The 72,089-nt window shown below is 44.0% G+C and overlaps 1 protein-coding gene across 1 annotated transcript; it reads right to left on the minus strand.

Moving 5' to 3' along the window:
- Nucleotides 1-800: 800 nt before the first annotated feature.
- LOC142588549 (uncharacterized) lies at nucleotides 801-25,741 on the minus strand. The gene is made up of 3 exons (XM_075700394.1): nucleotides 24,492-25,741; nucleotides 14,689-14,809; nucleotides 801-3,196 (listed from the first exon to the last, which is right to left on the minus strand). Exons 1-3 carry the CDS (start codon nucleotides 25,596-25,598, stop codon nucleotides 3,009-3,011), a joined length of 1,416 nt encoding a protein of 471 aa, XP_075556509.1. The 5' UTR covers nucleotides 25,599-25,741; the 3' UTR covers nucleotides 801-3,008.
- Nucleotides 25,742-72,089: the final 46,348 nt, after the last annotated feature.

Consider the following 72,089-nt stretch of genomic DNA (forward strand, 5'->3'; position numbering starts at 1 on the left):
AGCACAGGCCAAGTTTCACATTAAGCTATTGATCAGCATGCTTTGATAACTCATTTAAAGACTGCTGTATTCTTTCAGTGCTTGAAGAACCAGGTAAAAATTAAGTTCTCTTTAAGAATGCAATGAAACGATAGCAGTGAATTTCAGTGTGGTCAGCCAAAATAAAGTATCAGCCAACCACAGCATGCTTGTTATGGATTTGTGTGCACTGTAGTTCACAGTGATCTTTTTCTGCATTTCTTAAGTCCAAGCTCTGGACACTAGAAAATGATGCATGAGTGACTTATGTGGGGTCTCAATCGTACGAAGTGACAGATAATGAAACCTTAATGAATATTTGGTGTTTGACCTGAAGCTGCATGAGGGAAATACTTGCACAGAAAAACAATACACAACTCCCCCCCCCCTTCCCCCCCCCCACAGTGAGGAATCTACAGCCAATTCTAAGTATATCTTACTGAAGAGCCTAGATCAGCAAAATTATCAGGCCACACAAAGCTGTTTCCATACACATACTGTGTTTAAAGGCATGTGGCATGCAACCATGTCTGAAATTATTAAATTCTTCACACCAATTCACTTTGGTTGCGAATGTGTTAAATGCATCTTCTACATGCTAGACTACCAGCTACAATGCAAATTTGAACCTACTGACTGTAAGAATCAGTGGAGAGCTACACAATGAAGTGCTATAATGTCAACCACAATTCTCTCGTGCAGGTTGGATAAACTACTACTGCAATGAGCTTCTAATACTTAGCAGCTTGACAAGAAGCAAACAAGTGACTATGAAATCAAGGTAACACTGCAGTGACATCAAAATGCCATTTATTCATCCTGAAAACATTTGTGCCAAAGGTTTGCCATAAAAAGGTAGCAGTTGTATTGCAGAACAATGTCTCCACAGCAACAAACATTCACAATTGCCCCTCTGCAGAAAGAGTTAGTACGAAGTGGGTATTTAAAATACTTAAAGCAATCTTTGGCAGTCGATGTAGCATGGAACCATGGATAACTGAAGGCCACACACCACAACATGGCTGTGCACATTCCTTATACTCAATATTACTGCACTCTGAATATTAGCCTGGTTCACCCAGTCAAAAATATCTAGTATGTATACCAAACCTGTCGGGGCTAGAAACAAGTGCTGATATCTTAGCAGTCAAACTGTCTCCTGTGATGTATAAACTGCTGAACAAAATGCAAGCAAATGATTTATAGGTAATGCCAAAAAGCACTAAATGCACTTTCTTACCTGCTACTTTCAAGGAATGTGCCTGAAGGATTGTCACCAGCAAACTAGATTAAAAAAAAAGTGAACCAGCACGCTGCAGCCACTAGGTTACTGAAATGTATTTGCATAACAAAATGCTGTCATTTCATATGTAAACTCGGCGACAGCAATCAAAACACTTTTTTCTGGTCTGTCCTGGTGTAACATAAGCAAAAGACCTGCACAGTGAGAACATCAGATGGCAATGTATCACAAAATACTGCATGCCTTAAGCACAAGAAAGAGACAGACCTAGTTTGAGATTAGTAGTTGCAGCAGATGCTGCTTTCGATAACATCTGGTAAAATGCCTGCCATCATAATTTTTTTAAATGCACAGAGCTCTTATCCACAAACAATTAGCAAAAGACGAGATTCATCAGTTAAAATTCAATACCCATAACATTTTCTACATTACCTCAAACCCATACACAATGTTACCAATCATTCTGTTTTGACCACAACCTAAAGTTTTCATAGCAATCTTCAATGCAAGCAGCTCACCATTTCTGATCACTTGCTATGCTTCACCAATGCGGGCATGTCCATCAATTGAAGATCTAAGGATTGCTTATAGCTGTAAAAATTTATTATGAAGTGCAGCACATGCTACTCAGTGACATTATACCCTATTAAGTTACAGAAACTCTGTAGTTAACTTGTTTCATGCATTATTGCATACTAGTATCCCCTTCGCATCCTCATAGCAGTGTGAAGTGGGCACAAAGCAACCTTAGGAATCAGTGACATGGAATGAAATGAAGTTAAACTTTAAGCATTAGCTTTACAGCTTTTGCTGACAAAACTGTTTCTAAATAAATAGCCAGTACTGTCAACATGGGAAATAGCAGACAAGACCCGAGCACAAGCGTACATGGTACTCATGCCCTTTACACCACAGCAGACAAACACCTAAGAGTTGACGGCACATGCTGTACACATTATCCGCCAGACACATTCTCACAATTAGTGTTTTTCAGATCTATTGCAGTATTATCAAAGACCCGGTTGTGTAAAAACCAACACCCACCAAGTTTTCCTCTTCTGCACAGAATCAAACATCTCACTTGAACACAGGAACTTTACTGTGCTAAGTTTTGGCAGCATTGGAACATTGCACATTATAACAGTAACATTGAGCTACTTACCATTAAAAAAAAAACGATGCTAGCTCAACCCTATAATCAGTTAAATCAAACTGACCATAAAATTAAACTGGCTTTACAGGACAGGAAACATGCACATGGACTTTGCAGTGTGTCACTCCCACAAAAAATTAACATTTGCACTGTAATACCACCATATTACAAGCAACAATTTGCAACAGCCATTGATCACTGGAGTTCGACAAGTTCATAAACAACACTGTGTAAACTTTCCTTGACTACAAAAATGTCTACAAAAGTAAAAATGGTGAAACGCAAGAAGTTTACTAAAGAAAAGAAAGTATATGGAAGGCAGAAGATAGCAAACCACAGCTGGTGGTCTATTAAGATTCTTGAGTATAGCCAATGGGAAGATGCCCTGCAAACGGTAAGCAGTCAAGTAAATAAAAAAAAGAGCGATAAAGTAAACACTGATCATTGCAGCAAGGTGGCTGCACAGATACTGCGTCACACACCGAGATTCTCAACAGATCGAGAGGCCCCTGCTGTTAGTGAGTCAGCAGAGGCAACCCGCAAGTCACGAAGGACGCGCAAACAGAAGCCGCACTGACTAGGGGGGCCAAAGCCTCAAAAGAGCAAGTCCGAACTGGTGGTAGACAAAGACCAGGCTGTGGCAGGGGCAGCTGGAGTCTCCTCAGGCTCTGGGGCTGCAGGGGGCTCAGGAGCAGGCAGGGGCCGGCTCGGCCGGCACAGGCCCAGCTGGAAGCCCTCACCACTGCTCAATGCACTTGGCGTGTAGCTTCCCAGGGAGCCTCCTGCAAGGGCACACATAGCCACTGAGCAAAGTATCATCAGCACTGCCTTTAGCACTTCAATGTTAACCAGATGCAGCTGGACTGCTTTGTAACAATGCAGACAAACATTGTTCATGAATGAGGTGACATACAGGAGAAAGTGTAAAGTTCGTTATTTCAGCATTCTGTACCTGGTCTTCACATGGTGAACTGTTTTGCTGTTTTCTTAGACACACATATACAATATTTATTTGCTTAAGAATGAGCAGCAGCACTCAGTGTCCTATTTCAGCGGGGCAGCTCGCACACTTGCACATCTGTTAAAGCACTTCAAATGAATATATAGTATAATTCCATTTGACCCTATGAGTAGCTAATAGCCACTTGCCACTAATGACAAATTAGCATATGCATGTCTGGCTGTCACAATAATCCTTGCAGTAGTCTAGTAAGCACTTCACTAACTTGCTACTCTGTTTCTGGTGTACCGCGGTTGCACTTGGGATATGAGCAGAGTTCAGAGTTTCTGGTCTCCAATTTCTGAAAATATCCATTTTTATCTGGACACTTAAATTTAATCTTTTCTTGGTGGATAATTACACAACAGCTAACCTGTTTTCTATATTTATTAGTCAATCACTGTATTAACAATGCATAGGGAAAGCACAACTGGAGTGGTGTCGTCGCACTTATACCATGGCACTTGCTTATTACAAAACTACTAACTATGCCAAAAACCTTGCCAACTAGCAACGAGTTAACTACAGTGAGAAGTATATATGCTCAACAGTGACATAAGACACACAAAAACAATAATTGGCAAGTACTATTCAATCTTGCGCTACTCTTGACTGAGATGAAGAAATCTGAACTTCCTTGCATTTTCATCTTGATCACCACAAACCACAAGTGTACATATCTTCAAAGCTAAACCTACAATGCTTCTGCACAATGTTTGTACTTTATCTATGGAATTCCCATGCACATTTGTCTTTACATTCGTTTCCCCACATGCCATGCTCCCCCTCAGGTATACCTTTTTCAATTAAACCAAATTTCAGTAAACAACTTTCCCACACTTTTTTACAGCAACAGTTGTTAAGGGCGCTTCATCCTGGTATTAAGTAGCTTATATGGCCAGTATCGCACAAATCCTGAACGAAAATTTGGAAGACATTTAAGCTGCGCCTTTCAGAGTAGAATGTGACAGCATTAAAGAGCCCCCCCCCCCCCCTCCTTCCCGACTGCTTCTCGTGCTTCCTGGCAACTGCAGCTTATGCAGCTGTAATATTTACCGGGAAACACTTGCGGCGAATGTTATGCACGAAAGTGAGCTTTCCGTTTTTTTTTATTTCCTCCTGGCGGTTTCCTCCTGGTGCCACCGCACCACAATTGGTATACACGTTTCGCTCAACGCCACAAATGGCACGCTCACTGCACAACGGGGCCCTTAAAGCTACCGCTTTAATACGCTAGAGTGCTCTACCTCAGAACCATGCCTGGTAACTCCAAGGCACGAAAGAAAGCCCTTGCATTACCTTGCGACCTCCACAAAGCATGGCTATGTGACCCCACAGTGCTACATCCCACAAATGAGGGGGCACTGCTACAGTTAAGTGGGGGGTGTAATTGGATGTGCTATCTAAGCAGTTACCTATGAGGACAACATCAAAGATATGGACTGCAGAGGAAGAAGCACAGCAAGACAGTGCATTCTGGTCAGCTATTACTGTTTTGTAGGGCACTAAGCAGGGGGTGGGTGGGTGGGGGGGGGGGTGCTTATGGGGCATCAGAACAGTTGTGCATCAGAACATACGAGACAAGCCAAATCAACCCACTATCAGACAAGTTGACAAAGCATGCAACGAGGTCCGATGGGATGAAGCGTTGTGGCGGTTCATTTGTGCCGTCATGTCACAGAAAAGAATATTAACTTGTTTTTCACGTGCGCCAAAGTATCCATGTGAAGACACTGAAGTCAGCAAAGGTAACTACATTCTTATTATTATACTTTGACTTTTATTCGCGAGGGCACATTGAGCCTCTTCAGTTTTCTTGTTCTCACTACTCGTGCGCTGCCAGAGCCAGCAAGAGTGCATGGGTTTTCCTTGTGTTGCCCCGACCACCATGCGGCGCACTTCGGTGCGCGTTTGTTTTTCTCTGGCAGTGGATTTTCGCCTGGCAGAGATTTGGATGCCTTCTGACTAGCAGATGAGAAAAAGAAACAATGGTTGCTCGCCGCAATCACTGTGTTCGCTTGAGCGCAACCTCTCCGAAAAGTCTCGTCTCGCTGGTGTATGATACCAAGAAGTATGCGTGTGCTTCACTGTGGACCAAGCTTCTCGAGTTTTCTACTATATTCCTTCGGTAGCCACATTAGATGCCCAAAGCAGGCATTCGATTGTGGCCAACATGCTTTCCTTTGAGTTTCTTCATTTCGGTGACCTCAGCTTACAAAGAAAAAAAAAGAAAAAGACATTGTTGCAGCACAGTGAATTGTTGCATGGTGAAAGTATGATTTTCTTACTTCTTTTGCAGAAAGTAATGGGCCATGGGACGCTTCAGTTGCCGGATATTCTTATATTATTGTGATAGCAATTATATGGACACTTCAGGCGCATTCCTGCCGTTGCCGTTATGTGCCATATAGAGTCCAAGGGCAATAACACCGTAACCGCGTGCCGCATGCTGTATGTGCAAGTGAAGGGGGGAGGAGGAGGGTGGCATGGATGAGTCAATGATGGTGCCTCAGTCTTGTGTGCACAAGGGAGAAAAGCGGGCTGGAAGCGCTGCCTTACGTCACGCATGATACATCAGGGTAACACCATTGTATCTTCGCATTTCTAATGTACAAGGGTGAGTCAAATAAAAGCAAGCCAACCGATGCTGCACAATAATTGTTCTGTTCATTATCTACGAAGCATATGAGCGTAGCACACAGGCATCTCTCATTTACAAAAGTTACACGCAGGTGCGAGGACAAATGTTCTTGAATGCTCTCATACACTGGGTTGAACATGGTTGCGTGACATAATGGACACTCCTAAAGTTTAACAGCGTGGTGTCGTGAGGTTTTTCACCAGCTGAAGGTGTCTCCTAAAAATAAATTAGTCACCGGCTGCCCCGTACGTTAAACATTGAATTTTATTGGCCACTGTGAAGCATTGGAGCAAACGGTTCAAAGAAGGACGTGAAAGTTGCAAAGACGATCCAAGACTGGGTAAAAGACACCGTGCAATCACTCCCAACACAATTGCAAAGGTTGATGAGCTGATTAGACAAGAACGGAGAATAAGCATAGATTAATTGGCAGGGTGTATGAACATCAGTTACAATTAGGATCACATCATAATTCACAAACATCTCGGTTATCAGCTCTTGTGAGTGCAATGGCTGCCCAAGACTGAACGACTGCCAGAAGACAGAGGTTCGGCGCTGCCTTGACTCATCTGATCTGATATCATAATGAGGGTGACAACTGCTTGTCTGCAATTGTGACTGGGAACAAATCATGGCGCCACTACTACGAGCCTGAAACACGACGGCAAAGCTTACAGTGGAAACATTCAAGTTCACCAATCCCAAAGAAAGCAAAGGCCGTCATTCCTGCTAGAAAGGTGTTTAATTTTTTTTTTTTTTCGATCGTCAGGGCCAATTCCTGATAGAATTTGTTAAACCTGGAGAGACCATTAATCATTTCCGATAATGTGAAACGCCGGATTGGCTGGGTGTTGCAATCAAGAATAAACGACATAGAAAATTGACAAATGGGGTCATCTGCTCCGTGACAATGCCCGTGCCCACGTTGCTGATGTGGTCAATATAAAACTGGCAAAGTTCAAGCGGGAAACGCTGCAACATCCGCCATACAGCCCAGACCTGTCATCTTGCGACTTCCTCATTTTGGGGCAATTGAAAGAACGGCTCAAGGGAACCAGATTCGTGTCAGACAATGATGTGAAAGAGTTACACACTTTTGGAAGCAATAACCCAAGGAATTTGATGAGACGGAATCACGCGGCTCTTTAGTCAGTGGGACAAATGTCTAAACGCTCACGGAGACTACTTTATTTAAAAGTACCCCGTTTGTCACATATTCGCATTGGCTCACTTTCATTTGACTCGCCCTCGTATATTTTGCTGAACTCCTGCTTTTTATATGTTCTCTCTATTGAGACTATAATTTCGGTGCAATTGCTCACAATACACGACTGGTGACAGCTGCTCCTGAGCAATACATTGGAACAAAGGACAGCGTCATTCAGATTTTTCGCTGGCCGTTGTGTATGAACAAAAATGTAAACAAGGTTCTTGACTGACAAAGTTTCATTAAAATATTTGTTACCAACGTGTTCATATCACGGCCTTTACATTTTTCATATCAGCGGCATGCACTGCTTTGCTAGTTTCCAACAGATATAGTCCTAAAGTTCGTGGAATATTTTCTTTACTTATTAAATAGACATATCCTACAAATAGCATATCCTACATTAGGTGCAAGTCTTTTAGGTGCAGTACTAAGATGAAATGTGAAGTTTTTTTTTTTGGCGGGATGAACAGCTATTGATCCAGCAATCATGATATGAACCTCAATGCTTCGGTCTGCAATAATCGCACTTTTCTTTACGATGATTAGTCTAGGCTTCAATTCCGAAGAGCACGAAAAGCTCAGAGACGTTACTGAAAAAAAATTGCAGCCACCCTGTTAGTTATGGGGTTTAACATCAAAGCAAAGCTTGCATGCTATAGACACCCTGGGGGGCTCCAGATTAATTTCCACCGCCTAGAGTTCTTTAATGTACACCCACAGCACGACACAAGAATTTTCGCATTCAGCACCCATCGGAATGTGGCTGCAGTGGCATGGAATCATGCTCAATGGCACGCCAGTCACTGGACCACTGTGGCAGGTGGGTCCCACGATATTGATGGCCCATTGGTAAACATAGCTGGTGATCACATGGTATTGTCAGTACATTGTTTTATTCCACTTTAATTTGTCTTATGCATACATTTTCCTCTATTCATTCGTTAGCTTCATTGTCTGTTGACATTTATGGTTACTAAATATTGAGCCTCACAGTTCCTCTTGTGCTATTTTTCCACAGACCATATTCTTTGTTAGTGTACATGGCTTTTTCTTTATCACATTGGAGAAAGCATTCATTTAGCCTGCAATGATGCAGGCAGAAAGATGGAACAACATGTTGAATGGATTACTTAGCTGCAAGAGCAGTATGCACAAGTTTCCAATAGATAGCTTACATTTCTCAAGTGACCACTGGTTGCTGTAAGCACTGACTTTCAGTGGCTTAAGCACAAAAGGCAACTATGCAGATACACAAACTCAGGTGGTGAGCTAGATCCAGTTTGAGTGCAGCCATCCTGGTGGATCCATAACCAAAATACACATAATACAGTTGTGAGGGCACAAGATAATTAGTTCCTAGAATTCAGCTTTGACCTTAAGATTTGCATCTTTTGCATAGACTGACAATTTGCCTTTCAAATTCTAGGCAAGTAGGCTTCCCAGAATTTTTTTTTCCAAGCTCAACAGGTCACTTACTTTGTGCGAAAACACATTTTTGTCCACCCAGTCAGCCATTCTATTGGTCGCTACCTATTGTCGCTCACAAGAGTTGATGTTGCATGAGTACCTGAGCTGAATATCGATTACATGAGAGCAAGTGAGGCATTGTACAATGCAACCACTTTCATTTTGCAGTTAATACAGTGGCACTCGTAACCCTGCCCTGTTGTGCAGTTTTTCTGTAAGTGTAAAGGTAATAATATTTGGGGTTTTACGTGCCAAAACCACTTTCTGATTATGAGGCACGCCGTAGTGGAGGACCCCGGAAATTTTGACCACCTGGGGTTCTTTAACGTGCACCTAAATATAAGCACACGGGTGTTTTCGCATTTCGCCCCCATCGAAATGCGGCCGCCATGGCCGGGATTCGATCCCGCGACCTCGTGCTCAGCAGCCCAACACCATAGCCACTGAGCAACCACGGCGGGTCAAGTGTAAAGGTAGTCCTGAATTTCACTCTAATGTAATGATTCCCAAGAAAAGATCTTATCGTTAAAGAGTCCCTGAAATGGTTCGAACAAATTTTGCAGATGCGTAGGGTACAGCTACAGTAAAACATTCGCACCCCAATTTAAGTGAAGCGTCTCATATTAAGAGAGCTACTACAAGTTACACCCCTCCCTGGCCATGCATTTTCTCCTCAACTCGTTCGCCGAGTGATCGGGGCTTAACTTAACGCAGAGCTTAACTCTTTCCCTACCATGGGAAAAACAGATGTTTTCTGTACAGTATGCCAGATTTTCTTTTCTGAAGGAACTACTGCACTCAATATTTTATGGAATACTTAAACAAAAGGCAGAGTGAACACACTTCACCCATAAAATTTTTATTAGTGTGATGTAGGTCATAAAAGATATAAATTGCCAAAATCAAGATTGCGGGATATAATTGAACAAAGTTTGTAAAGACACGCTTGTATCTACTAAGAAAAAAATGTAACAAAAATTATGAGATAGAATCTACTGCTGTCTAATTGGCACTATCTCCAAAAACAACAGGATTTTTCATTGAACAGGCATTCCAGGTTGCGGCCGTCAATGTTTCGGGTTGGCTTCCATCATCGTCAGTCTCAGAGTCAAAGTCCAACGAAAAGGTAGCATCTTCAGACCGCTGCTGCTGGATCCATGGATACAGTCAGCCCCAAATGCAGCGGAATTGCGGGATCTGTGATCTTTTGAAGCATGTGCACCGCTCCTGGAGGCGGCGGTTTCTGCTTTCTGCTTTTACGATCACCAAACTTCGGAGTGCGTTCAAAAATTAACGCCTGGTGGGAAAAAAGCGAACTGCTTAGAAAACAAAAGTATAGTTCTCTTCCTTCACGTCCTGCGGCACAGTGTGTCCATGAGCAGTGTGGAAAGTCTTCAAGTGGCGTTTAAAATCATTGATAGCATGCGGCCATTTTTGCTTTCTACTTTGACAAGCACGAAAATTTCAGAGCACATTCAAAAATCACTACCTGGGGGAAAAAGGCGAACTGCTTAGGAAACGAAAGAATAGCTCTCCTTCACGTCCCATAGCACAGTGTGTCCATGAGTGGCACGAAAAGTCTTGAAACCGGCGTTTCAAACCATAGTTCGTGGGCTAACGATGCTGAATAGGCGCGGTACGGAAAGAGTTACCCAGCCAAACACAGAGCTAATACTGCTGTAACCAAGTCTAAAACATTTTGAACATTTAAAAAGACAATGTTCACAATTATGCTCCTGCTGAAAATTTACACCAGCAGCAAATTATAATACACTTGCTTACTGCTATATTAGTTCTGCATTTGTCTGGTTGGGCTCTGTGCCACCAGGTGGCTGCACCGTGACGGCCATTCACCTTTGCACCTCCAATCGTCTGGTAGAATGCACAGTTTGCCTGCGCTTGAGTTTACCCGAATACTGGACACGCCAAAACTCTCTATTGTGGTGGTAATCCTCCGGCGTGAAGCGACGGCCACAAACGCATAGGTGGGGGCACCAATCAGATACAGAAACCTGATGTGCTGCAGCTACTCCGCTCACACGTTGCCTTGCAGAGGGACATGATGTCGCAGCTTGACATGTCGCTAATCACTAGATTTGCAGCCCACGATGTAACAAGGGCGGTCCATGGCGCTCTCAAAATGAAAGCTCGAGAACAACACTGACCGCACAGCTCACGTCAACACAGATAACTTTGCAACACAAGCAGACGACACTTGCTGTGTGCCAGAAGTGCTTAAGTGTAGTGATGAATTGCTGTTGTGTATTCTCAGTTACTTTCTTTATAGAAACAAATTAACCAAATTCCAACTATTACAAACATTTGTTCACCATAAAGTTAGAAAAAGTATCGATGACGCAGCAACCTGGGTAGGATAGCTCACCCAATTGACATCAATTCGGCTAACTATGTCAATTGTAAGGGAGCAGCTGTAAACTCAGGGAAGCAGTGCTGCTGCAATCAGTAGCGATGCACACTTTTAAAACCTTATAATAAATTTCGTGCTTTATGCAGAGTGCTTAAATACATCACTTAATGATCTGAAGCACCTACCCTAACGAATCCGTGTGTTTGCACAAAATCGTCAAAATCTCTTCAGGATCCCTTAATTCCACAATTTGCTGCCTGTCAAAGTGCAGTGCTTTCAAGTAGTATTATGTGCCTTTGTTCAGTAAAAGAAACATAGTGTGGCTTCTGAATAAATTATTCATGGATTTTGGATTCGCGATGAACAATATGGTTGACGGTAAAATGGCCAGGCACGAGCGATTTTATGAAACATTGTTTACCTTCTAAAAAGTTCACAATAACGTCAAATCACCACACATTCAAACATTCTTTGCATACAACTTTAAGGCACCTGGCTGGTACCGTAATGGCTCAGAGGCACCTTTCCTTGCTTTAAACTTGGCAACACATTTTATTCCGCTCATCTGGACAAAAACTGCCAAACCTCTTACTAGCAGTTGCCATAGGTATCCATATAGGGGTGCACAATGTTCAGCATTTCATAACTAACAATCTTGTCACGAAGGCTTGCATTCTCCAGTGGCCTACCTACAGAGTCTGCATTTAATAGCACTTCCAGCACAAATTTGTCTTCTGTCTGATCAGTCTTCCAACTGGGCTATACATGTGTGAATGATTTTCAAACAATTCCCAAAGGCAGATGAGAAGATGCACTGATTTGAAACTTTAAAAGAACACTGTACACCTTGTGTGGGTACTGAATAACCCTGTGAATGACAATATCCTGAAGCCTTTAGCGGCAAAACTAAGAAATTTTGCAAGCACAGGCAGGAACACTTGGTTGAACCAACCTTCACTGTCACCTGAAGCTGTTTGTAAATATACCTACAAAGAATCTTCACAGACAGGAGACTACAGGCACCAAAGTGTAACTTGCCAGATATTGAATGGGCCCAGTGTAGATAGTCTGGTAAAATCCTAAGGCCCATAATTAAGTAAAGTTATAGGAAGCTATGCATTATATTTCAAAATTCCAGTGAGCCTTAGGGTTTGCTTTCCGCTGACACTATTCTTGATGTATGTCTACTAAAACCCACATAGATCTGAAGTTTATAATTCCAGAGGCTTAAAGCCATACTGTTTCTCACAAATAGCAATACTGTTTTCTCAGCAGTGTGGTTATTCTTGATATCATAGCTCTGTCTATAGGGCATTTCCTCAACTTTCCAGGGCTGTGACTATGGTAGTTCCAAAAAGTCAGCTGGGGAGTCTTGCAAGTAGTGCAAGCAGTGCAACTAGAGACCTCTGGGCCTCTAAAAATAGAAAACTGGTGCACATCTCCTGTCACCTTGGGTGAAGGCACCTAGTGTGCTGAAACTGGATCCTGCAGTTAGACCTGCAAGCCACGTCTGCACCAACTGGTCTATTGTGCCTTCCCGAGCGAAGGCCAGTCATTTTCTCACCTCCAAATATGAAATGCTTTCATTTGTCTTTAGTGTGGCCCCTTTTTCTATTTTAAGCACAACCATGCATATACAGCATGCCAACCTTCACAAAATTCCTTGGTTCGTTTCAGCATTCACCAACTTGGCCCTTTCACCCCCCAAATCCCAGAAAAACCTAGCAAATTTCCCAAATTTTTTTGTTATTCTGATTCTCGAAATATATTGATTGATTCCAGGTTTGAATTAGAATAAATAAAAGCTGCTCTTAAAGGCAGTGTTCCATCAATGCTGACTGCATCTAGTCTGTGGCAGTGGAAGCAGCACAACATCAGGCTGAACAAGTGCAAGTCATCATTGGGGGTTAAAAGATTAATGGTCTGTTAGGTCCCACTTGACATACTTTAGCTTCTCTGAGCTTCGCTGCGATCCATTTCTCTACCTTTGGCATCAGGAGCAATGACAAGGGTTGAGGTAAGCAGCTTCTGTGTTTGTCTTGCTCCCAATTACAATGATATGGTGCTTAGCAACCTTTGCTCCCTTAAAGGGACACTAAGAGGAGCACTAAATCAGTTTAGACTAGTTAAGTATACTTCACTTCCAGAACTATATTTTTATTCATTTGGAAGAAAAATGTTGATCATTATAGAGACCATAAAGGTCAACCTTCCCCTTTGAATTCCACACCAAAACCTCAACACTAGTAGATGAGTGAGACATCACAGATTTAAATTACATTAAGTTACATGGGGTTTTACGTGCCAAATGCACGATCTGTTAAGGAGGCAAGTTGTAGTGGGGGACTCCAGAAATATGGACCATCTGGGGTTCTTTAACGTGCACCTAGATCTAAGTACACGGGTATTTTCCCATTTCTCCTCCATTGAAATGCAGCCGTCGTGGCTGGGATTCGATTCTGCGACCTTGTGCTTAGCAGCCCAATACCATAGCCACTAAGCAACCATGGCGAGTGATGTCACAGATTTCAATTTTTTTTTCTCGTATTTAAGCCACCTTGGCACAGAAGTTCTCAAAGCTTGTCAGATTGAGTCATTTTGTTCTAATGCAATGCAGCCCTTTATTGATACAATTAACTAGATTCGAGGATGCACTGTCAAAATCCATGATTTCACTGCATCAAGCTGGTATGGGAACTTCTGGATAGTGGCACCACCCATCTTGATTATGTGCCTTCTCCGACTTATCAAGCCTCACCTCATAGCAAGATTGTCCGTTTTGCCTATTGTAGAAGTGCAATTTACTATACAGCTTTGCTTAATTTTCTTTAATGTCCCTTAAGGCTTCCTTAATTTCCTCATCTGCCTTTGAAGAGCCCTGTACTAGGTACAACTATCTCTGGATAATTAAGCAGCCAGTGAAGTGCAAGATAGAATCCAGTGTTTTGAATTCGCAATACATTGTGGTAAAGAATTTGATTCTGAACGACAGTGTGCTCTCGGTGGCGGCTCTGAGCCTCTGTTCAGGCAGCATGTTTAGCAGCAGACAAAGTATTTCCACCGATAGTGTCACTCATTGTTCAGGAAGAGAGCGTGAACACAGGAATGCGTGGCTCATGCGGACCGCATTCTTTCTAGCAGCGGTGGTGCCGCAGGCAAAGTAGTGCATGCGCAGTGGGTCCGAAGACCACGCAAGCACTTTGTTTCCATACTGACCACATGCCTGGTTACCGCTGGCACTCCGCTTTCCTCGTCATCCTTTCACCATAACTTCCTCCACTTTCTGCCTCATGGTTCCACTTCACCCTCCTCTACGCTTTTCTCCTCGTGCCTCTTCACTCTCACTACTTTTCTCCTTCCCTGCTACGCACCGTGTTTGCTCTCATCTTTCGCTGTGCTCGTTTGCTTGGTTACGCAGACACTCGCCGCAGGAATGGCCGTCTAAGAGCTGTGCTCTAAAAAAAATGCAGTGACCTCATTTGGAAACCAGTCATTCCGTCACAAATGTACCCTTCAAGTATCAAAAATATCCAGGTTACCCAGATTAAGCAGAGGCCAAAACAAAGTGCCAGCAACTGAACCACTCACCACAATTCCTGCCATTAACAGCGGGTGCATCCATGTCATGACCATTCCCTCGGGGACTGTGGCATTCTTCAGAAGCATATTCAATGGTCACCAAGGCACTATCATTGAACTGTATCTTCAGCTGCAATAAATAGATTAGATGAACATTTCAACAAATGTGTAATAATCATGCTGTATATGAAAGGCCATAAAAGTTATTTTGAAGCTCCACTAGAGCTTCAGAAAATACATTGGAATAGTATGCATTCTGATACTCTAGTGCATGTGTACTGTACAAGTGAGCATGCGTCCACATGGCAAACAAAGAGAAGTACTTTTAATGTGCCAGCTTCAGAGTTGCCATTAAGAATGGCAAAGGTCCTCAGAAGAGCACTCTAAGTGGCAGGGAGGCCTTGCACTTCCTGTGCATTTTTAAGGCATGTACATGACCATTTTTCTCAGCAGCTATTGGACATATCACAATAATGTTTGTATAAATTTGATTTTTTTTTACTTGCACCGAACTAGAGCTTCCCAGGCGTCAGGTAAACTTCATATATTCAAAGTTTTTTCTAACGCACCTACATTTTATCAATTCTCACCCTAAATGTTTGACAAATCAAGAATTGCTTGGCTGATTACAAATGTTTTAGGAATAGTTCCTTTAGCTATGTGCATGCTTAAGACTAGAAAAATTACTTTGTGTTTGCAGTGCTTGAAAGAAATGGATCCCCCCCCCCCAACCCCTTCGAATATACAATTTTTAAAGCGAAGCTTTCTTTGCAAACCCTCCGTGCCAGAGGCTGCTTTTGCTGTCTTACAGAATAGTTCCCAAATTAGAAAAAAATAAATTATGGGGTTTTATGTGCCAAAACCACTTTGATTATGAGGCACGCCGTAGTGGAGGACTCCGGAAATTTCGACCCCCTGGGGTTCTTTAACGTGAGCCTAAATCTAAGTACACGAGTGTTTTTGCATTTCGCCCCCATTGAAATGCGGCCGCCATGGCCGGGAGTCGATCCCGCGACCTCGTGCTCAGCAGCCCAACACCATAGCCACTGAGCAACCACGGCGGGTCACAAATTAAAAAAAAAAAAAAATTAAATTATGTGCTTGATAATGGGATCGAACCTCAGTCCCCCAGCACAACAACCCAATGCTCTAGCCATTTGGCCACAATTGCACATATACTTCTATCATGCCAATGCCTACTAACTCAGATTGCCGTGTGAGCCACATTGCTATAGCACAGGTGCATGAGAGCACATGCGTGCGCACCAGTTTCCTTTACGCCAAAGATACAGGAATGAAATGGGCAAATTTAACTCTATGAAAGCTTTGCTTCACATACAGTGTCAGCTAACTGTAGCCAGAGTTTAAAAATATGCCGATGTACACTCTAAGACGACGCTACCAAATACATGTTGCTCACTTTTGTATGTAGTGTGTCACACTATTTCTGTAGTTTGCTTAATTAGATAATTAGTCAAGTTTAATTAACCAAATTCTGAAGCAATGAAGTTGGGAAAAAATTCTACTTAGAAAGTTGTAGAGCGCTTCGCAAAACGTCCGATTAGAGAGTTTCTAGCTGTCTATCAAGTATTGGTGTTTTTCAGCTTACTGCGGATGCCCATGAAATACAAAAAAATACCACATGATATACGCGCTTACGCGCCGTGATTGCAGCGCTCCCAAACCGTTGGCGTACGAACAAAAATAGCAACTAGCAGAGCATGCTGCTGCTGAAAAGGCAATAGGGCAGTGACGAAGGCGTTGGCTGTGCAATTTACAGCAGCGATGTGCTTCCCTCGCAGCAGTTCGTGATAGCGATAAGCAGATGCAGCGGCAGCACACCCGGCTAAATGCTGTGTTCGTTTGTCCGTGGAACGCTTGGGAGCAGTGCAATCACAACGTGCAAGTGGGCATGTCACATGGTGTTTATGTATTTTGCAGGCATCCGCAGTAAGCTGAACACTAATTGGGGGCGAGGAGTTACAGAGTCTCCATCTGTCGGAAGCGCCTCCCTTGCGTAGTACGAGGGATCACGTGATGTGCTCCTCATAGGTTTCGCTTACGGCGCTCAATAAAAAACACCACGCGGCAGCCCTCCTGGACATTGATGTAGGTGCTCTCAAAACGAGGGAAGTTTTTGACTGTCGATATAATAATCTTGGTCAAACTGAAAGCACAGAATCGTTTACAGACGCCATCTCTTTACCGAATACGTACAGTGAACGCCACTGCGCGCGGTCGCCGCAAAGGAGTCTCCCGAACCGGCTTCTTGCTTGAAAGGTAGTAGCCAAACACAGAGTAAACTATGTGAAATATGTTCTTATAGTGGGATGTCTGTATAACCAAATGGGGCATAACAGAATGGAGCCTCAATACAGCGATCGCACGGGTTCGTAGCAACCGACTGCGCGTCTGCATGCATGTCCGCGCACAATGTTTTGCTTTCACTGTGAGCGCGTTTTCACACCGTGTGTGTGCGTGCGTGCCGTGAGCTTTAGGTCGCAGCATATGAGCATTTGACACTACACTAGCAACCATTATTGCATGGACGCTATCAGAACTGTCCAAAAATAATTTTGTTATAGAGACCGACGCCTACGGCGACTGATGCACCGTCGCAACTATTCAATCTTTTTTTGTCTTTAAATTCTTGGACATTTCAATATTATTTCTCAAGTTAAGTTGCACTGTATGCTTATCGGTCTTCTCAGCGTGCAATTTCCGTCTGCTTTTCTGTAATCTAGCGCAATAATTCTTAACACAAACATGACCTTATGCCATGCCTTTCTTTAATGTGCATCTTGCCGCTCCCTTTCCATTCCAGTGAACTTGCCAGTATCTAGCATCAAGAAGTTCATAGACCAAACCGTCCTGACATTAGCCGGGCAGCGGGCGTGCGCGAGCGTCTCAGTGCGCATTTTCTGCTACTCATTGAACATCGCGCAGTCCCGGCGCTGTAGCAGAAATCTTCCTCGCTAGTGTGCTTGCTGCATACCCGAGTTGTAGCCAATGGCTGTCTGCTGGTTCTAAGTTTCGCATGCCAAGCTTCACGCAGCTCCTTGTCCTGCAGCTACGTGTGAACAAGGCTGACACCAGGCTCCGTCGCGTACGTTTGACACTGCGGCCCCGAGCAGTAGCCTACCATGCTGCGCACGTCCAAAGGCAGCCACTACCTATTATAGTAGTTTCAGATGTCAAGTTGACACCCACGCCGGCAAAGCCTCACCACTTAATCAGAACCACAGTGCAGGTGGGACTTTAAACTTTCGTTTTCAGCTCGCTTCGGCGCTTCCGAAGCAGCCAACGCGGCCACTGCGTCCACGTGATTCCTCATGCCACGTCATGCCGACGGTGGTGCCAGCTTTTCCAGTGGTGGAGCTCGCCGCTAATACTTAATAGATAGAAAGACAAACTGTTTATTCGGGCATTTTGCGAACCGCTCTGCAACTTTCTAATTGGAATTTTTTTCTAGCTTCGTTGCTTCAGAGGTTGGTTAATTAATCTTGACTAATTATCTAAGCAAAATGCAAAAATAGTGCGACACTACATACAAAAGTGATCAACATGCATTTGGTCGCGTCATCTTATATTGCATTGGCATATTTTTAAACTCTGGCTAAAGTTAGCTGAAACACCCTGTATAGTACAAAATGTGCGTTGGATCTGCGCTTTGTTTTTCTTGTCATGAAATCCAAAAATTCATGCAGTAGCTCACAAGCAGATTATTTACTTGTCTGCTTTCCTTTTTCTAATTGCCTGTCTAACCTCAGCTTCCCTTCTGCATAAAAGCAAAACTGCCTAAATTGCAGATCACCATTTCGAATTCTTGCTCAGTTGCCACACCGTGTGGTAGGTAAAAAAAAAATCCAGATGCTTTCAGAATACTCGCTCAGGTATTTCTAGTCAGTGCTTATATGAAGAACCGTTTTTATTTTTTTTCAGCAACTGTTTTGTACTTGCAAAAGCTTAATGACGACTACTTTGTCCAAAAGAAGGGTGAACGGTGTTTGTCCACAAGTTAATTGATGTTCCTGAAAACATCCAGTAAGCTCCATGTGTTATGAATGCTGCTTGGTTGTCTTCATATCAGGATGTCTTTAAATGTGCAGAAAGTGGTTGAGGTGGTGACCAAATCCTGAAACCACAGACATGTATAGTAACCAGACTTGAAACTGTTCATGTACTTATAATGTGCAGCAACAAGCATTGCCAAGTACTGAGGGTTAATTACAGTATGAAGTGCATATATTTAAAAGTCATGTTAGTAGCATAAAGTATAATACCGTATTTGCACAATTCTAACACGCACCTTTTTTGGATAAAGAGTGCGTTCAAATGTACATGCACGTTACAATTGTGACTAATTCTACTCAAAATAAAAAAAGAAACCAATTCTTACTAAAAAGAAGCTCCATGCAAGGTAGCTAGCTACACTTCCATCAAATGGACGCTTCTTTTTTTTCTGCCTTGATTTGCGGTCACCATCTTGCAGTTCGCTGTATGTGTGGCATTTCTAATGCATCAGAGGGAACTGACGACGACTTTCCGTGGTTGGTAGATAGCGAAGATGGGGCGTTGTCAGACTCCGATAGAGACTAGCCGCTAGGATTTGGCTGTGTGCATGTTGGCGAGTCTTTGTATGTTCCAGAAAATTGTTTCAACATGGTATGCGTCGACTCTGGCTTTGTTACATAAGAGGAAGCTTTAGCTCGGGCCCAACTCTGACGCGACCTATTCAAATACATGTAAAACACAAAGACGTTTTTCTGAGATAACCCCTGGACCGATCTTAATGAAATTTGTTGCATTTGAGAGAGAAAGTCAAATTCTAGTGAGTGTTGGAAGCGGAATTTCGATTTAGGGCTTGAATGTTAAAAAGATTATCGAATATTCAACAGTTTGAAAAAAATAGAAGCACGAAGTTTACAAATTCATAGCCCTGCATCAAGAACAGATATCGCGGTTCTGTAAAAGGCATCCATTAGATCATTCAAAGCGGACAAATTCAATATGTCATCTTACATCTTACCTGAATTTGTTACGTTGTTTACAAGGGTTCTGCAAAAGCTATATTTCCATATTACTAAATTTTTTGATAATCATGCGTAACATATCAATTTTGTCCACTTTAGATGTACTATTAGATGCAATTCACATAATTGTATTATCATTTTTCTTTGTTGAGTTACAGAGTGGTAAACTTGATAGTTTCGTCTTCTGAAAATTTTCGATTTTCGCCAATTTTTAATCAAAAATTGACAACCTAACTCAAAAATTCGAAACCAACAGTCACTATAATTAAGTTTTTCTGTTAAATGCAACAAACCTCGTGAAATTTGGCGCAGTGGTTGCCAAGGAAAACGAATTCCCCTTTTACATGTATTTAGATAGGAGCACCCGAGCTAAAGCTTCCTCTTAATGTGCATGGCAGATTTCCAAGTTATTTTTTTGATATTTCGGTGGTAATATAACTGCGTGTTACAATTGGGGGCACGGTATAATCGTGCAAATATGGTAATTGTTGAAAAAGATCACTACAGGCCCCTCTATATTTGACTGAAAAACAACTATAATTTTACACAATTTTCGCTACAATCAAGACAACTTTGCAACTAACAAGGTCATTTGTACTTCTCATGCTTTAGTGCCATGTGCTCACCAACCCTATCCAAAATTTATATGTGGCAGTTTAATGTGATAAAACCTCAAATTTGCATACCTCCCAATTGTAATTGCTTATACGCTTACCACAGGCCACAATCCCTTGTATACAGCCTTTTCCAGTTAAAGAACAAGTTACAGAAAGTAGCTTTCTTGGTTTTAGATGAGAATGATGAACAGCAGTTACAATTTATATGTCATTATGCTACTGACCACTGTATGTGGTGCATAACTACATCCTAGTCCCTCACAAGAGTTCTTTGCAAGTAAGCTTCAAGTGTGGCAATACAATGTTCTATTAATAAGCCTTAAAGCAACAAAGCTTTATAAAAGTTCATGCATGTGTCCCTGGAACAGAAAAGGTATAGTCTGTACTGCTGTGCAGAAAGCCATATTACACCCTGGCTATGCTTTCACATCAAGATTAAATTTAACTTTCTGAACTCTGATGTTCCTGAAAATTTCGACTGGGTGCACATTTTGACAGTAGTAATAACTTCATCCAATGTTTCCATGATGATGACATATAGGTTTTTATAGCACAAGGGCCAGGTATGGCCAAAGAGAGCCAGGATGATGAAAAAGTGAAGTCTAATGAACAGTGAAGTGTTCTCCGAAAGATATGTGTACTGTGGCTGTATGTGGGTCTATGTCTATAACAAACGATGCACTTCTGTAAATGACTCCAGCTTCTGCAGGAGTCACTTTCATACCAAGAGGCTGCTGATGTTTTGGGCCACCAAAGAGCATCTACACTCAACATGGAAGGTGGAGCTGCAGTGTGGCCCTTATAAATACTAGTTTTTGTACACGACACCTTTGAATGTGACATCTTGCAGGAATGGTATCAGCCCATTGGATTAAAATATGGCTCACAAGTGAGGAAAACAGATGCTAAGGAATGAAATATTTGTAAATTCCTTGAAAATGTTTTCTTCTCTATGGTTCCATTTGTTGGCATTCTATAAGTATGTGGAAGACTGTACCTTTCACTGCACCTCTGATGCTGCCTTCTTAAGTCTAACAAGTACATAGGAGCGGAGTGTATAATCAACGGAAAGTGGAATTTAATGCTTTTTAGTGCTTCTGCTGAATAAATAAAAGTTCTCTATTTGCAAGAACACAAAGCAAGAGCATCCACACTGCCCTTATTCACTTCACTTGAATTAATATATATTCAGGCACGATCTTGTTCACCAAATACTGCTCAAATTGATTTTCTTCCAGATTTCCAACAACCACACAACATTCTCTAAAGTGTGCAGTTGGTGAATACCTGCAAGGATAAAATTAAATTGTGGTGTTTAATGTGCCAAAACTGCATAGTTAAATATGAAGGACACCATGGTGGAGGGTTCCGAATTTTGATCACCTTAAGTTTTTAACGAGTTCACAAGCAATGCAGTGATGACCTACAACCAATTTTAAAAGAAAAGAACTATAAACATTAAATCTATAAACACTGCCTCTCTTTCGGAGCAAAGGACAATGAACGAGAGGTCTACCATTGCAAAATAAAATGAAGTGTGCAATGTGCTCCTTTTAGCAGCTGATCAAATGCTCTTCAATGAAAAAAAAAAAAAATGCATGTAACCAAAAAAAGTTGCAGACTATCATATTTGTATACCATGTGTGCTATGCATCCAGCGTGTTAATTAGGGATAGCTAAAAAAAATGACTTTTTTTTTTAAGTTATTCCGGTACAAGAAAATTTGAGTAGTCTAAAATGCGAACATTTTTGTCCACAGAATTAGGGGGTTATAAAATCAGTCATGGCAAAAAGTCTGCTAACTGAATGCAATCACTAGAGCATTTTTAGCATCAAATTGCACATGAAAAGCTTATCAATCTTAACTTGGAGATTTTATTGTCTGCACTACTTAGTTTTGTCTTCACATTAAGGTGTTTCAGTGCTACTATGAATCAGATAATTATGTTTGGAAACAAATCAAACATATACAGTTGGACTGCATTACTATTTGACAGCTGCACTATGTTGCCTGCAATGCATTTTTTTTTTTTCAAAAAGAAAACAGGCGCTCCAAAAGTCATTACTTCAGGTTGTGAGCAGTTAAGCACACATTTTATAACTGCTGTATCTCAATATAATACAAGTGTCACACAGTGCACTTGATTGCGATCAAGCCCGATCCAGATCGAATTTCTCCGTCGTGATTGGCTATTTTGCGCAAGTTGCATGAGGGAGCCAATCCCAAATGAGAATTTCGATCCAGATCGGGCTTGATCGCAATCATAAGTGGTCGTGTGACACCAGTATAAGAGTCAAATTTCTGCTGGTTTCTCATTATCATTGACAAGTACATTGGCTGCTACATCTTTTTGTACCACTTGTAAGTGGGTAGGATAAAGTTAACGTAACTGTACTTGCAAATGTGGCTGGGGGAGTTGGAAGTTCAGACATCAGTTGACACATACAGCAGCATTATTTAAAAGACACGCATAAACATGTAATTTAAAAAATTGAGGTCCATGCCATGGATTTAGGCGAACACTACACAATCCAATATAGATTTTTCAAATAATCTATTCAGCAACTTCTGTTGACAATATACAGTCAAATGAGCAAGTGCTGAAACTATAGTTAGCAGCTGACAAAATAACACGAACATACTCTTAAACAGTCAAGGCAGTGATGCTACGAAAGTAACTGCATGGCAAGACACGCATGAGAATGATGCAACACATATAACAACCAGTAAATACATTATTTGACATGTGCTGCTTAGAGACATGCACAGCACAGAGAGCAATGACAGCACAGCATTTTGTGTTAATCTATATTTGCTGACAACTTTCTGCGGCAATTAAGGGAAAGCTAGGGAGGCAAAGCATGCACAAGTGAGAGCGCTCCTGAAAAGAGTCCCGTGTTTTCATCCACATTAGTTTAAGCTGAGGAAGGGAAAATGCACGTTATTAGCAACAGTTAAGACAGAACACACCTCCAAGTGTAAAAGTTTACTTCTTTTGTGGCTTTTCCCTTCCACATCTGGGCAAACGCAAAACCGTTGTACATGGAAGCTGCTTTGATTCAATGTCTGTTCTGAGCAACCAACAGCACTCAATGCTGCCGGACTACTTGGCACCTTAACAGTAGTGCAGCAGCCATGCGCCCGTAGCTTTCCCTCCATTGCCACAGAAAGTTGTCTACGAGTATAACGATCTGTATAAAAAGTGATTTCAGCTGTGTACCAGGACACACAGAGACACAGATGTGGCCAACAATGCCCGTATCATGTTCCAGGGTCTGCCTTGTAGTTGTGTCCCTGCCAGTTTTATGAGAACATCTTGTTGCCTTGCAGATGAACTGGAGGCTATGTAAATGACAAGTTGATGAAACATGCTAAGCGTATTGACACATTCGCCAACATAATGGTGAATGTTGGCATAGTGAAATACAAGAGTATGGGCAGGAGTAAAAACACAGCTGCAAGGAAGACCGCATGCAAACAAGGAAATTTGGATCGAAATATTTGCAACAAATGCAGCTGAAAGTGCTTTTCATTTGCTGATGTATGTGTGGGGAATAACATGAGGCATCTTGCTGCAAGTGTTTTCTAACTAAATGGCGTGCATTTAACCAAAATTTTTTCAGTTAGAAATCAAGTCACTGGCTCATTTGCTCTTTCATGGAACCAACATACAACTTAACACACGGCCAGCACCTGTATTTTGTATATGGAATGTCTACAAACGTTGGTGTGCCTGCACTCAACTACCAAAATAGTGCGCCTACACAATTGTGGCAGCTAACAGAGTGAGAGGTCATGGAACTATACTAGTGCAAATGGCAAATTTTTGGCAGAATTATGTTTCAACCAATTTTTTTATGCTGCATACAATTGTAGTACACCATGCGAAGAATTTCGGCCATTTTGCAATTAGTGATGCTGAGCAAGTAAATTCCAAGCACGAAATAATTACGGATGTTGCATCTTCCAACTCGGTGAACGCTAAGTATGCACGGGCAGTGCCTTGCTTCAAGAGTGCACAGACAGAAGTTGTGGTCAGACACCGAGGGCTCTTCGGTCTGACACTAGTGGTGCAAGCACCGCGCGAGTCGTACCAAAAGCGCCAAGTGAGAAAGAGGGGTGTGCCCTGCTGTGGCCCGGAGGGGTCAGCGGCCTACCTACCTTCTTGTTCCTGGTGGTGAGCAGGGCGCCGCCGCCGACCACTACATTCTCGCCGACGAACACGATGCCCGACGGGAATGGAAGTGGCTCATCGGACGAGTCCAGCTCGTCAGAGTCCAGCGGACTGCCACAGGGTGCCCGGGTCACGGCCACGTGCGGCTTTACGTCCTTGCCCCGGAAGTCAAACACCACACTGGTCGCCGTCGGTGAAGCCTGCCGAAGCTGCGGCCACAGGGGCCCCGGTGCAGCGTCTCGACGTTCTGGACGACTAACGGCGACGGGGGCTTTCAGCGGCGGCTCATCTTCCTTTGCTGGGGGCGGCTCGTCCTGTTTTCGCAAAGGTTTGATGTTGGCTACGGGCCTGGCAGGCCGCGGCCTGGCCAAAGGCTGATTATTCTCCTTGTCAGCACGCAGGGGGGCGCGTGCACGCAACACTGGTGGCCGCCGGCGCAGCGGCCGCCGGTTGTCAACCGAGGCCTCAAAAATGCGTTTGCAGGTGCGGACAATATCCGCTCGGGGTAACTCACTGGTTGCAGTCGAACTCCGCTCGACGATGACAACGTCCTCATTGATGAGTGGATCTAACAGCGTTTCCATGCTACGGGCCCGCTGAAACGCAGGCTTTGGTGCCGACGCAGGCCGGACGCTGCATTTCGGTTCCAACAGGTTTTCCACGCTGGCGTACGCTCGCAGTGGCTGCTGCAGGCCACTGGGCTCGCGTAAGCTTAGGCTGAGAAACTTGCATCGCAGCCGGTCCACGAAGCCTGGGCCGTACTGCCACTCGTGGTCCTCCGAACTTTCCAGTTCGGCCTGGCCGCCTTTGTCTTCGCCCATGCTAGGGGGGCCACCTCCGCGGGGCGACTGCGGGCAAACCAGTCCGGCCGGAACGCGCGCCGCGTCGCCAAGGTGAACAGCCTTCTGTACGGTCCGGTCGCCACCAGAGCCGGCCGCCAGCGCCGCCCAGCTGGGGAATGCCTTGTGCATGGTGCGCTTCTTGCGGAGCAGCTCCCGCTTCCAGTCCGGCATGGCCGCTTCCTGGCGCCCGTACATTTCCGACTGCGCTTCCGTCCGGCCCCTTGCAAGGAGCAACAGCGGGCCCCCGCTCATGGCTTCCGCCCGGCGTGTTGCGGGTAGCGAGCTCCGCTGTCCACACGCCGAGAGTCTCCCGTCGCACGCGCTTGTTGACTGTTGTCAGCCGGCCCAGAAAGAAAGCAGCTGAAGCCACCTGTCGGAATGAGTGCGCGACCTACCGCGGCTCTCGCGCGCTGCGTGGCGCTACGCGCTACTACTACTCTACTACTACGTGCGCGGCGCAGGGGCAGCGAAAGAGGCGAAAGCGGCACCCCTGTCTCCCTTTGCTGGCCGCATTACTGAATCGCCGGTGGCGGTCGCGTACGCCAACGCTTATCGTGGGTTCTGGAGCTACTAACGAGAGTCGTGCTGCAAAACCAATATCCAGCGTAAGAGTGATCGTCACGAAATGATTTATGAATAGCGTTTGGAGCCACTGAGTCTAATATGCAATACATGTCGTTACAGAGCGAGCGGGTCTGGGTCATTTACAGACTTGTACTACGTAACGAATTACATGTAATTGCTTACTTGTAATGAATTACATTTTTTTGGTTATCTTGTAGTTTAACGACTGCTTCGTGGAGTCGGTAACGCTCACTGTAATTCAATTACTTTTTTCAGTAACCAATTACACGTAACGCGTTGTATTTCTGGCGGAACAGAGGCTATGTATATAACAGGCCTTTGACTATGTATATAAACGCAACTTTGAGTATTTAAATTTGGTAGGAACTACAGTGTACAAAATGATGAAATTTTGTACATGGGTTACCTCCTTCCTACAATCAACAGTAATTTGCTCCAGTCCACTGTGCTCCACGAGACAGCTTTATGCCTCTATCACCTGAACATCGCAGGATATTGCGATTTGCACACCTCTCTTGAAAATCCGATCTCTAAGTTTTAACAATAAATTTCTCTCTCTCTCTCCAGCGGAAGCGCTTCTATGTAGGCGGCTTTCAGAGGCGCTAAGAGCTGCTGTTTATTTCTTTCTCGCTTAGTAAAGTTTATGATTTCTCTGGTGTAGGCAGAATTATGGTCATTACACGCATATGTTTCTATCCGTTTGATTATATACGTGATCATTACACCTATTTCTGTGATTGTAACACATGAGCAGTATTTCTAGTACTGAATAATGTGCAACTTTACTATTAAATTACGTTGAAGATTTGCACCTTCTCTTCAAGGAATGTGAATATTTGCTGGCGTCCGTTACAATAAGTTGTTGAATTTTAAGTCTAAATGGATAACCAGTGAATGGTGCCGGGAGGTGGTCCACCAAATGTTCGCTAAGAAATTGAATCGGTGCTTCTATGGCTCGATAGCGGTGGCCTTTTCAGACGTTGATGTCAGGAAATTACGATGTTTCAGTTTTTCATTGGCCCTGTTGGGAGTGTCTTCTAGCCCCAGCAGCAATGAAGCGCTACGCTTCAAGAGCACGCAGACCATAGAATCGCGGTAATTTGAGTACCCACAGTTTTGTGAGCAATGTAATCGTACGTTATAACACAGCAGTTTTTCAGTGCCACTGCAGGAATCCTTTTACACACACGAAAAAAAAAAAGACAAAAAAAACGAGAGAACATTAAAGAAGAAAATTTTGAACAGCAATTCTTGGTGAAGATAAGCAACATGTGAATGAGTTTAGGAGACACTGTGTTAGGATCGGCCTGCGGGGGTGGCGTCCTTCGAAAAAGCGACCTTCGAACCCTTCTCGGCCCGCTGCAACGAGCCGTTTTGGGGAGGCAACAATGCGCCTCATTCAGAGAACCGGCGACGCCAGCTAGGTTAACCGACCATGCATCTCCTTCGGAGAACTGGACCCAGGTAGCACAAAAGAGATACGTAACGTTTTCGTAGCGTTTATCCAAGACGATAAAAACGGGTTAAAGAAGACACGAATGAGAGAACTTCGGCGGGAAAACGTCGGATATCTCTGCTAATGTCCGGCTTAATTACTTTCTTGAGACGATCTAGAACAGGTCTGCAAGACGTATTCGAAAAGCTGGTCTAGAAATAGGATTGGGAAAGACACAAGTAATCCCTTTGCCAAAACTATTCTTAACCAATTTCTAAACGTTTTTAGGACGTTATCAAAAAGCTGGTCTAGAAGCGGTCTTGAAAGGTTTACGATCATCTGAAGCTAATTTTCGCGGGTGACGGGCGCGATGAGACATCGTTGTTCAAAACACGCGTTTAGTTTCGCCTCACGCGACTGGCCTATGCCGCGCAGACGTCGTCAGCCGCACCCGTTGGCACGGCCTAGGCCAATCGCGTGAGGTGAAACTGATCGGGCGTTTCGAACAACGATCTCCAATCGCGCCCCAGATGAGTAGAAGCGTCGGTGTTGACTGTAAGAGCCATGGCGCAGTGCCAATCACTGTTCCCCGCATGACCGGCGCATCGTCTACCAAGTCGCACGAAAATGAGCCTGTTAGGAATAATAAATCCTTAATACCGCCTTTAGTAAGCTACGATGCTTACAACCACAATGGGAATGACATCCTGCAAAGAACAAATGGCCACGTCTTGGCAGGTGGCCAGACCAAGCCCTTCATGCCAAGAGTGCATGAAATGAGAACATTGTGACAAAGCAAGAACACTTTATTAAAATGTAATGCTTATGCAAGGTTCGAACAAACTGTGTGAGAAATGCAAATAGAAATAAAAGTACATCAACAATGACAAAAGTCGCAGAAAGGATTCGTAATGAACTCGAAAGTGAACATTCACTAGCACATAAACAAAATTCCAAGTACACATACAAAAATGAACAGAAAAACCTGGAGTGTACTAAAGTGTCTAATTCATCATAGTAAAGTGCGCGTGCTACTAGATGGACTAGAGTTATGCAGAAGTGACATCGGAGCGAATGGAAGAAGTAGACTGAAAAATGCAAGAGTATGAATTGGATGGTAACTGCCTCCAAGCAATGTTCCCAATCATCTAGAAGCTTGAAAACTGCACAAAAAGAAATACCACCGCATGCCATCATAAAACAATCCTGTGACAGAAATAAAAAAAAATGGGAACAATGCAAAATTGGAAATATTGCCTTTAGGATATATCAAAGAAGGTAATGGCGAGAAAAAATAACCATACAACAAAAAAGCGATAAAGTGAAATTAGTACAGAATACTTAAACGGGGGATTCAGTGTAACAAGTGAACACTACTGTAGTACAGCGAACGATCAGACAGTAATGCTGCATCTTGCCACTCCAGAACGTGAGAAATGAATATGCAAGCCTCATATTAGAAACTTACATAAACATGGAAATAAACTGGAACGCACTGGAAGCTGCACTTGTGTAACAAAGGAAGCAATGGTCATAATAAATAGTAAGTGTTTTATCTAAAAAGCCCTTTACAAGAGGCAAAGTTGTACCTCTCTGGCAAAAATAAAGTTGCAACGAATAATTTGCAAACCAGCAAATACATTAATTAGCACACTGACATGTCACACTTTGCGCACATCTCCAGTCTCCTAAAGTAAAAAAAAAAGCACTCTGAATGAGAAAAACGTTTAACACATGTAGCCCAGAGCAAATTCTTTGCCGGTTCACTCACACTTTCACATCCAAAAACATTTGCCACAAAGTCCAGGCACAGTTCCACTGATGTTTACCAATTCACCCCCACTTTCACGTCCAAAAATATTTGGCACACAGTCCAGGCAGAGCTTCATAGATAAACAGCTTGAGAGCACCCTACTGATTATTGTGCAGTCCCGCTGCTGGAAATAGAACTGCCGCACATGCTGGTAGTGGTTTCAATCTAGACACACTTGCTGCCCTGGACAGGTATGTTCAGATATCTGCACTGGTGCTCTATTTTGTCGAAGTAGACACATTGATGCACTACGCTGGTAAGTGAAATCTTTTGAATGCACAAGTATTGGCTTCACCAGAAAGACTTGCCCACATACCACCACTGGCATATATATGCACTTGCTCTTCACTCAGTAGCATTGAACTTAAAGTGTTCCCTATGTGGGAGCCATGTGTAAAACCGGTGTCACACGACCACTCTCGATCGTGATCAAGCCCGATCCGGATCGAAATTATCGATGCGACTGGCTCACTCTCGTAGCTTGCGCAGAGGAGCCATCACGACCGAGAAATTCGATTTGTAACGGACTGGATAGCGGCTAAAAGAGCCCCATGTGAAACCGGTACCAAATAATGCACAGACGTACGCTAGGAAAATGTGTTGCACAAGGACAAAGAACTGCGACATGCCCTGTTGTGCGAAGCGCGCGAAAAGAACACATGTATATATATATTAAAAAAAACTGCGAGAGCGCTTCGCGAACTACATGCGCACACATGGCACCCGCACGAACTCGGCAGGCCGCCGTAAAGCGCGAAGGGCGCACAGCGAACATTCCGACACATGTCCCAAACTGCAAACAATCGTACTACCTAAAGCATACAAGTTATTTTATACCAAGGGCATACTCGACTCACGTATGCAGTATGCACAAGCGAGTTATGCAGCGTACATGCTGTATCCATTCGCCAAATAGTAAAATTGACAACAAGCACAAAGCTACAAGGGACTCAATACATTACTACCATTTGAGGCGTCAAATAAAATCGAATTTGGCCGTTTCATATATTGGACACAATATATGGACGCATGTGGTACACGGTAATACCATGAAATACCCATCACGTGGGTAAAGGGGGCGAAAACACAATCGAGAACCTGAAGCGCAAACGATAAAAGCACGGTATGGTGCACGCAAAATTCTGTCAGTGCGCTATCGCGCTGTCAGTGCGCGCGAGGGAAGAAAATAGGGTGAGCACTTGACCTCACCTTTTGGGATACCGCACTAGTAGTGAATCATTAAAAAAAAAAGCCTGCTTGAACCAGTTCCCTTGTCTGCAACACTCTTGCTAAACGGGAGACTAAAATACCACGATGATGGCTCTATTGCGGAGATCGGCAAGGTGCGCACAGACAGAAATTTTGCCGCCTTTCTTCGCATTCTGCAAAATGCTTTCTTGTTAGGATCACGCATAGCGGCCGACCCCGACGCTAGGGACACACAGGCACGATTTCGTCCCTCTAACTTTCGTCCTTATACTGCCCTTAACGCCTTAATTACAGCGTCAGTGAAAAGGCGCCTCACATAACATGACAATGAACTTGAAGAGGTGATTAGTGCCCTCCACTCCGCGCCCTCCAATTGAAAACACTACTGATTTCCAAATTAAACTACACAAACAGATCGCACAACCCAAACTAATCACAGAACGTCGTTTTCTTGACGGCAAAACCCTGCAACACTTACATGACAAAGGGCAGCGGCAGCACATTCAGAACAGCCGCTATCATACCACAGCGCAATGCGAGTGCGATAACGTTATTATGCACGGCTCAAACAGATCGCACAACCCAAACTAATCACAGAATGTCGTTTTCTTGACAGCAAAGCACTGCAACACTTACATGACAAAGGGCAGCGGCAGCACATTCAGAACAGTCGCAAACAGACCATAGTGCCATGCGAGTGCGATAACGTAACTATGCCCGGCTTCACGAATAACGTGGCCGCCTTGATCACATAACAATTGAAAACACTACTGATTTCCAAATTAAAACCACACAAACATATCGCACAATCCAAACTGATCACAGAATATCGTTTTCTTGACAGCAAAACACTGCAACACTTACATAGCAAAGGGCAGCGGCAGCACGTTCAGAACAGCCGCAAACACACCACAGCGCAATGCGAGTGCGGTGACGTGACGACGCCATGACGACGCGACTATGCCCCGGCTCGCCCGGCTGCCCGGCTTCACGAATCACGTGGCCACCTTGGTCACATGATTTGACGACGGTATCGCCACCTTGCGCAAGGTTGGATCGCGTTGATGGGTTGTTGAATATTGTAGAAGCCGCTAAAGAGGCTGACGCGCCGTGGCGTGGCGGTGGCGTTTTGAGTCGTTTGCAAAACGTATTCACCCCTCGTTTTTAAGCTGTCTGGCTTCCAACGTTATCAAAACGTATTCACCCCTCGTTTTTAAGCTATCTTGTTTGGAACGTCTTTGATGCGTCGATTTTGGTCAAAAATCCGTTTCAGACGTTGAATCCCTTAATACGACGTTTTCAAGACTTTGTGTGCTACCTGGGGGAGACCACAGCAAAGTTACAACCATGCGCCTCCTTCGGAGATTCGGCGACGCCAGAGAGGCAGCCACGTTCGGCGGACCGAGTATTGTTACTTGATTCGCTGTCGCTTTCACGGTCTACTTGGAGCAAGAGGACTCCTGGAAAAGGGGGTTTTGCGGTGCGTTCTCGCGGGCCCCAGAATTCGTCACAGTCTGCTGACAGTCGCGGCGGCTACCTGAGAAGTCAGCTCTGGAATCAAGAGGCGCCCGCTGGTGTCAAGCGTGACAACCCATGTGTACGAGGACCCGCTCACCTCAGTGTGTTCAGTGAGACCAAAGTGCGGAAAAGAGTGTGTGAACCCTCCCCCTCAAAGGCGAGTCGACTATGCCTTCAACGACGACTTTGGACGGAGGCTGAACGGCAGTTTTCCCTCACCTAGGGATCTAGGGAGGACAGCGTGCTTTAAGCAGCAGTTTGTCGGCTGCTAGGTGTGCTCGTGTGCTGTGTGCTTCGTCTTTCGGGCTCCGTTTGGGAGTCATGCTAGACTGTTGAAATGTATCTCCTGTCGTAATGTAAATACTCTAAATAAATCCCGTACTCCTAGTTCTCGATGAGATCAAGTTCCTCCCTACAACCACTTCCTAAGCGTGGGTGAGTTGGCCGACGCCATGGGCCAGGTACCACATATTTCATGCCCGACTACAACCCGTACAAGCGGTAGTCAGCGATGGGAATTTCCTCCTTTCAACAACGTCTAAACCTTACAACTGGTTGCCATCAGTGGGATTGTCCTCCAACTCTTACAACTGATAAGCCAGGCCAGTTCGTTCTATTTACTGTATTTGTGCAACGTTGACAAAAGTGAGTAAAAAAGTACCGTTAACGTAATCGATTACTTTTTAGTGATTGCTGAGTAACTTAATAATTGGTAACTGTAATCCGTTACATTTTCGAAAGAAGTAATAGTAATCAGTTACCTTTTCTCTAAGGAGTATAAGTCTGGTCATTTCATACTCGTGACGGAAACTAGTGTGACATTGCGACGGAGCTGCACCTTCCCACAGACCAAAATAATCATCTCTGTAAGGAAACATAAACTTTTGTCTATGAATGGCTTTGCGGAAAGAGTTCGCCACCTCTGTCCACAACACGGCCCTTATCACACAAACAGTTGAGAAACATGTCACCTGCCAGTAAACGCCGACAACTTGCTTTCCGACGGTTGGAAAATTAAGAGCTTCTCACACCAGAAAAAAAAATGACGCAGAAATTTCTCTGGGAGTTGTATATGTATACGCATTGTACCACTTCCTCATCTCCACCCAGCCCGGTGTCATTATTAATGTTATGAAACTTGATCCGACGAGTACAAACGACAGCGCTGCGGCGACACGCGACACGACGGCGGCGCAAGGTGAATTTATGACGCAAGCAAACTACTGCAGGTGGCAGCGCCAGGTGCGCTGATGACGGTCCCCTCATTATAAGCCGTAAGTTATCGCTCTTTAGCGCCTTATCCATGCGCGTCGACCCATTATGAATCTTCATCAACCGTACTCCGGCGGTGGCTGCGTATGGCACGGGCGCGCGAGCCGTATCTTGAAAGAGATCTGCGACGGGAACAGAGAGCACCGCCTGCTGATAGCATCGTGTGCTCTGTGTTCTCGCCGCTTCGTTCGCGTTGAAGCAAGCTCGAGGCAACACGAAGGTAAATTCGCTCGCTGCTGCGGGCCATATCATGACGTGACGGACGGACGGTTTTCCTCGTTTGGTAATCACAGAAACACTTAAGCATTTAATATTGTTACGCTTAAGCTACAGGAATAACGGAAGAAGAGGAGAACGAAGTTGTAGGCATCTACGGAGGCGGCGTTGATGGACGTCACGGAAGTCACAGTGAGAAAAGCGCTCTCGAGCACGCGGAGTCTACAGGGAAGCCGCCTCACGTCGGTCAAGCTCTTCACGCACCCCTTGCCGAATAACTGACGCAAGGTCGGTTGGAGCTGGGACCACGTCAACACTGGCGACGTTAGTTACGCCGGCGTTAGTTACGCCGAGCTTTCAAGGCTTCAAATGTACGGCAGTGCCGAATGAAATCACTTACGGAGCCCAGACTATTCTTCGATGAGGAACTGGTACACGTCCTCGGCGATCCCTTTTAAAAGATGACCAACTTTGTCCTCTTCTGTCATCTGAGGGTCCAGGGCCTTGCACAACTTCAGCACTTCCTCGATGTACGTCGTGCAGGTTTCGCCGGGAACTTGGGCTCGCTGCATTAGGATTTGCTTTGCACGCTTCCTTTTAGCTGCCGGATCTCCGAAGCACTTCCTGATTTCCTCTACGAACTTTTCCCACGTCGTCATGCTTTCTTCGTGGTTTTCAAGCCACACAGACGCGGTTCCCTTGAGGAAGAAGGCAACGTTGTTAAGCTGGGCTGTGGCATTCCAGCCATTGAACCGACTTGCGCGTTGATAAAAGCTGAGCCATCCGTCGACGTTTTCCCCGGCTTTTCCGGTGAGGGTTCGTGGTTCGCTGTAGGGCTGCCATGAGTAGCTGGAAGAGGGTGACGGGTTGTCGCCGTTGGAAGGCATCCGTGGTGACAGACCGGCAATTCGGCGACTTCGGCGAAGCTCCACGGATTGCGCTTCTGTCGGCGGTTCGTCGTCGTTCTTCGGGGGCACCGGTGTTTTAACCAGCACCTCCACCAAAACTGTTACCGTGGTGCTTGAAGGTGCTCTGGCTTTGTGCGTTTCTTTGCACTGACTGTTGGCGAAACGAATGAGTACTGCAACCCTGTGGCGTAGCTAGGAGGTTGCACACCGGACACGAGCCAGATTCTCCCCCGAAATTTCCGTGTTAGTATACGGCCTTCCCAGATCCCTCCCCGTCCCCGGTCAAGTAGGCGCTCCTCCCGAAAAACATGTCTGGCTACGCCACTGCTGCAGCCAAACCCTTTCTGTTGAAGGGATCCCAACGTTTCGCGACTCACTCGGTTCCTTTTTTATGAGGACATTTTTTAAAGGTCCGGGCATACGAAGCTATAAGACCGAGTGCGTCCTACCCCGCTATGGACTTTCTTTGTCGCAAGATAACTCCAACAAAAAGTGACAGTGCTTCCAGTGCTACAAGATATTTTGCAAGATCACCGACCTGAGCATGCAAAGAACCCTAAACGTAACATTCAATTCTGGGATTATGCGTGCCTACACTACGATGTGATTATGAGGCACGCCGTAGTGGAGGACTCATGATTAATTGTGACCACCTGGGCTTCTTTAACGTGCACTCAGTGCACGGCACACAGGCGTGTTTGTGCTTCACAACCATCGAAATGCGGCCGTCGTGGCAGGGATTCGATCACGCGCAATCAGCATTAGCAGCGCAACGCCGATGCCGCTACGCCACCACGGCGGGTTAGTTTAGGCGCATTTCTGCCGTCGGAGTCGACGTCATGTTCCGTATAAAGTCCGAGGGCGACAACATTGTCGCCGCGCGTTATATGCTGTATGTGCGAATGAAAGCGTGTGGTGTTGCGCCAACGGTGGTAGCTCAATCTGGCGCACGCAAGGGAAGAAAGGGGGGAGGAGGCGTGCCGTCTTCCGTAGCGCGCAAGGCACCCGGCGGAGGGAAGGGGGACTCTATTCCGGCGGCGGCTGCGTATGGGCGCGGCCGCGTGGGCCCTATCTTGAAAGCGACTTGCGATCTGGACAGAGTGCGCCGAGTGCTGATAGCTTCATGTGCGCTGTGTTCTCGCCGCTTAGTTCGCGTTGAAGCGAGAGGCAGCACGAACATAGAGAAAGAAATGGCACGAACGTCAATTCGCTCGCTGCTACCGCCGCGCTTTCTCGCTCTAGTATTTTGACAGCGTGTGTGCGCGGTCATCATGTGAGATGCGTTCATGTTTGCTTGTGCGCACGTGATATCATCCTTGTTAATTTAGTTAGTAAACGAATTCTTACAAGCTTATACTGCCGATAAAACTACTATCCTTCGTAGAACTGTCTGCTAATTTGCCATCGCAATCGATGATACGCATTTCGGGCAAAACTGCAACTTTTTATTTTATGACTTGATTGTAAAAGGCAGACGTAAAACACGCACGTACACACACATACACATACACACTCACACGCACACACACATATAAAAACGAACAAGACAACACAAACACTATACGAACATACCGGGTGTTTCAGCGAACGCTTTCAAACATTTTTAAAAATTGCCTATGGCAGATAGCACAATTGTAGTCCATGAGCTGGTCTACTCGAAGAGGCTGACATTACTTGCACAAAAATTAATATATATAATCGACTAACTAGCAGAAATTCACTAATTAAGTTTTTAACTAGTTATCTTATGGCCCATATTGCAATTTACAAATTCTAGCTGGGGATTTCGCAAGGCGGATCCAGTTGGAACGAATTGCAAACCACTTTCGAGATGTATTGATTCCCGAACTTTTCGGAGAAATGCATTGGTGTTCCAGTTACTTTTGTGCTTCAATACATAAAACGACGTTTTGTTGAGGAAGTAAGTGGAACGACAGTGCATTTTTACCGCAAGTTTGACGTCGCATATATCTCGTAAATGGTGTCATCCACGCAGTTCTTTTCAGATGGATATGCCTTGGGTCTCATCCACTAGACTATGTAAATTGCAAAATGTGCCGTCAGGTAATCAGCTAAAAACTTAATTAGTGAGTTTTTTTCAATTGGTCGATTATGCATTTCAATTCTTTGGGAAAGTAATGTCCACCTCTTCGAGTAGACCAGCTCACGGACTAGAATTGTGCAATCTGCCGCAGGCAATTTATAAAAATGTTTGAAAATGTTCGCTGAAACCCCCTGCAGCCCATTTCGGCCTGTCTGGTGTCCATTTTTTTTTACGCCTGCGCGAATCCTTACTCACCCTTCCAGCTTTATAGGGTCTAATATATATATACACACACACACACACACACACACACACACACACACACACACACACACACACACATACATATATATATATATATATATATATATATATATATATATATATATATATATAGCGGCAGAAATGCACCTGGATTACAGAAATTATCTACAGAACCAGTAAATAATTTCCAAAACTGCTGTTGTTTTCCCTGTATTTAAGCGTGGTTCCAAAACAGATGTCTCGAACTATACAGGCCGATTTCCCTCCGCAGTACCACATCCAAAATTTTTGAGCTTGATCTTCACACCATAGTGTAAAGAGCGCGCAAACTCCAAACCAACACTGATTTCTCTGTTGTCGCTCAACAGTCACCAATCTTTCGAGATTCGTGACACAGATATCTGCGCCGGTATTCCAGAGGGGGCAAGTGGATGCCGTGTACTGTGACCTCGGCAAAGCTTTCGATGTGGTCAGCCATCCAATGCTCCTCGTAAAGCTGACGCATCATGGTGTTGATGCTTCAGTTGTTGCTCTCCTTCGTAGGTATATTCCGGAGAGATCCTGCCATGTTAGCAACAGGGAATAGTCATCTGTTGTGTGCAAGGCCACTAGCGGTGTCTTTCGAGGTTCCGTACTAGGACTACTCCTGTTTTTGGTATTTGTCAACGATGTTTATTCCGTTATCCAGAAGTCGTCATTTCTTCAATATGCAGACGACATCAATATCTTTAAGTACATTCACACTATTATTGACTGCCGTATTTTTCAGTCTGACCTGTTGTCGTTTGCAGAATGGTACAAAAATAATGGTCTCAGCCTCAACTCTTCTGAAGACCGAAATTATGACCTATACTCGCAAAACCGAAAGTACTTTGTTTTCTTATTCTGTGGATTATTTTCCGCTGAGTAGAGTTGTTGAGGCTAACGATGTTGGTGTACTCTTTAATGCCTCATTAAGCTTTTCATCTCATATACTGAACGCATTGCTATGCGCGGTCTGCGCTCTCTATAGGTTCTGCCTGCCGCCTCACGTGAATTCAAATCTCCCACTCATTCCCTTAATGCTGTATCACCGTATATATCTTCCCCAACTCGAATACGCATTGGTGGTGAGGAATGGAACTTCCGAATCCCACAGTGATAGACCAGAAATAGTTCAGAAAAAGTAAGTAGCAACTTACCGCCATCGTTTTTCTGCTGGCAAATGTCAACCTTGTAGACGCTTGCACCTTACCCTCACTGCCGTCGCTTACCTGCGAACGTTTTCGCGCAGACCTACTGTTTTTGCATAAGCTACTTCACGGAAACCTGAACTGCTCTGAGCTACTTGATTATGTCGCGCTTCGGATTCCGCGGAAAGTCACAAGGAAGCACCGATCATTCTTCGTTCCGGCTTGTCACAGCAAACATTCTGCTTTGTGTAGAATTCAAAATCTGTCTAATACGTATTTCGCTGATCTTGATGTTTTTCATAAGTCGCTTTCGTCATCGTGTTCACATTTTCGTATTGTCGTATACTATAGTTTTTTTTTTCGTATACGTACGTACTCTCTTTCGCCGTGTGATTTAGTACAATTTCAGCTTGCCTGGCGATGCGTGTTATGTTTCAGCGATGTTTTTTTTTCTTCTCCTACCTTTAATGTTCTTGGTGCATTGCATTTACATGTATTTTACGTAAATCGTTCCCCCTTTCATCGTTCACTTTCCTTTGCGGTAGTATCTTTAGCTGTACAGTCTTTTTTCTTTTTTTGTCATCGTACTTGCTCACTAATTTTCTGTTCATTTAGGTTTACCTTTGTTGATAGATAAGAGCTTGTTTTAGAAACTTTCCATGTCCTTTGTTCTGTGCCAATATTATGCCAAATGGCTTTTCTGCCCGTCTTTTCCTTCTGCCTTTGTAGCCTTTTTTTAAAGCTGCACATTGTCTTTTCGTTAGATTACCTGTGTGCCAGTATTAAAACATCGTGGTTCTTCCTGGGCACATAATCTAAAGGCTGGACTGATTAATTTATTTTTATGGACTCCCCACGCATTGTTCCTGTTCTTTTTCATCTTTCTGTTGTGAATACACCTTGGCTTTTGTTGATTGTAAACTGTTATTTTTCATAATTGTCGTTTTCTATATCATGTCTTCCCCCCTGTATTTGTATTGTTAATTATTCATTTTTTCACCCGTGCGCCAGCACTCAGACTTTAGGGTTGTTCCTGGGCACGCAAATAAACAATTGATTGATTGATTGATTGATTGATTGATTGATTGATTGATTGATTGATTATTTCGTTTGAAAACATATTGATACAAGACAGAAACTATCTTTAAACAACGCGCGCAGTTCTGTGCGCCCTCCAAAAGGACAACGGCGTATTGGTGAAAAAGACGAAGACAAAATGGCACGTACATTCGCCGCACGCACTTGCATCGTAGGTGACCGTTGTCGAGGAACACAAGAAGAAGATTAAGAGGTGAAGTGCCGCTCGAGAGAAAAGAGAAGGCATTCTTGATCTCCTGTTTGAAACGCTGCAGTCATCTTTTTATTTACTTGCCGGGCACAAGTTGGCCCACAACAAATGGTTGTCTCTGAACTCCTTGAACTGTTCGTTACAATATACACACGATAGAGAGGAAAATTAAAGCGAGGAGCAGGCTGGCAACTGCAACCGGAAGGGGACAGCGCGTGCCTACTGTTTATAAACGAGGAGACAGAAACATAGCAATGGGACATAGGAAGACGGGAAGAAGAAGAAAGAAAGAACAAGATGACAGAGAGAAATGGAGAGAGAGAGGGAGTGTGTGTTTGTGTGCGTGAGAAAGAGAGAGAGACTTAAGGATACGCCTTGCTGTTCGTCTGACATGCTACTCCAGGTTCTGCAGGTGATGATTAAGATATATACTGTGTTAAACACTGAACAGCACACACAGTCGCATACACAAATATACACTATAGAGATATTTACAAAGTTTCGTTAAGGCTCATAGCCCGCAAGAACGTCAGGAGCGCTTTTGTGGCGCGTAACGCGGAGGCGGTGCTTTACCACATCTCGAGGAATAAATCAAGGACGAAAGAAGTAGAGCAGAGACGGTCCACTACGAGTCACGCCACTAAATGAATGTTAAAAGGTAAGAAATGAAGTCCGAGCTCTTGTCACTGGAAAATAAAGAAAAATGACCTACAAGCGCGAAGCCGTGTTAGTTTCTTCTAGGAAAGTATCAGAGAATTCGCCGGCAGCCTTAGGCAAGCCATACTTGTTTAGCAACTGGAAAATATATTGCGCATACCTCCATGCGTTCGCTCAGGAACTGGTTCGTCTGCGCAACAAACGCAGGTCTCCTGCAGCAGAATTATTAAGAGGGGTCTCCACTTGCATTTGTTTTTCTCCCTGTAGATCTTAAAAAACTGCGGTTGTCCCTTGATATTCGAACGGAACCAATATTCCAGACATAAAATAGTCAATTCTCGAATCGTGTGTCGTTTCATTTTCCCCGAATCGTTTAGTTCTCGTTTCGGGGATTCCCTACTCGAAGTTATCATATATTCGTTTCTTTCGAATATATATATATGGACGAGAAGGAAGGTAACCGAGGGGCCTGATTTATATTAATCATATGAGAAGCCAACAAAGACACCAAGGGCAACTGTTACATAGTTACGACCCACGTGGCGTGTCTTACTGTATACGACAGCACGCATTTCGACGGTTAGAACATGAATGTTTTATTGCTTCCGTCTCGGAGCGTATATATACGAAACGTAGAGGGGAAAGAGGAAAGAGAGAACATGGGAAACATATCAAACGATAAACGCACGCGCCGTCAGCGCTTGCAAAGCAGTCTGATTGCGGCTGACGTCACTTTACAACAACATATAGGAAATTACTTGTACTTACTGATTGAACTAAATAAATAAATCGAAATAAAAGTGGATGAAAAACAACTTACACACACACACACACACACACACACACACACACACACACACACACACACACATATATATATATATATATATATATATATATATGAACGAGAAGAAAGGAAACCGAGGGGCCCGATTTTCATTAATCATATCAGAAGCCAACAAAGACAACATATAGGAAATTACTTGTACTTACTAATTGAACTAAATAAACGAATGGAAATAAAACTGAATGAAAAAAACTATATATATATATATATATATATATATATATATATATATATATATATGTATGTATGTATGTATGTATGTATGTATGTATGTATGTATGTATGTATGTATGTATGTATGTATATGTATGTACAGCATCATTGTAGCATCATTGCCCTGGAAGTTTTCTGCTTCATCGTCGAAGTTTCGTGCCGGAGCTAAGTTCATCACCATTGTCGTGGTCGACGGCGTTAGAGCGCGGTCCATTCCTGTAATGATAACCACTTGGCCAAGACGTCCTCTGTCAGGGCGCAGCCAGTGCATTTATAAAGCATCTAAAAGCCGGGCGACTTCTTGTAGGCGTCCTGTATACATGTGCAATCAGGCGCAATGTATCGGACTTTACAGGAAGAAAGAATGTCTTAGTAAAAGAGATATCTATACACTACTAACTTAGGGCGCTGGCCGACCATCAGTTTTCACTTGAGCCAATACTTGCACCATGGCCAGTTAGGGGCCCTGAAAGGACAGATTTCATTGCAGCGAAAAACTGAAGTATGGACGTTTGCTCAAAATATCGCAGGAAACATTATGCGCAGTGGCTAGGGTTCGTTGTTGTTTTGTCTGTATCTGTCTCTCTCGTATGTGTGAGTGTTCGCGAGTGCTAAAGTGCCCTTTTTTGTTATTATATCCTATATTATTCATTCTACTTCATTTATTTCTCTTAGCAAATTCACAATTTCCCTATGTATGAAATGGAGTAGCCGGGGGCCATACTGCTTCACGTTTTTCTTCAATTGGACCCAATTTAACCCTACCTGCCTACCTGGTAGATCGCGGGGAAGAAATAATGCAGTTTAATAATCGCTATTGGTGTCTTTTCGCGTACACCAGGGCTGGTAGGCATTGTGTTCATTCAGGTAACGTTTGACAGCCTTGTTCTCCCTCTCTTTTTTCTTTGTATCTGTTTTTATGTGATCACACATGTATAATAAATTGATAATAGTGGCAATAATAACAATTATAAGAAGAGTAAACAACATCCTTCCTGGATATTTTCTTTCTTTGCCTCCTTATCCGTGTTTGGCGTCGCTCTCTCCCCGAGCAAACTGAGCCGTTGCTGGAGACTATACGTAATGAAAATTGGTGACTTGGTAGGCGGATCCTGGCACTAGTACACGATATGCGATGCCCACAAAGGTGGCTTGTAACACGGGTCGATCCTGGAGTTAGTCCAATGAAAAGCGTGGGTGGGTTGATCCTGATGATGCTAAAGCATTGCAGACCCACAGGTGTACAATTGGACCTTTGTCTATTTCTCTGGATTTGGCTCTGCTGTCTCGCGCCGTAGACGCAGCGGGAGTCCTCTCACACAACTACCGTGCTCGCGTCTGAGTGGCGTGGTTAGAAAGAGAGAGAGAGAGAGAGAGAGAGAGAGAGAGAGAGAGAGCTTGCATTGAGGAAAAGCGCTGTTTGGATACGCGTTGCAGTGCGGAGGAAAGACTCGTAGCGGCGCGGAAAGTGGCGTGGAGAGGGAAATAGCTGCGGTCGCAAGGCGGTTGCAGGAACAGCTGTGACGTTAAAGTGGAAGAGTTTGGAGAGGAAACACTTGCGTTGTGGAGCTGGTCCTTAAGTCACAAATGGTGTTCGTATAGTCCAATACGACCCTAAATGACATTTACCAACGCCCCGCATAGGAGGTGCAATTGATCCTGGCTTTACAAGGACTGTAGACGTGATGAGAGCGTAAACATCAAGCGTTACGTTTCTAACATTTTGGGCACATGCTCTTCTACATGCAATGATGCAGGCACCGCGAGACCGACCGCGTCTAGCTATTGAAAGTATGCTCGATTGTGGATGCAGTGACGATCGCTCACTTCTTTTGAGGAATAATGAACGCTACTTAATTCAGTCTCGCGTATTCTTTCATTGCAAGCAATTTTATCAGATGCATGGAATCAAAATTAGCCTTTAACGAAAATATGGATTTTACATAGTGCAACATAGTATCTAAAACGTAGCATTACAACGTCATGCAATATCAGCGCTAACACAAGCATCCACATCGAAAAAGCTTCGCGTCCACTGATTCCCATAGCGCGTGGGAACCGCATTTTCTTTTTCTTTCGAAAAAAAAAAATGTTTCACAAAATGACGATCCGAACTTTACGAGTCATGATGACGTCACAATATCACCAAGACTATACATTACTAGCACGTGCTCGCAGAAATATTATAGTCCTAAGGGCTCCATACTATACATTGCCGCAATTAGACCAACAGAGAACATGAACAGTTATACATAAAATAATTGTGGGGTTTTACGTGCCAAAACCACTTTCTGATTATCAGGCACGCTGTAGTGGAGGACTTCGGAAATTTCGACCACCTGGGGTTCTTTTACGTGCACCTAAATCTAAGTATACGGGCGCTTTCGTCCCCATCGAAATGCGGCCGCCGTGGCCGGGATTCGATCCCGCTACCTCGTGCTCAGCAGCCCAACACCACAGCCGCTGAGCCACAGTTATACATAGACGAATTGTCACATACACATGCATGATGTTGAGTGTTTAGCGCATGCAAACACACGAATGTTGTGTACAAATGGTTATCTTCCAGTGACAACTTACATATTAATGCATTGATAGCATGAGATGATGTATCTAAACAAAATTCACATCTATACTCGAGAAAGCACACGCAGAAATCACAAGTACCTGAATACTAGATACATTCAGTGAGTGCACCGTTGATGGCCTGAGTGCGAGAACCACGCTGGGTGTAAAAGGAGCCATATGCGCCCATCATTCACCGACAGGAAATGACATGACCACTGCCGAGATGGCTGGTGACTGCATGAGCACTGTCATCCCGCGTGCCTAGTGTTGGAGGGGGTGCACTCTCAAGTTTCCGAGACGCGTTGAAGCGAGAGGCAGCAGACGTGTTCGCTCCACTTTGTTTGCGTTCTTCATCACGCCAGCGTTGTGATCATCGAGTGAGATCTGTTCGTGCTTGCCTGTGCGCGCGTGACAGCACACTTGTTAATTTACTTAATAGGTTAGAGTTTACTGCAATTTATACGGCTGATAAAACTTCGAACCTTACTTCGTCTAGTTGTCTAATATGGTATTTCTATCAATGCTTCGCTTTTGGGCAAAACTGCGACTTTTTTTTATACTCAGCATATGGCTACGCGCTGATTACAGCACCTAGCCCACCAAGGAGTTGTGGTCGCGGCTACGGGCCGCTAAAGGTTCACTCGCGGGCCGCATCCGACCAGTCGTATGTTGCTCAGTCCTTTACGCATCCCAGTCTGCGCACCCCAAGAATCGAAGCATGATCTTACGCCTCAGTTTCAAAATCGGGCATTGACTAAACGGCCGTGTCGTTAAGCGCAATATAGTTAGGGCATTTCGTTTTCGGGTAAAGCCCGATAATTCCCGATTTTTGCACCCCGAACAAGATTTATGAAAATCGTGTTAAACCAGATTTCTCCCCGATACATGGATGGATAAACTCTTATAGTTTGTCTCTTCGTTAAGTAGAATAATAAAAGCACGTGTTACAAAACTATTGAACGCTGATGACCTTTTGTGAGCCAAGTGGTTGATATATGGGATGATAGAATAATATTATTATATGAATATAGTATGTGCCTCGTTTTCCGTTTAACACTTAAAGGAAAACCGGCATATCCAAAAATATAACATAATCAGCGCCTGCCGGCGTTGAGTAAGCGAAAGTTTGTTGCTTTTTTAGTTCACATGAATGCGACAATGAGACATTATCGCCCGTACGACGCATACGTGTAAACGGTGTTAATGCGTTAGAACTCGAATTACGTACCGCAGCGCTGATGTTGCTCTGCGGTGCAAATATTGGCTGTGATTTTACTCCATTTATTTTGTTGCAAGAGTTTATTTTGGGAACCAGTAGAGCAGGACGGTAACATGCAAGGGCGAAAGGCCTGATAGGTCAACGATGGACACGGAAATACTTGTAAGATACACGGAAAGAGCTACACGGAAATACACGGAAAGAGCTTGTAAGATTAGGAAAATCGTCATACCTCCTGCGAAACATATGCCCGTGTGCATATTTTGTACTTTTTGTCATGTATTAAGAAAGTGCAGAGAACAATGTAAAGAATGAATTTCCAAACTAGTCTCCATTTGTTGCTCTACACTAGTGAGGTGGTTTCTTTTAAATCTGTTTATAGTGCCAGATAGGGAGTATTTGTAGAGATGAGTTCATCATGTGTAATTTGCAAGCATCTCTCTTTGCCATTAATGTTCTTGTGAGTGATTTCGCTTGTTTAAATTGAACGGTTGTGTCCTTAAGGGGATTATTGCTCGCTTGTAAAAGCTAAACGTCCGAACTCTGGACTGCCAGACATCAAAACTCCGATTTCTCCTCGATTTCCTTGCCAGACGACAAAACCCCCCTATTTATACATAATTATTGTTTTTCAATATAACACCCGATTTTTACTCCCCGAATTTGAAATAATATAAAAACCGAAAATGAAGGACCATAGTCCTTCAGTTACGAGTGGGGACTTCAGCATACGAGGTGGGACCCAAAAGTATCTTTTATTGATCTCTGGGCTTTTTACGTGCCACAACCACGATCTGATTACAAGGCATGCGATAGTGGGGGACTCCGCAATAATTTTGAATTCCTGGGAATTTTAACGTGCCCCAAATGCACGGGACAAGGGTGCTTTTGCATTTGGCCACCATCGAAATGGGGCCTCCTCGGCCGGCATTCGATCCAGCGACCTCGTGCTTAGCAGCGTAACCTTATCCGCTAAGCCACCACGGCGGGTGACCCAAAAGTAACGATTACATATACTTGTCTTATTCAGCCGGAAGGGGAGTTAATACCGACATGTGGTACAAGGCGCTCGCACATTATCGTCTCCATCACTTGGCTAAGCAGCGTCCTTGTCTGAAATTTCGTCTGCTCACTGCATTGCTTTTTACTGCAGAAGTGTTTCTTCCTTTCTCTTTGTTTTTTGAGGTCGCTTGCAGATTTCCGTTTCATGGAAACTCAGCTCACATGTAAGGAGTCGGCGTATACGCATAGAGCCATCTGTACTATACCGTTGCGAACGCGCCGGTCAAAGGCTATGTTCTCTACGGAATTGAGCAACTTCAGGTACTTTGAGCGTATCTATCTATCTATCTATCTATCTATCTATCTATCTATCTATCTATCTATCTATCTATCTATCTATCTATCTATCTATCTATCTATCTATCTATCTATCTATCTATCTATCTATCTATCTATCTATCTATCTATCTATCTATCTATCTATCTAGCTGTTTTTCCATCCATCCATCCGTCCTACGCCGCGCTACTGGCAGCGCCTACCAACTTGAGCCAATGTCGTCGTGGTCGCTGCATCGTCGTCATTCGAGCTTCGTCATTCGATTCTCGCCTGTTATTCACACGTGCTGCCTGCGCTCGAGCAATGTGGTGCGCGTAACAATATCCGGGCAACGCGGCTGCGGAACACTGGTTGGTGGCTGCCTCCGTACGAACAGCGATCCAAAAGCAAGTTTCCCACGAGCGTCGATTTCCGATCGCCGGGCAGCAACGCGCCTCCTCCTCGTTGCTCCCCATGCTCGTACCGGACTTTCGCGGCCTTTCTCGCATTTACTAGACTTTTTAATCAAGCAGCGATACCTGCTATTTCGTGCTGCACATGGAGTCTGAGTACGACAACGCTGCGCCGAACTCCAGCATGGCAGCTTCGTTACAGCGACTCGGATCGACGACCTCGGCTTTTGGCGCTAAAGAAAAAGCTCTCAAGGAGCCGCAGCTTCGTCGAAAAGTGCGTCACATCGGTATTTGCGTTCCTTAAGGGTTTAGTTGAACAGCTCGAGGATGGTGATAGTGGACGCAGAGAAAGAGCGACGTGTTCGCAGTGATCAAGTAGCTAGGTAAGCGCACGCTCTTTCTGACCCTCAGTATACGTCCGAGCTCCAAAGCGAGCGCCTGGCCGAACTCATCGAGGAAGTCAAAGAGCTGGTCGAGGCGCACCGCCGCAGGGTTGACTCCATAGCCAGATACCTGCAAAATGCTTAGCATAACTTGGATTCTCACAACACGTGGGATTTACGTAATTTTTCTACTATAAGTGATACCTATTTGCGACTACTTTCACTGTTCCTATGACCACTCAGCGGTCGCAGCTTCTGCGGTAATGTATAGTTTGGTAACCTATAGAAATCGAATAATGCTAACATTTTTAAGGCTTCTGTCGCCGTCTGCGTGTATATTGCAATGACTGACGTCAAATAACCTGGGTGCATGCAGTTTTGTCCCGTATTTGGAACTGTATTTGTGTCAATAAGCTTCATAGCTTTGAATTTGTTCTGCACGATCAGGAAATCAAACAGCATTTTTACGTTGAAGTTAACGAGGAGTCACGTGATGCCGTTCGAATAAAATACCTCGTTCTCTGGAGCTCAGGCGAGCGCTTTGTGCACCAGTATACAGCGCTACACAGAAATGAGCGCCTGCAGCACTTCCTCACAAAACGTTAGACAACTACTCGCGTGCCACACCCCTTGCGATCTCCAAAGTGAAACGAGACCTTAAAGGAAAACGTTTTGAAAACTTGGAAGGGACAAAGAAGACATTTCATGCATTTCAAGGGCTTAAAGAAACTGGGAAGAAATAAGAGTAAGTGCTCAAGGTCAGGTAGGAGGCTCCTCCTACCAGCGCCCTACCTGTCGTTGCGCCTTTCCTCTTCTCTTATTTTTTTCCTATTTTTTAAAGCGCTGGAAATGCATGGAATGTCAATTTCCAACTATCCCAGCTGTCCGCTTTATGTAAAGAAGAAAACGAAGGAATAACTGAGGGGCATCAGTTTGGCAGCAGTCGCTGAACAGTTTTGAGCAATAGATAAGGCGGCGTAACTAACTCAATATTTTTCAGGGAGAGAAGTATAATTGTATTTGAAGTTTGGAAATTCTCGAAAAAATATGAAATCTATAAAAATTATTCTCGTTAATTTCGAGTCTGCCATCGTACATTTCGCTCGTAATTCTACTCATTTCATGAAACAAAATGAATGTCACTGTTGACGCGAACGATATCAAACCTTCTCTTACAAGCGGCTACAGTCAAGCAGCAGTTCCGCGAAGCTTTATGATGTTTTGCAGTCGTCGAGCTTGCTTCATACTATCTTCCTGCAAAAAAGAAATCTCGTAATTTTACTGCTGAAATTCATTTACAAGACACGCCCGAAGGGAAGGAGTGGTCTTTAAATGAACCTTGCGGCGTTATTTTGACTGGATAATTACGTTTTGAAGGATTCCTCCTACAGTTCAGAGTTCAATGCAAACAGAATTACGAAAATTTGGGCGTGCAAACGAAAGTTACTCAACATCAACATTCAAAAGGGAAGAAGGGAAGGAAAGCATCTTCTTTCGCGTTTCACTCGCCCAGTGGCGCCCTATGCTGCTGCCAATTAGAGTTACTGTATATGCTACCAAAGGTAGCATACTGTATATGCTACCTTTGGGAGCATATACAGTAACTCTACTGCCAGTATGAGTAGAGCTTTCATACACGTGTGCCATCAGCACGTTACATATTAGCTTACATATCGCTTTTCGACGACGTCGTTTTTGGGGCGTATGCACCGCTTGCGGGGCACTCGAGAGCTGTACAGTACTCCTATAATCTCAGCTGACTCCATTGTAAATGAAGAAAGGATGGGTAGCTTTCACAAAACCGGGGTGGATTACATCGGTTTCAGTTACAGAATTAGCAGCAATCAATAATAATAATAATAATAATAATAATAATAATAATAATAATAATAATAATAATAATAATAATAATAATAATAATAATAATAATAATAATAATAATAATAAAATGTTTATTATAACGCCCAGGAACACTTTTATGTAGCATATATTGAGCAACAGAAAGCTGTATCGGGAGTTTTTCATGTTGCTCTACAATTTTCTCATTGGCACTTTTCACCTAATTATAATATTCGAGAAGTGGATAAACTAATTAAGACTAATTATGTAATAAGGCGGGATACAAAACATAATCTGAGTATCTCAAGCGACAGCAAACAACATTACCTTGGTTCTCTCCAGCTAAGTGGCATTTGCATATTTTTAATTCTTGGTCGGATAGATGGGACACCCTGTATGCAAAACAAAGAAAATGAACTCTGAAATAAGTCAATGCGAGGGAGCAGCATGCTTTTCCAGCTTTATCCAGCTTAAAGGTAGGCAAACTACCGTGCACTAGAACACTCCGTACACTCTGACCCAAACCTGATCACTCAAGCGGTTGCAAAAACTGGAACGGGTGATACTGATCGGCCACGTCAAGCAGCCTTCGCGTGGCTGCACGCGCGCTGGGCGGCAGCATAGAGTGGAATCTCCCAGCTGACGTCAGACGCGAGAGGTTATCGAGTGTGCAGCAGGTGGCAAAACAAACCGGAATGGCAGAAGTGCAACGGCTTAGACGACGCGATTTCCTCGAATGCTTACGACACCACACGCCTGAGGAAGAAGATATTTATTGCTTTGCGCGCATGCAAGTATACACTCATAGCACAAGGCTCGCACCGATGCTGCACTTTCGCCGGGCGTGCTCGCACGCTGCCGGGCACATGAGGAACGAAGTCGTCTATACCGAATGGCAAGGGGGCACAGCTATGCCACCGACACGGACGACATGGACGTCGACGCAGAAGATAGCCCAGTGTGGGATGCGGCATGCCGCCCCTGTCTGCTGCTGGAGCACCCATAGTTAGCGGCTCTTCGACAAAAGCGCCGGGGCCCGAGGAGCCGTGGCGGAAACCGACAGTGTCCCGCGGGCGCTGTACGCGCCTTCGCTGCAGAATCAGGCATCATTCACACAGTGAAACCGGGCAAGGACATTTCTTGACAGCTGTGCCCGTCGACATCTGATTTCTCAACCACTTTACCCATCTAGGTCGATGAGCCATCCGTCATAATAAAGCTTTATCATCATCGTCATCAACAGGCTGTGCAAATCAGCGATCAGTTCGGTTATGACTTGTTTCTTTTGCGTATACGAGGAGTGTTACCTGCCAGCATTTGCCACTTCTGTTTGTCTTCGCTTCTACGTACGGGCGTGCGCAATAGCGAATATTAAACTGGTGTTACTTATTTTAAGGGATACTGTAGCAATACAAAATTAATATAAGCTGTGAAAGTACTGTGGGAAAACTATGCTCAATCATTTGGCGGAAAATGGGTAACTAGTTCGAAAAAGGGAGCGTCAACGCTCGCCTTAATTAATTAATTAATAATTAATTAATTAATAGGTAATTCGTAATTAATTACTTAATTAATCGGTTAATTTAATTACATATGGCCAGTTTCTGCCCCATATGTAATAATAGTCAGGATCTCACAATGTCTGCCGCATGCGTTCCAACCCATTTTTATTCGGTCTGCAGGGACGACATGGCCACAATTAGTACAAGACCGGGGTTGTTGGAGAAGTATGGGAGAGGCCTTTGCCCTGCAGTGGGCGTAACCAGGCTGATGGTGATGATGATGATGATGATGATGATGATATTTAATTTTCATGATCAGGGTTCCTGTTAGTAATTGACCTAGGTAAACGTGCTCCTTCACAGACTCTAGAGGCTGACTGGCGATCCTGAACTCCTGTTGTACCCTTGCCCAGCTATTGATCATTATCTTTGTCTTCTGCATATTAATATTCGACCCCACTCTCGTACACTCTTTGTTAGGGTCCTCAATCATCTTATTTATTTATTTATTTATACATACTGCAGCTTCAACGAGGCTATTGCAATAGTGGGATGAACAAACATACAAACATTTATAAACAAGCTTGCGTGAATTGTTTCAGTGGTAGTGAACGGATGTTGCCCGGTAATGAATTCCAGACTTCAATTGTTGATGGAAAAAAACTTGTAACTTGTTGTTTGTTGTAGCTCGTCCCCAGTGTTGCTGAACAGGACAATGCCATCTGCAAATCTAAGGTTGCTGAGATATTCGCCGTTGATCCTGACTCGTAAGCCTTCCAAATTTAATAGCTTGAATACTTCTTCCAAGCAGGCAGTGAATAGCATTGGAGAGATTGTGTCTCTTTTTCTGACCCCTTTCTTTATAGGTATCTTCCTACTTTTCTTGTGGAGAATTAAGGTAGCTATGGAATCTCTGTAGATACTTTCCAAGATATTTACGCAAGCGTCCTGTACTCCTTGCTTACGTAACGCCTTTATGACTGCTGGTATCTCGACTGAATCAAATGCCTTTTCGTAATCTATGAAAGCGATATAGAGATGCTGATTGTACTCTGCGGATTTGTCGATCACCTGATTGATGACATGGATGTGATCCATTGTAGAGTATCCCTTCCTGAAACCTGCATGTTCCCTCGGTTGTCTAAAGTCCAGTGTTGCTCTTATTCTGTTGGAGATTATCTTGGTGAATATTTTATATAATATTGGAAGTGAGCTAATGTGCCTATAATTGTTCAATATTTTAACGTCTCCCTTTTTGTGGATTAGTATAGTGTTGGCATTCTTCCAGTTCTCTGGGACCCCTGAAGTCGATAGGCAGTGCGTATAAAGGGCCGCTAGTTTTTCAAGGATTATGTCTCCACAATCTTTGATTAAATCGACTGGTAGTCTTTCTCCATGTTTTGCAAGGCCCTTTTAATTTCATTGCTAGTTATTGAAGGAGCCTCTGTAACCTGTTCCTTACTATTTTGAATGGAGGTATCGTGGCTACTTTTGGTACTGTACAGGTCAGTATAGAATTCTTCCGCTGCTTTTACTATACCTTCGGTATTGCTGATGATATTACCTTGTCTATCTTCCAATGCATACATCTCGGTTTGTCCGATGCCTAGTTTCCTTTTCACTGTTTTCATGCTCCGTCCATTTTTTACTGCTTCCTCAGTCTGTCACGCTATAATTTCGAATATCCTGTATTTTTTCCTTGTTGATTAGTTTTGAGAGTTCCGCGTATTCTATCTGATCTCTTGCGTTGGACACTTTCATTCTTAGTCGTTTCTTTATTAGGTCCTTCGTTACTTAGGAGAGCTTACCTACTGATTGCCTTGGTGCCTTACGTCCCACTTCAATTGCTGCTTCTGAAACCAGCCTAGTTAAGGTTAAATTCATTGCCTCTATGTCATCTTCTCTGTTCTAAGGCTGCATATTTGTTTGCAAGTGCCAACCTGAATTGGTCTGCTTTTACCCTTACTGCGTCTAGGTTGACCTGTTTCTTCTTGACCAAGTTTACCCTTTCTCTATTCAAATTGAGGTGAATACTATCCCTCACTCACCTATGATCACTGCACCTTTACCCTACCTAACACTTCTACATCCTGTACTATGCTAGAATCGGCAGAAAGTATGAAATCAATGTCATTTCTTGTTTCACCATTAGGGCTTTTCCAGGTCCAATTTTGGTTCCAACGCTTCCTGAAGAAGGTGTTAATTATTCGCAGCTTATTCCTTTACGCGAATTCTACCAACATCTCTCCTCGAGTGTTCCTAGAATCCACGCCGTAGTAGCCAATTGCTCGTTCACCAGCCTGCTTGTTCCCTACTTTTGCATTGAAGTCGCCCATGACTACAGTAAACTTAGTTTGCACTTTCGCAACGCTGATTAAACATTTTCATAAAACTGTTCTATTTCTTCCTCATCGTGACTGGAGCTTGGAGCGCAGGTTTGTACTACCTTTATTCTATACCTCCTATTCAGCTTTATTAGGACTACTGCTACTCTCTTATTAATGCTGTAGGATTCGTCAAGGTTTCCCGCTATGTCCTTATGGATTAGGAATCCTACCCTGAACTGCTTCTTATCTTGTAGTCCTCTATAGCAGAGGACGGGACCATTTGTCAGCACTGTACAAGCTTCACCAGTTATTTTAACCTCACTAAGGCCAATGATATCCCAAACAATGCCTGATAGTTCCTCAAAGAGTCCTGCTAGGCTAGCTTCACTCGAGAGGGTTCGGGTGTCAAACGTTGCAAGGGTCAGTTTCCATTGGCGGCCTGTCCGGGTCTAGAGATTCTTAGCACCCTCTGCTGCGTTACAAGTCTGACCGCCGCCTTGGTCAGGTGCTCCGCAGCTGCTGGGGACTGAGGACCACTGGGTAAATGAATGAGTCATTTGGGAGGAAGTGGCCGAATACGGCACCAGGGAGGCCAATGCCTGTTCTGGTGAGGGAGTGCCTTTGTTGAAGCTTAGTGGGGCTTCCTAATTTGGTAGTACCTGGATTAGTATCGCCCCACTTGCTCTCGGCAGTTTTGCCGGTGTCAGGCGCCACTCCAAGCCTGGAGATGTAGTGTGTTCTATCTTAGCAAGCTCCTTATCCCGGATCACTAAGGAGCAACACTAAAACAACTTAGATGGATAAATTTTTCTGTGAAGACTATATTTCCATTCATTTTACCAGAAACAGTTGGTTATACTGCTGCCAATAACATACAGTTGGTTTCATATACAGAAAGCTTCGCTTTTATTTGCTTATTTATTACTTGGTGTATGACAGCCAGTATACTCTGTTAATGTGCACTGCAGCTGCCGTGATGACTCAGTGGCTATAGCGTTCTGCTGCTGAGCCCGAGGTCGCGAGTTCGATTCCCGGCCGTGGCGAGGGAGAGATGCAAATGAGAGAAAGGCAGGGAGGTTAACCTGAGTTAAAAACCTCCGGTTTGCTACCCTGCACTAGGGGAAGGGAAAGGGGAAGTAAAGACAGAAAGAAGAGCGTGACAAAAATAAAAGCGGGAAAAAAATGAAAAGGGGCGGAATGGGATGTATAGTCTTTCTAATAGGCCACTGCCACGTAAAAAGACCTAGACCGACTTTCGATGCGACGACAGTTCACGTCGGCATTCCAAGACTGACTGTTCTGAAAGTGGTCTGTCGTCAAGGCGTGCCAACGCGGTCGCTATAGTTGCAGCCGGTGCGCGCTGTATCGAGGACAGTGACAAAGTACATGTTCCATAGTCTCCTCGCCGCCGCAGTGACTGCGCAAGCCGCGCTCGCGTCCATACCGACCCAGAAGGCGAAAGATGGCGATCGCATTCCAATAAAGGAGAAAAAAATACCGCTTCTGTGCTTAGGTTTAGGTACACGACCCCGGGCGGCCGGAATCAATCCGGAACCCTCCACTACGCCTTCCCTCGTGACACCATGTACATACATCTACGGGACGTCAAACGCCGGAATTCAATTTTTATCGCCCACCCCACCACGCGGCCCGTTTAGAATCTGTCGGAGAAAGACAGAGCGCGACACCCTTCTCATACTTTCGATTTTTTTTTTCGACTGTGTAATGCCGGTAGAAGCATAGAGTGGTAGAAGTGCCCGTGCCGCCGCGACGTCGGCAGGCAACACGAGTCGCTGAATCTAGACCAGCCTTATCTGCCTGGCGTGTGCTATTTCGACGCGCGATCAGTGTACGGCCACTGCAAAGCGCTGCCCTCCGGTGCCTTCTCGCAGGGCCTTTCTTGAGCAAAGAATAAAGAAGGCGTCAGACAGGGAAAGAGGTGCCGCTGTTTGCCCACTCAGTGTATGCCTAACTCTTCGGCTACCTTGATGACCGCATGTATACCAACCGGATAGCCAGTTCACTTCACAGTTTACTGATAGAGGCCTTTTCCTTTCTCTCTCTGGTAAACTAGCTCAACTGCCAAGTGCGCTGTGATTTCCTTATTCAGTGGTGTGCGCTTTCCGGGCAACGCCGATACACTCTGGTTTGTGCCCCAGCTGGCTGTAGAGGCCGTGTTCAGGAACGACCACTTCCGGGGATGTCGTTTCTTCAGCAAGCGCCGATTGGCTCAAGCATGTAAGCAGCCGTGGCGAAACACACTTGAGGGCAGGCTCACTGTCCATTGGCGTTGCGTTGACATGCATGGCGGCGTCGTCGAGTGCAGTGACAGGCGGGTAACATTGTCGTGATCGACGCTAGAAGAGATTTTAATTCTGTAATTGCAAATATTGGTCGGTATTACCATGAGTGAATACCTCGTATTCCGCAAAAGAAGTAAAAAAAGAAAAGAAAAAAAGGGAAAAGAAAGCGTGGAGTGAAGGCGCTGCCTTAATTTGCCGTACCAGCCCCAGTGTATACGTCATCTAGATATTGGTAACGTTTGGCGGAGGGCAGGCACTGATCTGTTAATAAAAAAATGGATCGCATTAGATTTCGAAGTAAACGAAGAGCCCAACGTGAGAACTTCCGCCAACTTTCCCCGAAAAAAATAAAGAATTTGCTTTGAAAGCACTATGAAGTGCGTGAGTTTTCAACATTGTTGTACGTGAAGTTCTAAAATGGTAGTTTAAATTTTCATTTTCTCCGCTAATACGCATTCCTTTTCGCATCGACAGTGTAGTCCATCAATTCAAAATGATTAAGCATCTAAATTATCAGTGTCTTTTACGTACAGTGAAGCGCAATGCTGGACACGGTGAAAGTATCACCGAATTAAAATTGTTCCCAGACGCAGGTCCAGGCTGGATTTAATGTGTTCTGCGGTATCTCAGCGGGGAGGCCTCGTCCTCAGCAGTACGAGGTGGTCACGGGCTCGATACCCGATTTACATGAAGAAATGCCCACTTACTCAGATTAATGGCCATGCACGTGACAAAACTTTCAAGTGGTCGAAATCATCTCGAAACACTTGTGTGTCCCGCATACCTAGATGTATCGCTGTGCATTAAATGAGTATTGAAATCAATTACATTTCGATTTTTGTCACTTTTTTTTCTTTCTGTATTTCGGTATGAAGGTCCTACACTTCTAAACCCCACAAAAGATACTGTCAAGCCTCAGAGTGCCCTGAACAATTTACCATATTAACTCTTCTACAAGCCAGCTTGGGTTTCCTTTCCCAGGAGGTGTATGCGTCGCGACGTGATGGCACACAAGGTGGTCACGTGGGAGCAGAACATTGCGGCGTTTCGGCACTTGGCCGATTCGTTTATCCGTCCTTGACAGTGCTGGGCTGTCAGAAGCGGCGCTTTCAGTCAATGAGCGTTGCGTATGCAGCGTTTCATACAACCCTGGACAGTCATCATCATCATCATCATCAGCCTATTTACGCCCACTGCAGGGCAAAGGCCTCTCCCATACTTCTCCAACTACCCCGGTCATGTACTAATTGTGGCCATGTTGTCCCTGCAAACGTCTTAATGTCATCCGCCCACCTAACTTTCTGCCGCCCCCTGCTACGCATCCCTTCCCTTGGAATCCAGTCCGTAACCCTTAGTGACCATCGGTTATCTTCCCTCCTCATTACATGTCCGGCCCATGCCCATTTATTTTTCTTGATTTCAACTAAGATGTCGTTTACCCGCGTTTGTTGCCTCACCCAATCTGCTCTTTTCTTATCCCTTAATGTCACACCCATCATTCTTCTTTCCATAGCTCGTTGCGTCGTCCTCAATTTCAGCAGAACCCTTTTCGTAAGTCTCCAGGTTTCTGCCCCATATGTGAGTACTGGTAACACACAGCTGTTATACACTTTCCTTTTGAGGGATAGTGGCATCCTGCTGTTCATGATTTGAGAATGCCTGCCAAACGCACCCCAGCCCATTCTTATTCTTCTGGTTATTTCAGTCTCATGATCCGGATCCGTGGTCACTACCTGCCCTAAGTAGATGTAGTCGTAAACTGCTGTTCTATTCCGAGCCTGTTAAACATTACTTTAGTTTTCTGCAGATTAATTTTCAGACCCACCCTTCTGCTTTGCCTCTCCAGGTCAGTGAGCATGCATTGCAATTGGTCTCCTGAGTTACTAAGCAAGGCAATATCATCAGCGAATCGCAAGTTGCTAAGGTATTCTCCATCAACTTTTATCCCCAATTCTTCCCACTCCAGGCCTCTGAATACCTCCTGTAAACATGCTGTGAATAGCATTGGAGATATCGTATCTCCCTGTCTGACGCCTTTCTTTATAGGGATTTTGTTGCTTTCTTTGTGGAGGACTACGGTGGCTGTGGAGCCGCTATAGATATCTTCCAGTATCTTTACATATGGCTCATCTACACCCTGATTCCGTAATGCCTCCATGACTGCTGAGGTTTCGACTGAATCAAACGCTTTCTCGTAATCAATGAAAGCTATATATAAGGGTTGGTTATATTCTGCACATTTCTCTATCACTTGATTGATAGTGTGAATATGGTCTATTGTTGAGTAGCCTTTACGGAATCCTGCCTGGTCCTTTGGTTGACAGAAGTCTAAGGTGTTCCTGATTCTATTTGCGATTACCTTAGTAAATACTTTGTAGGCAACGGACAGTAAGCTGATCGGTCTATAGTTTTTCAAGTCTTTGGCGTCGCCTTTCTTATGGATTAGGATTATGTTAGCGTTCTTCCAAGATTCCGGTACGCTCGAGGTTATGAGGCATTGCGTATACAGGGTGGCCAGTTTCTCTAGAACAATCTGACCACCATCCTTCAACAAATCTGCTGTTACCTGATCCTCCCCAGCTGCCTTCCCCCTTTGCATAGCTCCTAAGGCTTTCTTTACTTCTTCTGGCGTTACCTGTGGGATTTCGAATTCCTCTAGGCTATTCTCTCTTCCACTATCGTCGTGGGTGCCACTGGTACTGTATAAATCTCTATAGAACTCCTCAGCCACTTGAACTATCTCATCCATATTAGTAACGATATTGCCGGCTTTGTCTCTTAACGCACACATCTGATTCTTGCCTATTCCTAGTTTCTTCTTCACTGTTTTTAGGCTTCCTCCGTTCCTGAGAGCCTGTTCAATTCTATCCATATTATAGTTCCTGATGTCCGCTGTCTTACGCTTGTTGATTAACTTAGAAAGTTCTGCCAGTTCTATTCTAGCTGTAGGGTTAGAGGCTTTCATACATTGGCGTTTCTTGATCAGATCTTTCGTCTCCTGCGATAGCTTACTGGTTTCGGACAGTACAGACCGACAAATCGAAGATGTCCACTCGCTCTGGCTCTCTCATTGGTCTATGCATAACAGACGAAGGAGAAAGGGCGTCATTTTTGTCCGTTTCGTCTTTATTCCACTTACCTTTTGTGCCCGAGAGCTTTGAGGGAAAGACAAATTCATTTAGATATTTTTAACGGAACAACAATTGCAACTACACTGTGTAGGAGCAGGTATACGCAAGGATAAACGTAGATGAAAGAGCTAAAATATAACAACGCTCTCACAAAAAAGAAAAAGAAGATATAAATTAGGAAATAGAGCATATTTGTGGGAAGAATAAACAGGATAGCGCATGAGACTAGAAAGCTACATCTGTCGTGACCACAAAATGATTAAGAAAAAAAGGAAGATGTAAAGCCAAATGATAACGAGAAAAAAAAGAAGGCGCAGGACGAGAGACGATTGGAGCAACGTGATGAATATTTCTTTTTGTCGTAAGCCGCTCGTGCGGCTCATGCTTAACTTTTTTTTTTAATTCGAGATTTTTTCAAATATTTCTACCTTCGCTACTTCCGTTATCGCTCTTTTCACCATATTACGTTACGAACGTCGCTGCAACTAATACTCGTCATTTTCACTGTCTGGTTCTGTTATTCCCGACTCACCGGAACAACGTTCAAAACAGTGCAAGCAACACATGTGTCAGTCTGCTTTATCGTTCGGGACGGAGTCAAATTTGCATAGCGTACGCCTGCCCTCGCCGTACATGCATTCCTAGCGCTGTTAGCCCGACTGAATCGATACAGTGTCGTTTTCCACAGGTAAATGATTTGACTGCACGCTTGACTTGAGCTGGCGGCTGGGAAATAAACTTTCACGTGAAACTAACGGCGTCATGCCCGAGGCACCTTGCGAGGGCAGCGAGCGATTAGGACGCATACCGAAAGCGTGACGCTTCATCGGCGAAGTCCGGTTCTCTCCTCTTGCATCAGCGAACAGAAAGAAAAAAAAGAAGGAAAGAAATAAAGAAAAATCTCCGGAGAGGTGTGTGTGACACACTGTCTGTGTATGGCGCAGTCACAGCGAAGTACCTGATACTCGTACGTAAAAAGATGTCACTCATAAAATACTAATGTTGAGAAAAATATGTAACATATTTTAATTTGATACTGCAGTTCGTTTCGAAATGCCGCCCTGGCGTCGTAGGAATTACTCTGACGTCATGACACCGAGCAACATGGGTTGACGACGTGCATAGAGTTTCATACAAAAATTACAGGGTCTCTTAAGATCTCTCGTAAGAGGTGAACGGCGAAAGCCTCCTCTTATCATTCGCCTCTTTGCCTCTTCTCTTTCTCTTTTTTCTTTTAGTCATTACTGCGCCCTACTAAGCATGTTTAGTCATTTGTAATCAATTGTGGTCATTACAAGCCGTGGTTAGACATGTTGGTCATATCATAGTCATCAGTAGTCACTACAAGTCATTTCAGTCATTATTAGTCATGACTAAGCATTTTTAGTAATTTCTAATTAATTGTAGTTGTTACAGTTCATCGTTAGACGAATTGTATTTATTTAGAGCATACTGCAGACCCTAAATGGATCCTAGCAGGAGGGGCAAAAGAAAAAGACAACAATGACTACAAAAAGTACAGCAAATTACATTGCAGTAAACAGTATATAAAAGAATGGCACATACCAGGAACAGGAAACAATAAACCTGCAACTGTCAATAAGCAATTTCGTCAAAGGCATCAATACTGGTTAGTAGATCAGTCGGCAGTAATTTTCATTGAGTTATTGTGCGCGAAAAGAAAGAGTATTTAGAAACATTGACTCTAGCGTTTACGGTGTTGAGGATTCCGCGTGATGATTTCTTGTTAGGCGTGTTGTGGTGGACTTAAAATGGATCAAGACTCATGGAGAGTTTGTTATTTTTGATTAATAAAAGTAGCTTCAATCTTTGAATTTTTCTCCGCATTTCCAGTGTCTGTATGTTATGTTGCTCCGTGAGAGAGGTGGGAGAGTCAGTAGAGCGGTATTCGTTAAATATCAATCGAACAGATTTTCGCTGCATCATTTCCAACGCCTCAATGTTGTGTTTTGTGCAAGGGTCCCAGACGGTGCATGCGTACTCGAGCTTAGGTCTGATGACTGAAGTGTAGGCTAAGAGCTTCGCGCTAGTAGGGGCAGCTTTTAATTTGTGCCTGAGGAGGCAAAATTTCTTCATCGCTGACGTGCATATGTTTGATATATGTTTATTCCAACTAAGATTATTGGTTATATTAACACCTAGGTAAGTGTATTCATGAACTTCCTCGAGCGGGTGAGGTGGAAGGTTATATGAAAATGATAGGCTACTCTTTTTATTGGTAACTTTCATGAATACTGTTTTGTCATTGTTAAGCTTCATGTTCCATTGCTGCATCAGAAATGAATGTTCTGAAGGTTAGAATTAAGAATGACTTGATCTTCAGAAGACCTAATATCATTAAACAATACACGATCGTCGGCAAAAACCCTAGTCAGTACTTGTTCACTATTCATATCAACAATGCCATTTATGTATATTAAGAAGAGTAATGGTCCCAACACACTTCCCTGCGGTACGCCAGAAGTGACTGGGAGGTAGCTGGAACAATGAGAATCAATACTGACGAACTGTGCGCGTTTAGAAAGGTAAGCAGACACCCAGTTAATTATGAAAGAAGGAAGCCCAGTAGATTCAAGCTTACATATTAGTTTTGCATGTGGAACAAGGTCAAACGCTTTCTTAAAATCTAGAAAAATAACGTCAATCTGGCCGGACCTGTTTAGTGTATCAGCAAAGCTATGAACTACAGATGTTAGTGGGGTGACTGCTAAAAGTCCCTTTCTAAATCCGTGTTGAAATGACGATAGAATCTCTCCGTCATTTAGAAAGGCAGCTATATAAGTGGCTACAATGTGCTCAAGGTGTTTACGAGAAGATATGAGTGATATTGGACGAAAATTTGTAACAGATAATGCGGTACCTTTCTTAAGCATTGGCACAATCCGCGCAACTCTCCAATCCGAAGGAACACTGCTAGTTGGTAGGCTTGCACGGAAAATTATGACAAGAAATTTGGATATCATTTCACTATAACACTACAAGAACATATTTGGAATCCCGTAAGGACCAGGAGACACTTTTGTTTTTAGATTCAACGACATGGATAACACGCCTGCAGAAGATACAATGCTTGATTCGGGAGGACATGATGGAGCTGTTTGTCGTATTTGGGAGTTGGATTTCGAAAAAAAAACACTGTAAAGATATGTATTAAAATGTTCAGCAATGCTTGTTTTATCGGTGACAAGAACGTCATCGTGCATAGTTTGGTCGACAGGCTTGTTTTTCCTGGACAAGCGTCTCCAAAACTTCTGCGGAGAGTTTTGAATAAAGCTCGGCGGCGTGTGTTCAAAGTCATGACGTTTTGAATGACTCACAGCCTGACGCAGTGTGAGTCGTGCAGCTGCTATAGCTTTTCGGCAGGCACGTGTACGTTTTAATCGTTTTAGTTTTCGTTTTAAATGAAATACCTTACGCTTGATCCAGGGATTTCTTTTGCGCGTTTCCTTTATTGTATTGGGAATAAAATGTTTTATGCAGTGTACAGGAAGGTTTCTTTAAACTTATCCCATAGTATATACACATCATTTCCTTTTAAATCGCTAAGGCATAGATCAAGCTAAACAAGCACGCTTTCGTCCCTGGCACGCGAAAAGTCTTTTACACTGACAGGCTTTGTAGGTGGAGAGTTGTTGAGGTTTTGGATGCTGCATGAAAAATACACCATGTCGTGATCGGAGAGGCCGTTTTCCATCGAGACACGAAAATTTTCATTCGATCGGGTGATAAAGACCAGGTCAAGTATGGAAGCACGCTAAGTACCCTGGACACGCGTTGGTTTTCTAACTACCAGTCAAAGGTTATGTTGTAACATAATATCAAAAATGTAATACGCGCCAGAGGCAGAACCAGAAAGAGGGCAATTCCAATCCAATTCAGGCAGGTTGAAATCGCCAGCAAGAATTATTTTATCGTGAATGTACTTAGACATATGATCAGCCAAGTCGGGAAAAAGTGTTTGTGCTGAATCAGGGGGTCGGTAAACAAAAAAAAAACTGAGTGTCCTTCCACTCTGTGAAGAAGGATGACCAGCGAAGTTGTATATGTGGGCTCCTTAATGGCGAACTGCACCTCCGCCGCAGGCCGGCCCGGCATTGCACTATGTTCGGGATCGGCCCACGTATAGGGAGTGCTTAACGCCTGCTTCACCTCCGCCGCGGTTCGACCCGGCATTGCACTATCTTCGGGATTGGCCCACATATGGGGAGTTTTTTGCTTACCACGCCAACGACACTAAAATTTGCTTCGACGGTAGAGGTATACAGCTTTGCTGTAATAAAAGCAAAGACTGGCCCCAGCAGCACAGTTTTAAAGAGACGCTCTCGTGATCAATAAGATGCGGTATAACAATAGCCTGGATACCTTGCTTCACCAACACAGCAACACCACCACCCCTTGATTGTCTGTCGCAGCGAAACACGTTATACGACGGAGAAAAAACGTCTTCATAATTTATTTCATCTTTGAGCCAAGTTTCCGTGATTACTACAATATGTGGATTATAATCTAAGATCAAAGCTTCAAGTTGGTCGCTTTTATTCGCTATACTACGGGCATTAAGGTTCAGTAAGCGTAGCTCCTTATCGCTGGAAGCCTCACGTCACTCACTGCCGGAACTGGACTGACGACGGGGCAGTTTGACCCTCGCACACGTGGTCACCCCCCCCCCCCCCAAGCGTAAATATCACTGTCAACTTTCAGCTTATCGTTTACCAGCATTATTTTCTTTACATCTTTTTTCTCGCGTTTGGCACTAGCCCAGAGAAGCTTTCGCTTGCGGAGTGTCTCGCGTGAGTAATCATTTTGAACCGATAAGTCCATTCCTTTAAGTTTGTAAGCGTTTTTCATAATTTCATGTATTTCATTATAGTTTTGAAAGAATATTATAACTGGTTCTTGCTTTCCAGGTTTTCCAATCCGGTGAATTCTTCCAATCGATTCGCAGGTGATGCTAAGCTTTTCGGTAAATGTATCTACAACTTTTGGTTTTAGTTAAAAAACAGTCTCACCCGCGTCTTCAGATAGCCCGAAAACCATCAAGTTCGAGCGCCTGCTTCTGTCCTCCAAACTGACGACTTTCACCTGAAGTGCGTTGAAGGTTTCTTCAATGCCCTCTATTCTTGCTACACAGCTTTCCAAGTCGACAAACTTGTAGGTGAAATCAGACAGCAGTTTTTCCATGTTTGCCTGTTGTTTTCGAAGAGCTGCAACCTCGTCTGTAAGTTTATTCTGGCCAGCCAGCAACTGCCCTAGTAGATCTTTTGTACTTGGGTCTCCCGTAATCGGACCGGGATTTAACTCAACATCCCCGCAGAGCATGAGCTTTCACACACTATAAGCACTTCACGAACAATAGAAATGCGCTGACGTGGGCACGGCAGAACCAGGAGACAGCGGGAATCGCTCATAATTGTGGAGTAATAGTCACTGGCCTGCGTGAAGCAGAGGAAACGCGCGTTAGGCCGCATGCCTATGCTCGGCCCGCCGTGCCCACTGAACTCGAAGGCTTGTGGATAGTCTTTCATAGGGGCGTTCGATGACGTGACGCCGCTGGTAGACAGCACTAAGCTAGTAATGACACGAGGCACAGGAGGGCAGCAACAGGGCGTCGCTGATACGGATTAGGCCACTAGGCATGTGTCGTTCGTTGATTCATCTTTCTCTGATGACGTTCCGGCAAGGCTAACAAAAAAAAAACTTGCGTGAAGCAGAGGAAACGCGTGTTAGGCCACTTGCCTATGCTCGGTCCGCCGCGCCCACTCACGGCGGACCGAGCATTGGTCATTTCGTAGTCATTAGTAGTCATTACAAGTCATTTCAGTCATTATTAGTCATTACTGAGCATGTTTAGTCATTTCTAATCAATTATAGTCGTTACAAGTCGGTCATTTCGTAGTCATTACTAGGCATTACAAGTCATTTCAGTCATTATTAGTCATTACTGCTCACTAGTAAGCATTTTTAGTCATTTGTAATCAATTGTCGTCATTACAAGCCCTCGTTAGACATATTGGTCATTACAAGTCATTAGTAGTCATTTCAGTCATTACTACTAATTACTAGACATTTCTAGTCATTTCTAATCAATTGTGGTCATTACAAGGCGTCGTTAGACATATTGGTCATTTCGGAGTCATTATTGTCATTACTAGTCATTTTTAACCTCTACCAATCTCTATTGTAACGTTATCATTCACTAACTGTCACTATCAATCATTTTTCATTCTTTACTCTGTCTTCAATCTGTCTTCATATGGCGTGATCACGCTTCGGCGGACACTCCGGCGGTCAGGTCTCCTGACACAAACTTCACCATGAGCCTAGAAAGGCTTTCGCCTTTTAACTCTGGCCCCTCTCTAGCCTGACCGTGCTCTGGCGCTAGAGTCTCCGTGAGCGGCCATCGAGTTTGCTACAATTACTAGAGAAGACTCTGTCGCTGCGATCATTCAGCCACCATAGAAATGATGGGTATTACATGGAGCTGTCTGATCTTCGTGCTTGAGGCTTCATACATTCTTGTGCCTTCGTTGGACATAAATTGGCCGAAATTTCAAAGACAATTCAGAGCGATCCAGGCAGCTGCAAGCAACAGCTCGAAACTAAGCCTTTTCTACTGCTTCCTGCAGGATCCGGCGCCCGACCTGACTGCTGCACCACGCTTGTCATCGATAGCCGCACAGGCGACTGGTCCCTTCAACAACCTGCGCACTCCGCTACACGTGAACAACCTGATATGGAAGATCCAGTGACTTGGTGTGGCAGTGGCATCTCATGCGCATATCAAGACTTCAGCCCTTTCTGCATGCGCAACTGGCTACCGCTTAAAAGGACGTGCCCGACCTTCATCGGCCACAATACAGAACGATCCAGGCAGCTGCAAGCAACACCTCGAAACTAAGCCTTTTCTACTGCTTCCTGCAGGATCCGGCACCCGACCTGACTGCTGCACCACGCTTGCCATCGATAGCCGGACAGGCGACTGGTCCCTTCAACAACCTGCGCACTCCGCTACACGTGAACAACCTGATATGGAAGATCCAGTGACTTGGTGTGGCAGTGGCATCTCATGCGCATATCAAGACTTCAGCCCTTTCTGCATGCGCAACTGGCTACCGCTTAAAAGGACGTGCCCGACCTTCATCGGCCACAATACAGAACGATCCAGGCAGCTGCAAGCAACACCTCGAAACTAAGCCTTTTCTACTGCTTCCTGCAGGATCCGGCGCCCGACCTGACTGCTGCACCACGCTTGCCATCGATAGCCGGACAGGCGACTGGTCCCTTCAACAACCTGCGCACTCCGCTACACGTGAACAACCTGATACGGAAGATCCAGTGACTTCGTGTGGCAGTGGCATCTCATGCGCATATCAAGACTTCAGCCCTTTCTGCATGCGCAACTGGCTACCGCTTAAAAGGACGTGCCCGACCTTCATCGGCCACAATACAGAACGATCCAGGCAGCTGCAAGCAACACCTCGAAACTAAGCCTTTTCTACTGCTTCCTGCAGGATCCGGCGCCCGACCTGACTGCTGCACCACGCTTGCCATCGATAGCCGGACAGGCGACTGGTCCCTTCAACAACCTGCGCACTCCGCTACACGTGAACAACCTGATACGGAAGATCCAGTGACTTCGTGTGGCAGTGGCATCTCATGCGCATATCAAGACTTCAGCCCTTTCTGCATGCGCAACTGGCTACCGCTTAAAAGGACGTGCCCGACCTTCATCGGCCACAATACAGAACGATCCAGGTAGCTGCAAGCAACACCTCGAAACTAAGCCTTTTCTACTGCTTTCTGCAGGTACGTTCTACAGCTGTTTTTTCTGCTTGATATTATTCTTAGGCTCCTGGATCGCTCTGTTTCTGCTGTTTATTGTTAAATATGGGTGATAATCCTTTAAAAAGCCTTGGACAGACGCTTGCTGACAAACCACCGTCGACTGTAAAAGAACTAGCTAAGGCTCTAGTTGATGTTACTTTGCGCCTTGAACAGATCACTACAATCATCAGAGCAGACATCAAAGGTATAGCTGATGATAACAAGAAGTCATCTACCGATATGGAAGAACTCAGATTCCATGATCCACATGAACACCATATTTGAGCAACTCAGAGCAGATGTGAAAGGCGTGTGCAGCGAACTCGCTGAGATAAAAGAGAAGCAGTCCGACCACAGTCGAGATATAAAGGAATTAAACAGTCAAGTAAAGAGCACGAGGAAGGAAATGATAGAACTAAAACAGTATAGCCGTCGGATCAACTTAGAAACCAAAAACGTCCCTGCATCTTCTGAAGAATCTTTACCCGATATGATGCTGAAGATAGCCACATGCCTGAAGGAGGAGCTTCGACTGGAAGACATTGACGTGGTTCATCGGGTTCCGACAAAAGATAAAGGACGACCAAACATTGTCGTTAAGTTTGTTTCCAGGAACGTTCGTGACCGTCTACTGCAGAGGGCTAAACGTAACAGGTTAACGACATCGTCACTTGGTCTTGAAAAAAACGAACCTGTGTACATCAATGAGCATCTTTGTCCAGAGTACAAGATCTTGCTCGGCAAAGCCATACAAACGAAGTGGGATAAAAACTGGAAGTTCGCTTGGGTGTCACAATCTAAGATCCTAATGAGGAAGCTTGAAAATTCCACTGTGCTGCACATAAGAACTGAAGAATACCTAGCCAACGTTGTCTAGTGTTCATATCTCTAACTATCTACTGCTTTTCGTCCTTATGGCATACTCAATTACCGAAGTTAACACCGAATTTCATGCAAAACCATGCATGTCTATACTTCACTGCAACATCAGAAGCCTGAATAGAAACAAAGATTTATTGTGCGCATTTTTAGCGCAGCATCAATTTTCCTACGACATCATTGCGCTCTCCGAAACATGGCTAACAAACAGCGAACACATTCCGATTTCCGGTTATCATTTTCTATCTAACCCAAGACAGACTTCATCACGTGTCGGAGGTGTTGCTTTATATGTTAGACAAGAACTAACCCTCATCGAAATGCCTCAATTGCTTATAAGTAATGATAACATTGGATCACTTTTTATCGCAATACCTACAGGCATGGTCATAGGCGTAGTCTATCCACCACCCAGTTCAATTTTACAACATTTTTACAGTGTTCTGCAAACCATTATTTCCGGTTTGACCGATAGAAACTAACTCTGTAGTTGTAACCGGGGACTTCAACATGGACACTTACGGAGACCTAAATGCCGATTATTCTTTGTTATTACAATCATACAATTACAAGAACACAATCTCTGAACCCACAAGAATTACAGCAACCTCAGCCACAATCATCGACCATATTCTATGCAATCATAATAATATTCTCGCAGGTGTATACAATACGAGTATAACAGATCATTCTCCTGTCTTCGCATTGATACCTAATGATGGAAGCGTTACTTGGAATGAACTAAATCCACGCACAGGTCGAATAAATTACTCGCTGCTTCGCGATAAAATTAAGAAGATAAATTTCTCTGACGTAGTCACTGCAGACAACAATACCGAATGTGACAAGCTACTGAAAACCCTCTCCCGTCTCATTTCTGAATGCAAAACAACCAATCATCACAGGTACGAGCAGCCGTTATGCCCATGGATGACTAAGACTATATTAAGCGCCATTAAGGAAAGAGACACTTGGTATCAGAAGTGGAAACAGCAAAGACATAATACGTACTATTTACACCAATTTCGCATCTCCCGCAATTTTGTCGTTGCAATAATTCGTAACAGGAAAAAAGAGTTTAACGCGCAACTAATCCGTAAGGCTCAGGGTAATTCTAGAAAGATGTGGGACATTATTAACAATGTAATTAGTGCACCTGCGAAAAGGCACATCACTCCTGGCCGAATTGACACCGAAAAAGTTGATGAGTTTAATACATAATTTACTAACGTTGGGCCAGTTCTAGCTGACTGTATAACTCATCAGACATGTTAATTACACGTTAGTATGCAACACATTTTGCCTTAAACCAATACAAGATACTCTAGTACAAGATATATTAACCGATATGAATGCTAACAAGGCGGCTGGTCACGATGGCATTACTCTCAAAGTTTTAAAAGATAACATTGACCTCCTCTGCCCTGTTCTTACTACCATATTCAATCTTAATATCGCACGCGGTACATACCCTGAAACTCTAAAGATTGCTAAAGTATCTCCTATATATAAATGCGGTGGTTATAATGACCCTGGAAGTTATTGACCAATTTCTGTTTTGAGTGGTATTAATACCGTGTTTGAGAAGGTTATTTCTAGTCAATTGAAAGAGTACCTGAGCACAAACAACATTTTAAATGAATCTCAGCATGGCTTCAGAACCGGTCGCTCTACGTCCTCAGCAGTACTAGAGTTGTCGCAGCGTATAAACGAGCCACTCCATAATAATGAATTAGCCTTAGTAATATTTCTAGACCTCAGGAAGGCTTTCGATACAGTTATCCATTCCATACTACTAAAGAAACTTGAATACTACGGTTTCAGTGCCAGTACTTTCAACTTATTTTCTAGTTACTTAACCAACCGACAGTCAGTTTGTTAAAATTACTAACTTTACGTCTTCGTATTCTTCTGTTAAAACTGGTGTGCCACAGGGGTCTGTCCTAGGACCAATTTTATTTTCTTTGTATGTCAACAATTTTCCTTCAATTCTCACATCTGCCAAAGCTGTCATGTACGCGGACGATACTGCACTAGTGTTTACAAGCAAAACACTTCACGAAGTAATACAGTTTGCTAACAAAGAACTCATCTGTGTTTCATCATGGTTAGGAGCAAATAAACTTACACTCAACAAAGCTAAAACTCGCTACATGATTTTTCATTCTAGGCATAGTCATGCTAACAGTGCACCTCGGCAAATATGTCTTGATAATAGCACTCTGGAGCAGGTGAACACAATTAAATATCTGGGCGTGACACTAGACAGTAGTTTAAACTGGAAGCCACACATTGATAACGTATGTTCGAAGCTAGCGTCAGCATGTTATGGGCTCTTAAAGGCGAGGGCATGCTTCGATATTTCGGTACTGAAAATAATCTACTTTTCTCTCTTTGATTGTCATATGACATACTGTTGCGAATCATGGTCGTCCACATTTAAAACATACTTGGATCCAATTTTGCGCTTACAAAAGAGAGCGGTGCGGATAATGACGTTTTCTAGTCCATTCGAATCCAGCAGTCATTTATTTTGCAGGTTGAAAATACTTTACCCTATTTTACCCTTTACCCTATCCTCCGAAATGAAAGTTGCTATATTAGTGAATAACATAATATGGTCGCAATCACTCATTGTCGTTTAGTATATTTGTGATTCCTACACGAAATACTAGATACGCTACTAACATAAATTTCAATTTACCAGTTACCCGAAACACATACGGTCGAAGACTAATTCAGTATCATGGTACAAAAATATGGAACGCCTTACCAATAGAAGTGAAGAGTGCCAGTAAGTTTTTGTTTTCCATAAAAAGATTATATCTCTCAAAAATTAGTTAAGAATGTTGCTCTGTCTTTGTGGTGATATTTTTTCAGTAATACTATTGTATTGTTGCACTGATGTATGTCTTTTTCCCTCTTGTTTCTCATCCTGTACAATTATGTATAATCAATACGCATTTGTTCATCACTGTCCTTATCGCCGTAGCACTTACGCATGTATACCACATGGGCCCACACTAGCCTTGGCTATGGGCCCAACAGTTGTTTGCTTATGTTGATTTTTAAATTTATGATAAAATAAATAATGTCTAATGTCCATTTCTTTTAATGCAGAAGGGAATAAGACTTTCCGAGCATACAAAATCGCTGCTAATTGCAGTGGTTCCACTTGTTCATGCGTCCGTCGCGTAATGGTTCTAATATCAGAACTCTGTGCTATTTATTGGTCCTGTGTTCGAATCCTGACGTCGGAAAACCTTAATAATGTTCCGTTAGTTAATTATAACGCAGTACTTTCTTAAAGATGATCAGTTTGCGAAGTCACGAAGCCATTTAAAGCAAGAAGAACGAAATTTAGGCAGATCAATGCACTACCCATCTTTTCCATGCTGGTAATAGATGCTCGTTGAACCATAGAGTTTCATACAATAATTACTATAGAGGGAACTATGGCGCTAGTGTATATAGGGGAGCTGCAATGGAAGCGGTTGTACCAGCATGGGAATTATGGGAAGCACATGAATTTGACTAAACTTCGTCCTTCTGGCTTCAAACGGCTTTGTGACTTTGCAAACTTGTAATTTTCAAGAATGTACTCTGTAATAGGTAATTAAACAAACCATTATTAGAATTGTCCGACGGCAGGTTCCGAACACAGGACCTCTAGCACAGGAGCCGGATATTGAGACCATTAAGCCACAGACTCACGTATCGACAAGCGAATGAAACGCCCTTATGAATTTATCGCGGGCATGCCAGTGCCTCGAGACGCTTGGCACATTTCGATATGGCCACCTCGACAAGCCCAATCGTTGCAATTAGTAGCGATTGTGCGTGCTCGCGGCGTCTTCTGCACCTCGAAGAGTATAGATTGCTCTGAAATGTACGGCAATAAGATTTATATAGCGTAATAAACAAAGCCACAAGAACGTCTGAATCCACAAGCACGAAGATCAGACAAATCCATGTACTTCCCATCATTCCCATGGTAGGACAACGACTGCAGTGCCAGAGTTCCGTCTAGTGTATTGTAGGAAAGTCTATGGGCTGAACTGTCCCGATTGCAGCTCCCGTAGATACTACAGCACCACAGTTCCCTCGAGTAATTGCACGAAACTCTATGGGAGCTGCAAGCGGGGCGGTTCAGCCGTAGAGTTTCACAAAATAATTACCAGAGGGAACTCTAGCGCTGCGATCGTTCAGCCACCATGGGAATGATGGGAAGTACGTACATGGATTCATCTGATCTTCGCGCTTGTGGATTCAGACGTTCTTGTGGCTTATGTTTATTACGCTTTATATCTGTCTTCATTGTCCTAAATTTCAAAGCGATCTATACTTTTCTAAGGGCAGAATACTCTGCGAACGCCGGTAAATTGCCAACGAACTATAATGTGTCATCGCACAAGAAATTTTGTGCGGACGGGTTTTCCAGGCCGCTCATCAGCGTCCTGCCCAAAGGCTGTACCAAAACTCACGCCATCTCTTTCCCACAATTGATTAATTCAGGAGAAATTTCAGAAAAATTCACAGTTTTCACAAAAGTGCCAAAGTATGGAGCAGAGACAGAGATAGTCTGGCGCAAATACGGAGATCTACCGCTGTGAACATTTCTTTCTTTCACTTTCTTAAGTTTCATTTCATGCCTGACTGGCTTGTTTATAACAGTTGCTCGTAAAGGTCATATACTGCGAAACAGCACACGTTTGAGGACCTTGCGATTAATATCTGAGTTTGCAGTGCCCAGCTTACGTGAAGGTGGCACTGTTTTTAATGGACACTTATCGACAGCGATGGTGAGAACTCTCGACACGCGGGCACGGCCAAGCGAGTCAAGAGCCCCTAACAGTTGTCGCTGGAAAATACCCGACAAAAACGGTTAGTGCAGCTGAGAATGATTTTGCCTACCGTCCTGCCGCTGACATCCGGATTGCTTTCGCTGATTTACGTTTGTTTTCTACTGGTTTTTACTGCTAAAGCGCGTTTATGTCTAGGTTTCTCTCTCACGAGCTTCGAGCCAAACATCTGTAATACATTTTGCGTTCATCATGCACAGACCTAGTGTCGCTGTGATCCTCTCGTGGCCATGGAAACGCTCCCCAGGCGTGCAGCTTCTGCGTTTGCAGGAGTGTGCTTGTGTACGTCGTCTCTGTTTTTACTCCCTTCTGCGTTTAACGAGTGCGATACTGCATAAAAAAAATGATTCATCAGCCCTTCCACTCTGTGAAGAAGGATGAACAGCAAAGCTGCGGTGGGTTTTACCTCAATCGACGCATCTATGTATATATAGGTATTATTATTATTATTATTATTATTATTATTATTATTATTATTATTATTATTATTATTATTATTATTATTATTATTATTATTATTATTATTATTATTATTATTATTATTATTATTATAAGGTCGCCTCGGCGACTATGACGTAATCACAACACAGAACGCCTAGTAGTGGTAACAGTATGTATAGGACGCAGGAGGCCGTTAAACCGAGCCTCAACGCGAGCGACGATATGGGTTGCAAGAAATATATGGGTTGCAACATATGGGTTGCAACGGGGCG

The sequence above is a fragment of the Dermacentor variabilis genome, chromosome 1 (genome assembly GCF_050947875.1).
Source record: "Dermacentor variabilis isolate Ectoservices chromosome 1, ASM5094787v1, whole genome shotgun sequence".
In the NCBI taxonomy this organism is placed as follows: domain Eukaryota; kingdom Metazoa; phylum Arthropoda; class Arachnida; order Ixodida; family Ixodidae; genus Dermacentor; species Dermacentor variabilis.

Excerpts from the sequence above, each read along its gene's own strand:
- LOC142588549 (XM_075700394.1), bottom strand. The coding sequence starts at position 25,598 with ATGAGCGGGGGCCCGCTGTTGCTCCTTGCAAGGGGCCGGACGGAAGCG. Across the intron at positions 14,810-24,491 it reads TCACCACCAGGAACAAGAAG|CTGAAGATACAGTTCAATGA; the intron begins GTAGGTAGGCCG and ends TATTTATTGCAG. Across the intron at positions 3,197-14,688 it reads TGTTAATGGCAGGAATTGTG|GAGGCTCCCTGGGAAGCTAC; the intron begins GTGAGTGGTTCA and ends GTGCCCTTGCAG.